The 69,502-nt window shown below is 42.1% G+C and overlaps 6 protein-coding genes across 10 annotated transcripts; 3 read left to right on the top strand and 3 right to left on the bottom strand.

Moving 5' to 3' along the window:
- Positions 1–16,097: 16,097 nt before the first annotated feature.
- Positions 16,098–19,663, top strand: cckb (cholecystokinin b). The gene is made up of 4 exons (XM_026349094.1): positions 16,098–16,142; positions 16,762–16,882; positions 16,986–17,141; positions 19,233–19,663. The coding sequence occupies exons 2-4, from the start codon at positions 16,762–16,764 to the stop codon at positions 19,370–19,372; spliced, it is 417 nt and encodes a 138-aa protein (XP_026204879.1). The 5' UTR covers positions 16,098–16,142; the 3' UTR covers positions 19,373–19,663.
- A 4,664-nt stretch (positions 19,664–24,327) lies between these two features.
- On the bottom strand, positions 24,328–35,685 carry LOC113155077 (trafficking kinesin-binding protein 1-like). Of its 2 annotated transcripts, none has more exons than XM_026349585.1 (18): positions 35,524–35,685; positions 34,853–35,047; positions 32,454–32,530; positions 32,030–32,146; positions 31,713–31,813; positions 31,495–31,600; positions 31,321–31,399; positions 31,023–31,153; positions 30,862–30,936; positions 30,592–30,729; positions 30,421–30,497; positions 29,996–30,244; positions 29,515–29,795; positions 27,924–28,042; positions 27,606–27,813; positions 27,395–27,500; positions 26,757–26,882; positions 24,328–26,529 (listed from the first exon to the last, which is right to left on the bottom strand). In XM_026349585.1, exons 3-18 carry the CDS (start codon positions 32,502–32,504, stop codon positions 25,935–25,937), a joined length of 2,559 nt encoding a protein of 852 aa, XP_026205370.1. In that variant the 5' UTR covers positions 32,505–32,530; positions 34,853–35,047; positions 35,524–35,685; the 3' UTR covers positions 24,328–25,934. The 2 variants fall into 2 exon arrangements, with proteins under 2 accessions (XP_026205370.1, XP_026205372.1); XM_026349587.1 differs by having other exon boundaries at positions 29,515–29,792.
- A 4,002-nt stretch (positions 35,686–39,687) lies between these two features.
- si:dkey-166k12.1 (solute carrier family 22 member 6-B) lies at positions 39,688–43,711 on the top strand. The gene is made up of 10 exons (XM_026348107.1): positions 39,688–40,026; positions 40,497–40,600; positions 41,119–41,273; positions 41,474–41,642; positions 41,824–41,938; positions 42,426–42,532; positions 42,645–42,856; positions 42,962–43,070; positions 43,154–43,366; positions 43,615–43,711. The coding sequence occupies exons 1-10, from the start codon at positions 39,688–39,690 to the stop codon at positions 43,709–43,711; spliced, it is 1,620 nt and encodes a 539-aa protein (XP_026203892.1).
- Positions 43,712–44,493: 782 nt separating this feature from the next.
- On the bottom strand, positions 44,494–50,645 carry zgc:110239 (C1 family peptidase). 3 transcript variants are annotated; one of them, XM_026349090.1, is made up of 11 exons: positions 50,480–50,645; positions 49,697–49,756; positions 49,502–49,594; positions 48,671–48,843; positions 48,223–48,484; positions 47,943–48,138; positions 47,625–47,818; positions 47,452–47,543; positions 45,655–45,816; positions 45,125–45,314; positions 44,494–45,043 (listed from the first exon to the last, which is right to left on the bottom strand). In XM_026349090.1, exons 1-11 carry the CDS (start codon positions 50,523–50,525, stop codon positions 44,856–44,858), a joined length of 1,656 nt encoding a protein of 551 aa, XP_026204875.1. In that variant the 5' UTR covers positions 50,526–50,645; the 3' UTR covers positions 44,494–44,855. The 3 variants fall into 3 exon arrangements, with proteins under 3 accessions (XP_026204875.1, XP_026204877.1, XP_026204876.1); XM_026349092.1 differs by having other exon boundaries at positions 44,856–45,043; positions 49,697–49,750; XM_026349091.1 differs by lacking the exon at positions 50,480–50,645 and adding an exon at positions 49,874–50,417 and having other exon boundaries at positions 44,856–45,043; positions 49,697–49,798.
- Positions 50,646–52,479: 1,834 nt separating this feature from the next.
- On the bottom strand, positions 52,480–61,843 carry sh3bp5a (SH3-domain binding protein 5a (BTK-associated)). Its single transcript, XM_026349630.1, has 9 exons — positions 61,482–61,843; positions 61,044–61,106; positions 59,152–59,280; positions 55,853–56,017; positions 55,592–55,722; positions 55,277–55,319; positions 54,793–55,009; positions 54,259–54,639; positions 52,480–53,685 (listed from the first exon to the last, which is right to left on the bottom strand). Exons 1-9 carry the CDS (start codon positions 61,563–61,565, stop codon positions 53,519–53,521), a joined length of 1,380 nt encoding a protein of 459 aa, XP_026205415.1. The 5' UTR covers positions 61,566–61,843; the 3' UTR covers positions 52,480–53,518.
- Positions 61,844–63,332: 1,489 nt separating this feature from the next.
- mturn (maturin, neural progenitor differentiation regulator homolog (Xenopus)) lies at positions 63,333–68,910 on the top strand. Of its 2 annotated transcripts, XM_026346653.2 has the most exons (4): positions 63,336–63,422; positions 63,545–63,778; positions 66,723–66,845; positions 67,424–68,910. In XM_026346653.2, exons 2-4 carry the CDS (start codon positions 63,620–63,622, stop codon positions 67,529–67,531), a joined length of 390 nt encoding a protein of 129 aa, XP_026202438.1. In that variant the 5' UTR covers positions 63,336–63,422; positions 63,545–63,619; the 3' UTR covers positions 67,532–68,910. The 2 variants fall into 2 exon arrangements, with proteins under 2 accessions (XP_026202437.1, XP_026202438.1); XM_026346652.2 differs by having other exon boundaries at positions 63,333–63,778.
- The last annotated feature ends 592 nt before the right edge of the window (positions 68,911–69,502 follow it).

The following is a 69,502-nucleotide window of genomic DNA, read 5'->3' as shown; positions in this document are numbered from 1 at the left end:
AGTCGATTAATTTGATCTGTTTAACTGGATAAAACTGAATGAAAATCAGTTCAATTTAATTCAAGATCAATGTCAGGAAAAATGAACAAATGAAGTAGACATTTAAAGCTCACCTGGAACACTTTCACTAATCAAATGGCAGGGTTGCATCACATCCTCTATGTCCTCACCTGGGTTGAAAGTCGGGGCAGAACAATGAGAAACAGAGAACGTACTCAACATAAATAAAGAAATAAATAAATAAAGCCTGATTTATCGCTTTCTTTTTAAAGTTCTCTCGACCCTCTCACCTCTCCTCCTGCATAAGAACAAACATCAGCGTGTCACACTAAGCGCACGGGCACTTTTCTAAAATTGAGACATAAACTTTCAAAGCTCCGAGATTTTCCCCAGACTTGTGAAGCCGGCATCTGTCAGCTGACACCACACAATATCTGTGAAGCCTCTCGGCCCATAAAATATTGAAGCGTTGTGCATTAAATATGCACAAGGTTAACAAAATTGTGTTGTTTCTCTGATCCTTCCCCTACTGATCATCTTTAAAGGACGCAGACAACAACATCCAAATTGTTCCAGTTGCATGCAACAGTATTGGTTTGGCACATTTCTGCCTCATGTGTTTGAAACTTGAACCCTCTACATCTTTAAAACAGCTGACACTGGGATCATTTCTCTGTGATTATCAGTTTGAACTACAGCTGTAATTACACCCCACTGCTTTTATGCATCGCTTCATCACATGTGCCCATAAGCTCCCGTGTTTAAATGTGCAGTTTAGTGCAGTCAGTCAGTTCTACTTTTCCACTCACACGGTGTGAGACAGTCGAGGAAGGCGACAGTTCTGCAGTTGAAGGGCACGTCTACTCTAATTTCTCTCTCATCTCCACCATCGTCCCACCTCTGTTTGTCCTCTCCTGAGTCAATTTCTTTTTCCCTTAGTCCCTTTTCTCTTTCTCTCTGCGTCTGTAACAAAAGTTGGGAATAAAAACTCTAATGAAGACCAGAGAGACTTCTTAAACGCATGTCAACATTATGATCTGCAGGCAGACATGACTGAAGACAGAGTGACAGGGCCTCTCAGCTAAAAATAAACGTCATTATCATCATCACTATTTGACTGAAGAAACATTTTTGTCAGACCTGGAGATACTTTAAATGTAACGAGCCACATTTCAGTATTTAAGTAGCCACATTTCTGCAGCAATATCCCACAATGCAACTGTAGCATGAGTGATAACCTTCTCATAAGTGTGGACCCCTCTGTCACGTTGTTCGCCCTGCAGCGTCACTGGATGCTGTTCTACCATATGCTGCTGTGATTTGTCTCAGGGCTGCTGTATTTTGACGTGTGGCGATGGTGCATGCATCCATCACACTGAAGAGCACAGAGATCAAGAGATTAGAAGTTTTTCAGCCGTCCTTGCTGTCAGCGATGACGACAAGTGATGTGACGCTGCCGGGGGGGGGGAACTTTAGTACATTTTTAAAGATCCTGTTAAGGATGGATGTGTGTTATTTACATACATACACAAGCACACTTTGGCAGTAAAAACACTAATGATGGGTGACACTACACTACAGCATCATGAGTATGCAAATGCTCTAGGGTAACAGTTAAATATTTAAAATGTTGACACTCAAGTTATTCTTAATAGGAAGCAAAGATTTGGCTTGTGCTGAAAGTTAAAGCATCTGTTTGTTACCTAATTGATGTGTCTCTGACTCATGCTGGAGTTGTGAAAGGACTACACCAACTTTTTGGGAGTTTTGCCTTCTGTAGCTGAGAGTTTGTGACCTCTTATACTTTCATATCAGAGGTTGATAAATGGTCTATCAGCAAAGTTTATAGTGGCATGCTCAGTAAGTGAGTCAAAAGAGAAGAAGTGTACAGTTGAACACATGACAGAAGTTATTTACACAAAAAAAGTTGATTAATGCAACTTTAATGCATCACAGACACATTGAATGCGGGTCTTTGCAGCACTGCTACCTTTTTACGGGTACATTGCTGCCACCAACTGTGTAAACGGCAGATGTGTCTTACGGCTTAATTCTACATGAGCGTTGGAGGAACACGAGGTATAGTCAAAAACTCCATCAGCACATGTAGTGTGTGTTGTACAGTGGCAGATTCCTCTGACAAACAGTAAAAGCTAGGAACAAAAGAGCTAAACAGCAGGGTGGGCTGGAGGGACGGACCCCGTGCCAGACAGAGAGATGTTATCATCCCCTCTTTCTAATTACCAGCCTCGAAAGGCAGAGAGTGGTTCAGATTGAGTTTGGTCTTGAGTGTTCCTCTGTCAATTCCCACCACCTTGTCTACACGGACTGATAACGAGCATTGTTGAACGAGGCGTCCACTCAAATCTGCCTGACAAGTAATCTGTCTAGAGTGGCATCTTTAGACCGAAATTACCCAAAGTAACACACGAGGCGTTTTCTGATTATTAAAGATGTTTTTCGAAAGGTGCTGCAAAGGGCTTTCACTGCCCACTTGGTTACATAAGTGATCAGACACACAATTGCTTTCATGCTCAAACAAAGGACGACTTGACTGTGAATTTCTGGCATTTACAGGACGTCCTCTATTAACTTGACAACTTAATATGGAGCTGTGCTCAATATTGATACATTAATTTAATATAAGACTGCAACAATATAGTTTCCTTTTGGTGTGCTTTTAAATCCACCAGCTTGAACTAGGCTATCTATTCCTAAACCACGACAGGACATAAAAAAAAAAAATCTATTTTTCTATTTTCTCCAGAGGAATGGATGATCCCATTTAGGCTGAAATAACTTTGATCACTGAATCATCTTGTCATTCACTGAATCCCTCAGTAATTGTACAAAATTAACTTAATAAATTATGGATGGCAAACTTCTATCTAATAAGTTGACAGTGGGATACAACTCAGAGTTTCTGCAACTCATTGCCTCTAACCTCTTTCTGGTCTGTTAGTGTGATATCACTTGCGTCAAGTGAACAGGTCATGTAGAGAGTAGAGGTTAAGTCGAGATCATGCTGCCAAAACTCTAGTTCCTGACCTGATACAACATAACTGGTTGTTATAACATAAGTGGTATGGCTAGAAAAGAGTTCAGTGCCACTATCAAGTTGAATTTCTTTCCAAAAATCTTCCAACAATTAATATGATAACATTAAAATGTCATTTTAATAAGCCATAAGTGGTACTTTGTCTAATATTAGCAAGCTGTTATCCTAAACCGGTACGATGGTAGAAAGAAATTAACAGAAAATAGAGAAAACAGGCCAATTACAAATTGCCAGAGATTTGTAACCAGCCAAAGATGACCTTCTCAAGCTGTTCGTCCAAACTGTTGAAAACACGTTACAAATGCAAAAAAAAAAAAAAGATACAATTCACAAAACTGAGCAAAGTCATACGATGATAAAAATGATCAGTCAATAAAAAGTGAATGACATAAAAAAGGGAGCCTGAAGACAACAATAAAACACCAGGAAGAGTGAGTCAGTGAGTCATCAGATGACTGGAATCAAACTATGCTGCATTACGCCTTTCCACAGACCAAAACATTAGCACTTTGCTTTTCTTGCAGCAACAGAAGCTTCATTAGCTCTTTTTGAAAGATTTTTTTTTTTTTTTTTTTTTAAGCGTCCACCGCCTAACTGCTTGTAGATGGAGCCATCTGGGAGATGGGCGTCTTGGCTCCTCTGAGATCGTCTGTCAGGCTTTAACACTGCCTCTCGCATTTGGCTTCATCTCTGTCGGATTCTCTGTGGACTCAGGTTGCTTTCTCTTTTTCTTCTTCTAATTCATTTATTTATTTATTTATTTTGGTTGGCATCCTGTGGACCGCACGGCTGACTAATGCGCTGTCTGTGGAATGGATAGTGGTGACTCTGCACAAGAATATAACTCCATTAACAACCGCCGTGTGTCCACAGTACATGAAAACACAAAAGGGGGATTTCCATTGACACTCTCACTTCTGACCTTTAACTATTTGGTTAAAGGTTAAAAGATACATTTTAAATGAAGCTTTCGCTTTACATTGTACAATACTTATTGTCTAGGGGAAGCTAAAGTTTAAGTAAGCATGGGTTTTTCCCATGGTAATAAAAAAAAAGGTTCTTGTCAGCTTTGTTTTCCAGCCAGAATAATACAACATATCCTGAGGTGAATAACAGCCCTGTCCACACAGCCTAATCACCTTATTTTTCTAATGCTTTGTCACTTTTTTGTAAATCATCCAACCAATATGCTCCAGCATTTCAGAACACAAACAATTTAGTTGTTACAAGTGGGAAAAAGTAATTTGTTGCTGGCAGGAAGTATTAATAATGGCCTGCACTGTTGTTTGCTACACGAAATGTTACACATCCCATTATTTAACCAATCATAAACAAAATATGTTTGAAATCGGGACGCAACTGAGCAGCTGATCTCATGCTGTCAAACCGCACTAATCAGACTTTTCCAGGAAAGTGAGTGCATATCGTGGCTTAGACAGAGAGAGAGAGAGAGAGAGAGAGAGAGAAATAAATAAACAAAGAGAGAGCAATAGAGAGACTTAAAATGTAGAAAAGTGAGCGAGGCACTAGACATTCTTTAATGCTAATATGTAAACAGGATCCAGGTGCACTGGAGACAGGCAGAAGAGGTACCATCTGTTTATCCAGACAAGGCATGCCAAATATGAAATATTCATTATGATTCATAGAAGCACACAGACATACCATGCATACTGTATTTCAGTAGGGCCCGAGGCTTTATGCATCCATATGCAATAAGCTGGAAGCTGGATACACCTGTCAGGATGTGTGTGTGAGACAGAGAGAGTGTGAGGTAGCGCATGTGCCCACATAAATGACTGTATGGATTTCAGTGTGGCTGCGGTCATGGCTCTGTGACTAATTCCTTCATATCAGCTCCAATTGTGATCATTTAGTGTCTCACATCCAGACTGTGCTGATACCGAGAAGGAGCAATGCCATAACCGAAAAAGTGGTTGATTGACTATTTATAACCAATCAAAAGCTGGAACTTTACATATCTGTAAAGATTCATTTCCAAAAAATTTGATTTACAATAGTAATGACATATTTTCTTAGTGTACTTGGGGAAATTTCAAGTAATTGCTAGAGAGGATTAAATCCAGTGCATAGCAGGTCAACTAAAAGAGAACGAAACAATTTCACAATTCAACAAGTATGGAAAGTCAAGTTTCCAATGCTAAATTCATATTACACAAATACTCAGTTGAGATAAAAAAAAAAGCAGTTCTTTCAAGGACACCCCACACTCTTTCTTGACTCATCATTAACTTCCTTCACTAAATCCTATGTGAAAACTGTTTTCTTATAGTCAGTTAGTAGTTAATATTATTATTAGACAGATCTTTCAGTGATAGAAGATTAACAGTATTTTATTAAATAAAAATATAATAAAATACTAGAGGAAGAAAATTATCCTTTCGAGTGTGAATTCTATTCTATTGTGTTCTCTAGGTGGTTTTATTATCATTTTTATGGATAAAAACTAAATGTGATGAAGTGGAATGTATCCAAATTAGTGAATTAAATATAAATTATCTCTTAATAAAAAAATAATGACAGATTGAGAAAAAATAACCTGTGTAGAATGATGAGGGAAGTGTAACTGCAGTAAGTAGGGATGCTGGGGGTGTTCTAGTCCCTGCACCGAAAAGCCATAAGACAATAAGTTTAAATTAAACATTTCTTAGAAAATCAAGTTAAGCTCTCTGAAGGGATTTTCAGAGACATGTGTTATGTCCGCCGTACTCACATATGTTATTGATCTGCGACTGGGGTTGCGACTTGCAGCCAAATCTGAAAATGGGCATAAATAAATTCAGTATTTCTTCACTTGTGTAGTTTAAGTGTGTTTATGTGTGGATGTTTGGGCGTTTGACAGATGCTACTGATTGCATTATGGGAACTGTAGGATCCTGTGATGTTTCTGTGTTCAGGTCAGATTATTTTGATTATTCTTTATGAAAAAGTAGCACAGTGCATCACATCACATGATCCTTCCAGCAAGTCCTGCTGAGGTATCTCTGAGCAACAGGACTGAATATCGACTTATCTTTATGTGTCATGCTGTGAAACTGGCCCTCAGGCAAAAAGAGTCTTTCCCCAAAGGCAGTCAAGAAGTGACATTATAACACTCTTTGTTTCCAGGATGACATCACACATGAGCCCTGAATGTCATCTGGGTTTAAAAAGTGTTTGATCTCACTACCACCCACTAAATTTTCAGACTTTAAGCTAAATCCATGCTGCCTATTCACTCTATTGGATGATGGACACAAACCAAAGCTCTCTCTGTCCCCCTCTTTCTCTTCTCTTCTCCGTGGACACTGCACGTCTTCCCGGCGAGTCAGATTGGACATGGTTCTTCTGGCGACTGCCAAATTTGTGTCACGTTACAGCTCTGAACTCACCACTCCGAACCAAAGGCTGCCAAACTCCACTGACGCCTAATGAATTATACATCCTGTGGGAGGGAAAGAAAGAGGCAGAGAGAGAGAGAGAGAGAGAGAGAGAGAGAGAGAGAGAGAGAGAGTCGAAAATCGTTAAATCCACTGAGGTATTCAACATGCTACAAGTGTTTAGAAATGAATGACAACCTAAAAGATCAATATACAGGGAGAGGAGAGAGAAAAGTGTGAAATAGTGTATGAGCAGCAAAGAAGGAAAAAAGAAGGAGGGGGGGGACACATAATGGTGACGTAGTAAACTTCAGAGTTTCAAAAATGAATCTAAAAACACATGGTGGGAACATAGTGCGTCTCTTCCTCAGATGTAACATTCACAACTGTCGTGCACAATCCTGCAAAGGAACACATCACGTCACAGAGGCAACAAATTCAATCATTTCTCCCCAAGGTGCTGGATATTTGGTGACTTTGTTAAGATTGTGTTTGATATTTACAACTTCAGAGATCAATAGTGGCAGTTTTACATCTCCGCACTGGCTTCCCCCTGATGACAGATAATGGTTGTTGTTTATCTCCTTTTATTGGCCAATTGCTTCCTGTATCCCAGAAACACTCCTACAGAACGTGAAGGTCTTACGTGCAGCTCAAATACACAAATACTACAGTACGTGTTCATCAATTTGGAGTTTGGTTTGTGTTAAATATTTAATGGTTTGTTTTGTCTAATGGATTTGAGTTTTACTGCCGTGACGTCACTTACAGAGCAGTTTCAACACGCTAATCTCTTCTCTGAGAACGTCCCGAGGTGGAAAAAACATCACAACGAAGTGCATATGAAAAATAGGATGACATAAGTACGACTCCAAACATTAGTGTAGAGTGTAGACATGCTTAGAGGAGAATGAGGTACGTCGATGGGATGTTTGCTGCTATTAAAATCGTTCAAGAAAAGACAGATGAGCCCTTCAACAGTAGGCCAATTGTGCCATTTGAAATGAATGGAAACAGTGCTTATCTGTCTTCTTCTGGATATGGATAACTTATTGTAATTAAACAAACTGTTGGATAAAGTCCTAGCTTTTAACCCTCTTCAATCAAAGTTTCATAAAAGAATACTGGAAACCAAGAGTCAGTCAAGAAGTTGGCTGCTACTGAACAGTGAATCCTTTGTGAATTCATTGCAATATCTTTTTAGTTTTTGTCAGCAACAAGAACTTCTTCTTCGTCTCAAATGTGTTTGTCATCTTTGATCACAATGGTTTATCCAGTTTTGACTAGAGGACGCCCACTTGCATTGCTGTCGTTGCCCCTTTTTACGATCACCACGTCAAATGGTTACACCTTTTGACACACAACAGCTATGTTTCGTTTCTACACTTCATGCCTCTAAAGCCTGTGGTCATTTTCCACTTTTCATGTGGTAACTGTGATCTGACTGCAGCCATGCGCAGTTCGTGGCTAATGAAAACTGTCAGATTGTTTAATTTATGTCTTTGTTGGATAAAAATAGAGATGCTGTTACGCAGCTGTTGCAATGTACAGTAGCTGATGAAGTAAAAGTGAGGCAATAGAATCATCACAGTTATCTTCTCCCTGTGTGATGAGCGTGAATGCTCGGTGGGAGCAATAAATCCACTCTCCTCTGTCAGCGGTGACACTCCACGGGGCCATTTATAATTCAGTGCAAGTAGAGCCAGACGAGGCACATGGAGGAGCAACAATTACCAGCCTCTCATGCCTCGCTCCATTCATGTATGCCTTTGCATGGACATGCAGGCACACATACAGGTGAGGATCCCTGTAAGTGAGTCGAGAGGGGTGGGAGGGTTAACAACATCAAAATCAAAATCAAAAATCAATCAAAAAACCCTCCTGAATGATTAACTGCAGTCTTCTTTTTATTTTTTCTTCAAGAAAAGCGTGTCTCTTCTTTGTGCCTCACAGTAACTCTTCATCAAAAGCTTTTAAATTGCTCCAAGTTTCCAAATGTGCTACGGTTTAATGAACGCTCACCAACTTCATTAGAAGTAAAAATGAAGGCTGCACATTTACGCACAGATAAACACACAGAAGCATCCAGTACTGTGTGGAGTGCTAGGCAAACACTGCATACTTCCACACTGAATCAGGCTTCAACAGGGAAGCTAAGAATATTATTTTCACAGGGGACACTGGTCACTGTGGATGTGCAGCCCCTTTCCCTGACTTCATATTGTGTGTTCAAAACAGCAGCCATAACTTCAGCTCTCACTGGATCGTTAACATCTTTTCTTTTCTTTTCTTTTCTTTTCAGCCTGCCAAAGAAGTATTGATCAGTTAGCTTTACTTTGTTATTCATGATCTAAAATGGCAATAGAAGAAGAAAGTACACTTGATATTGATGAGTTACAGGCCAAAAGGTCTACAATAACAACTAATTTAGCAGCAGAGGGCAAAAACCTCACAACTGGAAACATACAATTTGTGTTATTGCACCTCAATTCTCTTCTGCACAAATTAATACTGTTGGAATCTAAAAGACTAAGATTTATTTCCAATGGTCAGACTGGTTCTAAATACTGTATCTATCTCTAGTTTATGGTCAAAGTCTGTTCTCTCACACTTTACTATGTTTCTTCACCTAGTAGTATTAACATAAGCATCCATATGTGTGTAAGAATATGAGCACGACCAACATTAGCAGTAACTTTTTCGTAGCTATACAAACACATATATGCATAAATCATATCACTTAAAAAGGGGATAAAGTCAAAAATCAGTTTTTTGTAATTTCAAGTAACCCTATTTATAGCATGCAACACGATCTAGCATGATATAACCTATTTTGCATGTGATTGATGCTAATTGATGTTCAAAAGCTGCCGAAGGCTGTAATTTTCATCATTTTCCCAGAATCTTTTTTCCCGTTTTCTCACCACAGTCCTCTGACAACACCGACTGACCCTGCTGACGATCTGAGCTAACAGGTTACAGGATCAAGTGCTAGATTCAGCTGAAATGTTTTGACGTGCAGGTAGGCGACAAATAAAAAGATTTTAAAAAATCAATAAAAGCCAAAAATGAGACGCTGCCATATGCTGTACAGTAAGTGTACAGAGCATTACCTGTTCACCTTTTTTGTCAACATGGTTAGAGGGTACATGACTTGGATACTTGGGTAGATGGTAAGAGCTTCAGTCAGTAACTGTTCAGCTGACTTGTATCAATTTGCAATTTGCAATTTCAGAAAGAACATACACTTTATTCAGTGTAACTATCTGGGTACTTGTAATGTAGCTGCTCAAAGGGAAGTGCTAGATTCAGGCAAATGCAAGGTGAATACATTTGAAGCATTTAAAAATAGGGAGAGCGCGCACACTTTTTGCCAATCCTTCCTCATAAACATTCAGTGTTTTACACACACAAAAAAGATTTTAGTAAAGACTAAAATGTCTACTTACTTATCTATAAATTTATTCAAGTCATTTGTAATATTATGGATGGGGCTACATATTTGTGAACAACTTAAATTACTCACAAATCTTTGAATTGTCACCAGTATTGACACTATTTTCTCTCCGTGGGAAACTAGGCGAACAGCGAAATTAGGGAAATAAAATGGATTTCTAAATCTGACATCTGATAATGGGCAAATCTGCATGGAAGATCCCTTTTCTGATGGCTGCGCTTGAATAATTAGTCACAATACATAACTGGAAAAATGTATTCAAAAAATGGACCTCAGGGACTAGTGTCAGATAGAATCTACAACAGCAGGTGAGACAATGTGTTCATTAACACTAATCAATAGTATTGATCATCCTGAGATGCTTTGTATCTAAGTTTCTGGCCTGCTGTTAATAACAAAGTGATTACAAACACCAAGGTCACCCCCTTATTTCACCTCCAATCTGTCCTATTTGTGCCATCCTTCATTCCCTCTTTCTCTCTCTGATTAACATCGCTCCAGTTTTCCCCATTTATCTCTAAATTGCACCAAGGGGTGATGGGAATCAAATATAAATGAAAGAGCTCTTCTATGACAGTATTTATGACTTTGACTTTGCGCATTTGTATGTCTGTCACAAAAGATGGTCGGAGTAACAGGGCGAAAACCTTGAGAACAAGAAGATTTGAGCAATTTGCACATGATAATACGTGTGACCGTCTCCATCGTAATGGGTCTGTTGCTGCAGCGAAGCGGGTTCGGTCTCATCAGCCCGTGTGCCAAAACAATTTATGGGAAGCACAAAGTGTTATAGGTCTTCCCGTCCTGTCCATACTGGTGCTTGATCTCCTGGGAGATTGATTCACACGACACAGAAGAGTCGCTTGGAGCCCGGCAAAGAGAATGGAAAAGCTTCATGTGTGCAAATGAATCCTACATATCCAACAGAGAGTAGAATAAAATCTCTAAAGGTGGAATGACTTCTCCTCGTTCAATCAAAGTTTTGGACAAAATGAAATAGATTTTAATATGTGGGATTGAAAATCTCACTTGTTTACATGCATTGTAATCTAAAAATGAGAGGACTGATGAGATTAGATGCAACTCTGAATAAAGACAGTGTATAAGTAGTAGTTATTATTCTTTGGAACAGATACATGGGCAGCTATTTCTTGACCTATTGTTTCCTTTCAGGCGTGCGCTTGTGTGTGTGTTTGTGTGTGTGTATTTAAAGGGATATCTGTGGCTCCATCCTCCTCTAAATGCAGCCTCCAGAGTGTCCAGGTGTCTTTTTCACGACACCCTTGTAACTGAATACATCGAGACTCAAGAGCTCCTGTATCCACACACCAGCAACGTCCACACGCTTGTGTTCTTCAATAATCAGAGTGTGTACGTGTGCGCTTGAACTGTGAAGGAGCAAACCGACTCGCGCAAATATGAGGGTGTGTGACTGCAGCAGCTCTGTAACAGCCTAAGGGTCCAATCAAACAATGTTTTTTTAGCAGCCTGGAGAGGGTTTTGTGATTATTTTCAATGAGATTTAAGATCTTTTCCTGCTGCTTTTGCGCTGCTGAGCGCCTCCCCTTGTTTTTTTTTTTTTTTTGCCTTATCACCATGAAACACCAATTAAAAAAATCTGAGTGGGGAAATGCCTCACAACATTTATGGGTTTTTTTTTTTACATTGTTCAGTCAGATGAATTGAGAGTCCCCCAGCACTGACACCAGATTGTCAAACCGTTTTAATGTTTTGGATGAACAGTGAGCGCAGGGCTGCAATGCCAAGTCTCATTTTCAATGAATAGAAGCTGCTGCTGGAGCGGCTCCTGGAATGTGTGTGTGTGTGTGTGTGTGTGTGTGTGTGTGTGTGTGTGTGTGTGTGTGTGTGTGTGTGTGTGTGTGTGTGTGTGTGTGAAAAATATATGCAAGTTAGTTGTTCAGGACATGAGAAATGAACACTGCATGTATGCAAGACGTAATCCTACCAACAACATCTAGCGGTGCAGTATCTAAACGCAATCAAAGTCAGCAAGAGCTTTGAATCACCACAGCAAGAGCTGCTAGTGCTGGAAACAAATATTGAGCTTTTCCACATCTACCCACTTATGTTGTGGCTGCCATCTTCTCTGCCGTGATCTCAACATTGATCTGTGATCTATGTCCACATGGCTCCTGCTGTGGAAAAGCACAGGTCGAGAATGAATTTCCTTTTTCTATTGGAGGCTCTAATTTGCCTCCTCACTGCTAAACTTTTAGGTAAACTTTTGATAGGCTTCTGTACAGAGAACCATGGTTCACAGTAACAGGTCGTCATGAAGTGAGATCTTAACTTATGTATAAGTATATATGAGCATATTAGCAAATATGAGCAGCTCCAAAGCCTACCTTCTAGTAAAAACAGTGCTATCAGCATTGTTGTCCTCAGTGAATATTTGAATGTGTGTGTGTGTGTGTGTGAGAGAGACAGTGCCACCAAGGATGGTGCATTAATAGATCTATGCATTATTTAGTGTGTTGACTGACTGTATACCAAAGCTGTAGCAAATGCCCTGGGCAAGAGGAAGTACAGATGTGAGTGTGTTTCTTTTACTAAAACCTAGTGTCCCTGTTACAAATGCAATGCTTAAACAAGCATTTACAGTAAACTCAAACTGTGGGTCCAGATGTGTGTTGGATACATTCAGTTAGACACCTAGCTCACAGGGGAGGTGAATATTTGCTCGCCTACACTAGGAAGCGAGAGAATAATCATGTTCAACAGGTTGCCTCCAGGCTGCACACACACACACACACACACTTGGAAGAAATAACCACAAGTATATATGTAATGTAGAAACTCAGGCAAAAAACTAACACACATTTCACACACACACACGCGCACGCCTCCCACACCACTTGGTTAATTAATTCTAATTTGAACGGCCGTGGCCTCACCTCCTACACTCATGCCTTCTCATGGTGCCTGGAGAAAACGTTACAGCATCCACAGCGAGCGAGGAAGACGGGCAGACTGAAGCGAAACCATGAATGTGGAAAAAGTCAGTGTAGAGACTGGGTGACTGAGAGAGACTCATCATTTCTGAGTGACACCTGGGAGTTGTGGCCCAAAGTTTAGCGGGCAGACTTGGAACTGGCAGCCAGAGGTAGTATCAGGAAATCCTGCAACATGATGCCAGTAAACAGGGTTGTTTAGACACACACACGCACTGGGGCTAGGCCATGCTATCTTGTATCACTACAGAAATGAGCCAATGCTTCCAACAGGTCGACCATGGCACCAAAGACGAACCTCAAATATACCTCAGAGTGGCGTCTGGGCAACAAGTTGTCTATCAAGATTCCTACATCCAATTTAGTTTTTAAGTTATTTAAAGTTTTGAATCTGGCGCCTGGAGACATGTGAGGATAAGCCCGACACTGCAGCACAGCCTCCAGCTACATTTGACTTTACTGTTCAGAAAGTTACACAGAACCCTACGAGCACTGAAGTCTTGTTTGTCCAGCAGCAACTCCTTGTCTATGAGAAAAATGCTTCTTAGGCCAGAGTGCATCACTGTGCAAAGTGCAGCAGCATTGTTAAACCACTGAGCCAAAATTGCTTTGCTGCAGTAAAGGTGCACAATAGAAAATGATGCATTATTCATTAGCCTGTGTTCCCATTGGCTGGGGGGTGTACTATTATGTATCATTATTTATAACTCGTGAATAATGCTAATTTTATGTTAATAACCTCTGAAAGAGAGTTTACTGTCTTTAGAGAAATCTAAACAACTTACAGTAAGGCAAATAAAATGTCACAGAGATGTTTAAAACAGTTGTAATAAAGTTGAAATAAATCCAGGAGAACTGGATACTCTATTACGATTATGCCCAATTTATCTTTATGTAAGTTGTTTAAAGGCACATGGTATAAAACAATAATTCCAAATTCTGGACATACAAAAGTATTTTCAGGTTAAATTCTGTGTGAGTTTGTTCCTCAGTAACAAGTGATCTTCATTTATTTGCACAGAACAGTGATGGAACATCTCTACATACCTGCTGGTTGTAATGTGGTGATACACTGAGGTCAGTCTTTGTCTACATGTCAGAGCACACAGTGCATTGCTCTGCTGTGTAGTCGTGGACTGGTTGGAGCACACTGACTGGGGGAATGAACATTAACACCACCAGGTGGTCATAGGGGCCGGTGGCAGCCTAAAGAAGTACAAATCTACTGGAAACCCACTCACACTGACCAGTACCAGCTGTATGACTCAACTGCAACACACATAGGAGTCGTCAGAAGTGTACTCCATGGGGTAGAACACCTTCCCACGTCCATGGAAGAAGAAGAAAGACAGGCATCTGAGGACAGGCAGGATGTCCTGAGTGGGCCTTCAACAAGACGGTATCCAGTGCCCGCAGACGACAGAAATACCTCGTCATTCCTTACAGGCCTGGTGTGTCAGAGAGGCTTAGAAGGATCTTTGGGAAACACCACACACCTGTTCACTTCAAACCCACCAACATACTAAGACTAAGACCTGTCCACCCAAAAGACCAGTCACCACATTATGCACCACAGAAGTGTACCTCCATCGGAAGGACAGAAGACACTAGTTTATGTCAGATAAGCCAAGTGACTCAAGAATAACAGTATGTGTTTGAGTGAAAACCCACAGGAAGTGGGTTGTAGGAGTTGTGACCGTTACATCCATCTACTCACACCCTCTGTATTGTCCACTTAGCGAGCCAAGCGAGGGGCAACCACACTAAGAAACTAAGAAACATGCTAAGAAACTCTCCTTAGACTGAAAACACCCTGTGGTGTTTATGTAAAATCGGGATTTACATACATTTTCATCCTTTTTTTTTTCTTTTATACAAATATTTCTTTTCTTTGTGGCCTTCTATTGGCTGCTGTGTTAACATATCTGTCATTTCACTTGTGAAGCAGTTGAAATGTGAGTGTGAAATGTGCTTTCATGGGGAACCCTTAAATGAATTACATATGGATTATGGATTGCCCTCTTCAAACTGGTCATTCATCTGCACTGTGAGCAATTTAAGAAAACTGACAGGGAGAAGTTACAGGATCATGCATCGGTGATTATTTCTTATTTAGCTGCCTGCAAATCAGCTCCTGACCCTGGAGTCAATGTATGCCAGCACACAGGAGAGCTACCTTTGTCACGCTCTTGTGTTTGTGTGCGTATGAAGAACAGCTTCACACTCTCCTTAACTGACCTGTCACTCATTCATCTCTCCTAATTAGACGACAGCTATAAAGGGATGCCTGTATTGCCCCTCTGTGATTCCCCAGCGGATGTTAATCTTGGTTAACAGTCTCAGCGATGCCACATCTACTTGTCCACATTATCTCAGCAGGTACAGACCGCTCCGGTGCCATCCTAATCCTGTCATGCCTCAGCACACTGCCGGCCTCATTAATAAAAACATTAACTCACATCGCCTGATCGATAGCTGTTGACTCAAGCAGGCTGATGTTACACCTGTGTGATCGATGAGCCGAGTTAATCCTACGTGATTACAGAGAGGTGGGGGGGGAGAGAGAGAGGGTGAGAGACAGCACAACGATGGTGGACATGTCTCAGTTTGAGCTCAGTCACCCGTTAAATGAACAAAATTGAAAAAGATTCTCATTTCTGCTTCTGCTCACTTTTTAAGAGTGATCATCCACTGACATCTAATGTATGTGTGGGTGTGTACAAATACACACACCAACGCATGCCTGTTCATAGAACCCACCCCCCCCAATCACCCACCCACACATACACATGTACATCCTCCTAACAAGGACTAAATGTGGATTATATTACAAGTATCGTCATACAAATAGACATATTTGAAAAAATAAGGAACTTTTTAATATTTTAACAGTTATTTGAATCTATAACTTATATCTGCCTTTCACCTAAACACACACACACACATACCTAACTCAGCCATGATGCACATCAAAAAGGCAGCTCCCGATGTTTAATTTTATGATGAGCAAACAGACAATAAAAGTGTAGCACACTGTTGTATTGTGGAGGTTGTCGCTAATACACTCAAGCCAGGCTCCACAGAGACACAGAGGAATACACAGGATGTACTGGAGCAACACACACACACACAGGCACACGCACACACACACACACAAACACACAGGCAGAGGGTGCTGAGCAGGGAGTATAAAAGGGGCATCCTTGCAACTCAACAGAGAAGTGCTCTCCTCACTCTCACACACTCCTCTAACACGCCGAACCTCTTTCCTCAAGGTAAGGGAACCACATTTTCTTCTTTGGTATTTGACAGACGGCAGGTTTGAACACTTTGACGTGATATAATTTTTATGTCGAGGACGGATTTTTTTTCCTACTTCACAATTAGACTGAAACTAAAAACAACCTTCATAAAAACCCACTGATGCGAGTGAACGGCAGCAAAATTCATACATTGTGTTTCTGACATTTACAGCAGTTTAAATGTGCAAATGTTACATTTCTTGTGTTTATTTCTGAAATACTGGATCACTTATAAGTTGGAGATTGAAAAGGGTTTACTTGGCTTGCATCCAAAATGTATTTCCAGAGACGTGTGTGAGTGAAACTGCACTCAGCATATCAAGATCCAGCGCTCAACACTGGCCAATACTGTTGTGTTGCGTTCTGTGCCCCTGGATGACCGTGTGAATATGCTGCTCTGATTCACGCCTTAGCTCGGTGTCGACACGGTGATCATTAGCTGCGAAAAAGCAGTTGTCTGGCAGATGGTCTCAGTTGTAGATTCTCAGTGTGAGAGATGACTGGTGAGTCACAGACTGGACTGCAACTCTGATCCAATCCTTATTAAACTTTCTCTGTGTGCTTTTCTCTCTCTTCTCCTTCTGTGCTCCAGATGACTGCAGGGCTGTGTGTGTGTGTCGTGCTGGTAGTCCTGTGCACGAGCTGTTTGGGGCTCCCCTTCTCCTCTCAGCATCTACACGAGGGCCAGCGCTCCCTCTCCGCTCCCTCTGAAGGTACGCCTTAAGTCACTTCAGCAGGCACTTTCATTAATATTGCAGTGAGTTTTGGTGTCTGACATCTGCCTCGATTGTGTCTTGTCTTGTCACTGCCGAGTAGCTCTCCTTGAGACTGACATCCACAGCTTGGGAGAACCCCACCTCCGACAGAGCCGCTCTGCCTCTCAGCTGAAAGCTCTTCCAGTGGCTGATGAGGATCCAGACTCCCGGGCTAACCTCAGTGAGCTGCTGGCGAGACTCATCTCCTCTAGGAAAGGTGTGTGAAGTTGGGAGGGAGGGAACTGTTGTTGTGTTAGTGAGTTTGCATGTTTTGGAAGTCATCACTGCTCCACCTGCAAATTAATGAAGGGTATATGGCATAGATGAGAGTGTGTGTCTGCGTGAGTGCACAAAGAAAACATCTGGCAATTGCAGCAATTCATTTTCAGAGACAAGTGCTTTCCCCTGCCATGTCCCCCCCCCCCCTCCCACCCCTCAGTCTTGCTAATTACTGGAATCAGTACACAGTTAGCTTTGTAAAATGAATTAGTGGCTCTGAAAAGCTTTTGTGGTTTGAAAGAGCGTGTATTAGTGCGTTCAGCCTTCCGGCCACTCTTCTCCTACCATTTCTCTCTTTTTTTTTTCTCCCTGTGTGATTCCCAGTTGATTTTTTTTTTTTTTGATGCCAAGAAAAAACAACAAACCCTCAACCCTGCCATAGTTCCTCATGTTCAGTGCTGTAATCTCCCTGGCAGCGTGACAGGATGGAGGAATATCTGGGCTTTTCACACACTTACACAACGCACACACTTAAACACACTCTGCCAAAGATCTGAATTCTCTGCTTGGCTTCCGCATGCATAATCGTCTCTTTTGCAGAATGACTCCTACAGTGTGAAACCGTGCACACATTTTTCTACAGACAGTCAGCAAATCTTCCAATAAAGGATACAAGACGCAATTACTCAGGAGAAAAAAGGTTTGAGCCTCTTTTAGGCAGTGATTTACAAATCACCGAATCAGAAAATGAGTCATCTTCAAGATTAGTTCAGTGTCACTGCATAGAAGAAATTAGAGATTTTAGTTGGATTACTTGGAAAGGGATTAGTTCCTAATGGTCAGTATTATGATAGACAATAAAACATGATATTTACACATCTATACACAATCTAATATTTTCATACAGTATGTATAAAATGTAAAGTTTATACTTTACTTTGCATAATCTCCAAAACAAGCTGAGCAACAGTCCGCTTAGTCAGTTAAATCTGTGATGCGTCAAAGTGCACAATGAAGTTAATTTCATGTTTGTGTTTAATCGTGTGTGTCTGCTTGTGGGTGTCTGTGCCTGTGTGCTCGCTGTTCACTTGCATGTTTCGGTGTAGGAGGTGTCGTTGTCGAGCCTTCTGCAGCCAGCCTTCTTAGCACACCAGGGAACTGAAACACTGTGTTTATGTGTGTGTGTGTGTGTGTGTGTGTGTGTGTGTATGTTGCGTGGGAGGATGTGGGTGGAGTGAAAACAGCATCTCTGTGAGCTCTCGATTGATTACCAAACGGACAGCAATCCTGTATCACTATACTTGGAATAAAATTTAAAAAAAAAAAAGATGTAATGTGATGTGAAGATTGGAAGTCAGGCTGTGTGTGTGTGTGTGTGTGTGTGTAGGGAGGAATGATCATTTCAAGGGAACAGACACGCATTCAAAAATACTGGAAAGGAAGCGACAGTAATAGTATGTTGTCAGCCTAAAGTCCAGCTGTTCTTGGAACGTCCTTTGCTTTGGTGTGTGTGTGTCTGTGTGTGTGTGTGAGCATGATACGAATGAGAGAAAGCAGATCCACTAGTAGGCAATTAATATCAGCACAGATTCTAATATTGCTACAATGTTTTTGTCTCTGGAAGGCATTAAGCTTTAATTTGGTGATGAACTCAACTAACCTCTGTCATCTTAGGACAAAAACTCTGACCTAAAAAGTTGTAAAAGTGAAGGAAACTGTGATATTAAAAGCACCAATCACTAAAAATACATTTATAATGAAAGAAGGCCGCTCGGTGTAAGTGCATCATTTGTGTCCAGTCTCCCCAAAACGGACACACTTCCCCCGATAAAAGATAGAATGACGTTTGACATGTTTCAGTGCAGCACGTTTTCATCTTGCTTCCAAAATTAGCCCATTTGAAACTAGGTTTCTCCAACTGTCACTAAGCAGAAACTGCCTGAAAGTAGGTCCACAGTCCAGTGAAGTTCTCAGCCGTGCTCTTGCTCTCCTTTCTCTGAAGAATACTAATGTCTCTGCTGCTCTCCTCCACCCACTCATTCTACCACCACCACCACCACTCCACCACCCTCCCCACTTCTGCTCCTAGGTTCTGTGCGCAGAAACTCCACGGCGAACAGCAGCAGAGCCAGCGGACTAAGCGCCAACCACCGGATAGCAGACAGAGATTACTTGGGCTGGATGGACTTCGGCCGCCGCAGCGCTGAGGAGTACGAGTACTCCTCGTAAGGAGGCGGTCATGGCTCCGTATAGGCACAGGAGAAAAAGAGGAAACAAACCCACGCAAGCTGGCTCCTCACTGTCTCACACTAAGAGTCTATTTATGATGTATTTGTTGTACATTTGTTTGTAAAACTGTAATAATGCAATATACATATGCCAAATTTTGCAGAAAAGCTCCTACTGTCCAAGGTTTGTTTGTTCCTGGTTTTCTCTGGTTTCTTTATTATTTTTGGGTGGAGTGGATTGGGATGGATTCAGGGTCTGTGGAGATGAACTGGGCTAAATAAAGATTGAAAATATCACTCTCTGCAAATGGCTTCTTCTAATACAATGCACGCTGCTTAACTTAGGTCTGACACTGATATGGATTAGATGCTTGTTTGGGATTATTTGTCATCTGATTTCTAGTGCAAACACACAGTGAATATCACAATATTATGAAGCTTTATATGTTACAAAACAGCGAGGAGATGACAACACAAACACATCACAGCTGCTTATGAAAGCAAAGCTTCTTAACAAAAGATGTAAAATGATGCATATTTCATTTCTTATATTCTCAGATTAATAGATTTGATTCTAAAATCAATGTGACATGGTCTTCTGTAAAGAAAAAGAAAAAGAAAAAAGCCTTATTTTGTTGTTTCTTTTTAAGCGACAACAATCCACCAACTCAACCATACTGAAACTGATGATAATTACACACAGGGATGAGTAGCAAGTGGACTGTGACCAGGACCAGAGCCTCTACATGTTTTCATCTATGATATCATGAATACATTTTAGAACTGTATGGTCAAGAGAATCTGAGGTTAAACTAAAAAAAAAAAAGATAATTTTTTAGGGGGGTGAGCTTCTATGCTGCAGCTTTCAGCTATGCTCTGAAAGCTGCGGTTGTAAAACTACACCAACACAATACTGCTACTACAAAAAGTGCAAGTAATACATCTGCAACTTTTTTCCTCAAGTGAAAGTACATGGTCTAACAAAATACTGTGTTTGAAACTGTATTAAATTTAATACTGTTGCTGACATAAATGTACTAGTCCAATTTTGCTAGACAAACTCTCAAAGTTAAAAATTATTAGGGCAAAGAAATGTTATAGGAATTAATAGAAAAACGCCAAGGACAAAGATTTAGGGACGGAGCCTTTCGTGTGGAACTAAATTGGCAGCTACAACAGCATAAAGTGACTAAAGCAGTAAAATAAAATATTTTCTCTGAATTGCAGTGAAGTAAAAGTGACATAAAAGGAAATTAATAAAATTAAATTGATTTACTCTGTAACTAAATGTTATGATAAATAATGTTCGGACATTTGGAAGCCAATTTGAGACAATCACTCTCCACATAGTTACTGTACTGTTTGTGCGGTCTACCTTTATTTCAGCTGTAATCCTAAAACTACAGATTATGTATTAAATGCTACATGTAATAGGTTAGATGTATTGAAATCAAACTCACTATCATCTCATTACTATTCCAAGAGAAATGAACAGAGGAATGTTACATGCGGTATATTGCATAATTCAGGCAATTATGCATTTGATGGATGAGAAAAAGCTGCTGGACCACGGTGGACTGTGGGTAATGATGCTTGTTTTAAAGTATGATGAATGTAAAGGAAGGACCTGTGTGATGTTGAGAAAGGGGGTCAGTGTGCAGCTGCATAAAGGAGATGAAAGTCAGTGAATGCATCATTCAGGGACCTGACTGGGGAATGTTTGAGAATATCTTCAAAAGAATGGAAAGATCATTATGAATCTCTGCTAAATATTGAAGTGGTTTGAAGCGTTTGGAGGAACTGATATCGACTCAATTATTAAAGCAGGCTTAAAATACACCCTAATAATTACGTTTGGCTCCACAGCCTTTGGAAAGCCCAATATGTTTTGGTGTTATAGTTTATTAAACGTCTTGGGGCAACGACAGCAGAAGAACATTAACCAGAAGAAGAGCTATGATGATGTGCTATGGACTATTCGAAACCATCTTCAAAACACCAACAGTAACCGAAGCCAGCAGAAATGACAGATTGCAAAGTTCAACCTGTAGAAGGTATTAGTTAAATGGAAAGTCCACTGTGGCGGTGAATCGTGATGAAGCAGCCCATTACGCCTCTTCTGGCCCCAGCGTGTTAAGTGAAAGATGTGTCTGTGTGAGTGAGAGGTGGTGACAGGGATCAATGAACAAATCAGACTCAGTGAATTATTCAGAGAAGGGGTTTTGAGGATGCCTTGAGGGGGAAACAGGGGGAGTTGCTGTGCGTTTGTGTGTGTGTGTGCGTGTGTGTGCTAGTGTGTTCTGGGCATTGAAGCCACTGGCTTGGTCTGAGGTCACACTTCAATCAGAAATTTACAGAGACTCGAGAATCTGAGGGTGCCATGGGAGTTGAATCCAACTTTCTGTTTAAAGCACCAAAGTCATAAGAATTCAGAGTTTAAGGCTTTGCAAAGGTTTAAAGGCTTCACTGGGACCACCAGTAAATGTCCCCTGTGAGTGTGTGTGTGTACTAGCAGAAGTGTATGTAGCAATTGTACATGCAGGCTGCACCATTACGGGGTGATTTGAGCACTCATTGCGTTCTGGTTTCGTGTAGCCACAGCCACACAGTCATGAAAGGAAGTTAAGCGTCAGGAGTGTGGCTATAATGAAGACCCAGCAACGGTGATGAGCAGATGGTCTGAGCTCTTCTTGAAATGCACCGAACATACGGTCTTTCATTCTCTGTGCTGTCTGCCTCCAAATGTTTCTTTCTTTACCTGCAGAACAGCTTTAAAGAGTTGAAAGGCATTTTACTGGCATTGGAAACAGTACAGAACAGTATGGTGAAAGCAAAGAAGGACTCAGGACTGTACTCCAAAACCCTGCAAGTCCAACACCACGTAATACGGCACATGTTCCAAAAAAACAGCCGTGCACGGTGACGACACACACATCTAGTTATCCTGCATGGCTGTTTTTGTAGCTGGTTGGCATTTCAGAAGTAGGAGAGTGGAAAAATACACATAGAACAAAAAGTTGATGACTTTAAGAGCAAAAAACAGACATATAGCCTAAAAACTTACAAATCCACTGTCACAATGTCTTGTTGAAACAAAAAAAGGACTATTTCCACTTTTATGTAATATATTTATGTAATACTTTAAAATATCAAATTAAATATCAACTTACACAAACACATTGGAGATATTAGGAGCAGTGTTGATGACATTCAGACAAAAAAGTTTCGGGAACCAGTGTCACTCTGTATGTTCAGCCTGTTATTTTGGCTCACAGCGGGTTTGATCTGATCTTGTGATAAATAAGATTAGTAAAATATTATTCTAAGGACAAACACCCAACATGAAAGACGTCAGTGACATTCCGAGATTTCATTTCTTCTAATTAGCTGTCAGAGTGGCATTTTTTGATTATTGTTCACCTCTCACTCCCCCCGTGGCTAATAGAGGTTTAATAAGCACGCCCCCCATCGCATCCCTCATAGCACAGACATACAGATGGTGAATGGGTAATGGATTTATGATTGCACCGGTGTGGACAAACACATAAACGTCATGTACTGAACGCATCATGAGTTATTCGTGAGCGCCATCTGCTGGAGGAGGGCAAATAATGATTTCAAGTATTGGCACCCAGTTTTGAATGATTCACAAAAAACTGAAATGATCAGAATCATAAAATAATTTATGTTTGAAGACGTTTTATTTGGTAAAAACCCACTGATTACGTGCTCACCCTAACGCTTGCCGTGATGTGCGGTTCTTGGTTTGTTTACTGAAGTTTCAGTGTGAATGAACAGTAATATTCGGTGTGTGTGACAGCATATTTTTGTATGAATACCAGGATAAGATTTTGAAGTAGACGTAAAACACAAGTGCAACAATGGCTGAGACAATTACTTCACACTCTTAATCCAACACACCAACTACATAAATCATAATAAACAGTTTGTCGAGGCACTATATTGCTTCATTTAAAGAAAAATCTGAGAGCTTGAGACCACCACAGCTGATTAGCCCCAATCAGTTGCTTTATTCCTTTCTCTCTCCTCTTCAGTGTATTGATCCATGCAGTTCAGTAGAAGCACCATCAACAACCCTGTCTAATGGCCAATTAGGAAACTAAACGGAAAGTATCTTCAATACTGACATAAAATCTATTCAATGATTTGTTGGAATCGACTTGTCAGACTTGCCCCTAATAAATTCCAGAGGGATTTAGACAGGGGGAACAGTGAAGAGAGAGGGAGCACCTATGACATGTTTTCACATATTTGGTGCAAATCATTTTAAATGTGCATCTCAGTTCAGTAATACTGAAGAAAAGCATGGTTTAGTGCTACAGCGACTACAGTTAGCCAACTAGTGCGATGGCAGATTTAACAGTGCACCTGTGCATGTCTGGATGTGTGTGGGATTCTGTGGATGTGTTTCAGAAAAGGCAAGAGTGGGAGTACTACATCTAGCCAGCAGAGTCAGTCTCCAAAGCAGTGGAAGATATTTGCAGCTCTGACTGCATAGTTTTGGATTTTTACCAGACAGATATATCAATAGCTCTCTTTTTATGGCTCAATTCACCCACTTATATAATATTAAATTACATAAAACTACTTTTATGTGCCCTCATTTTAACATATCTGTTTCACTGCCTCATCCCTTTTACACAAATATAAAAAGGGACTGGATTTATATTTGTGTTTTTCTTAAGACTAGAATGGTTTGATGTTTCCGAAAAGAATCTTCTTTTCTTTCTAGCTATCGTGGGTCTCTCCAAAGTTAAAAAAATCTACCAGCACATCTTCAGCTCACTCACATGTTGTATTTACCAGTGGCTAGAATTTCATGGTTTTCTGCATTAATTTGTTATAAAATGTGATCTGATCTTCATCTAAGTCAAGAGTATTAACAAGTATAATGTGCCTAAAATAATAACACAAAAACATTCTGATCTTTGTCTGTCTTTATTGAGAACAACCATAAATACCTTATAGTACTAGTGGAAAAAGTATGTGAACCCTTGGAATAATGACCTCATAAAAGCTAACTGGCTTCCAGGCATTAGTATACCTGGAAGAAAATTATTTTGAGGGTCTGAACTAGAGCTACTTTGACTGACAAAAGAGAGTTTGCCCTGCATAAGAAGAAGGTGCTTGTGTGAGCCATGCCTCTGGAAAGGGTTACAAAGTGATGTCAAAGACTTTATAAATTCACCAGTCTACAGTTAGACAAACAATCTACAAATGGAGACACTGTAAGATTGTGGCTACTCTAGCAAGAAGTGGGCGACTAGTCAAAATGACCCCAAGAGCACAACGAACACTCTTTAATGAAGTAAAGAAGCAACCCTGAGTGACAGCCAAAGATATACACAGCAGTATTGGCAAAATGTTTTGTGGACTGATGAAAATAAGATTGGACTATTTGGAAAGAACACACAAAACTACATGTGGCATAAAAAAGGGAACAGCATATCATAGAAACCTCACATCAATCGTAAAGTATGGTGGAGGAAGCATCATGATTTGGGTCTGCTTTGCTGCATCAGGGCCTGGACAGCTTGCAGTGATTGAGGGAAAGAAGAATTCCCAACTGTATAAAAAAATTCGTCAGCATAATGTGAGAATGTCTGTACGTCAAATTAAACTACAAGATGGGCTACAGTGGAGTGGTGAAGTCAGAGCCCAGACCTCAACCCAATAGAGATGCTATGGAAGAACTTGAAAAGAGCAACACACATAAGATATCCAAAGAATATGACTAGAACTAAGGCAGTTCCGCAGGAAGTATGGACTAAAATTCCTCCTGAACAATGTGCCGGTCTGATCCACAGCTACAGAAAGCACCTAGTTGAGGTTATTGCTGCCAAGGGGTAGGTCAACCAGTAATTAATTCCAAGGGTTCACATACTTTTTCCACACATTATATGTGTTCATACTCCTGACTCAGATGAAGATCAGATCACATATTATGACAAATTAATGCCGAAAACCACCACCAAGGTTCGCTTACTTTTTCTTGCCATTGTATATCTGTTATATATAATGTGCATAATCCATAAACAAATACAATTGTACAGTGAGAACGATATTATACGTTTGTGGTTTCAAAGGGGAGTTGAGAAAAGAACTGTGGATAAAGCCAAGCTAGCAGTTTCCTTCTGTTTCAAGTCTTTATGCTAAACTAACTTTCTGTTCCCATTTTCATGCTTAATGCACAAGCATTAAGGTGATATAGTTCTTATCTGATTATATGAGTGTGCTTTTGTTTCAACTGGATTATTATTTCCTAATGAGAACTTCATAGTTCATAGTTTATGGATTATTCACAGGGACATTTATTAGAAAGCCAGGTTTTTAAAAGAGTTACTATGTGTTGGGCAACAAACAGAAAATATGGTTTATGTATTTTGGGTGAACCAACGCTTTAAGAAAAGCACTATAAAGATCAGTGTCAGTGTGGAACCACAGTAGTGATTAGAAACAGTAGTGTGAGTCTGTGTTTGGGCTCCTGGTGACTGCTCAGCAGCCAGTCCTCGGGCTACCCTGATGGCCAGCACTAGTCCATACTACTCCTGGGGCCCTGGGGCTTTCATGGCCATGCTGGCTCCGACCATGGCTGGATAACTCCGGTTTCTTCTGAGTCCATCAGGCCCAAATGGGGAGCCAGATCGGCGCAGCCCACCCAGAGGACCCAGCATGGGCCCAGGACTCATTGCTCTGGCCCCTGGGGCTCCAGCCACACCCAGTCGCTTTACCTTATCCAGCAGGTTGAGGTTGTGGACCGTCACGCTTACATCTGTTTGGCTTTCACAGTCTCTCCCTCTCTGCCTGCCCCTCATCCCCCTGGTCACCTCCTTCAAAATAGAACGGGCTGGTTTGGAGGCAAGGAAGTTGTCATAGGAAGGGCTCTTAAAGTCGAAGCCCGCAGAGGTTGGCACAGCTGACGCTCCCTGTCCTGTTGGGGAGTTGGGAGGGGTAGAGGGGCGCAAAGGGTCTGGGTTGGGCGCTTGGTTAGGGGTGATGGAGGTGCTCAATAAGACTCCCCCATTGCCATGACTCTGATCAAGACCCTGGCTCTGGTGATACATTGCTGCTGAGATCCCTCTCTCCTGGAGAAGGCGCACTAAACCAAGCGAGGTACTGGTGGTGCGTGTCGCATCTCTGCAGGCACATGAGAGAAACAACAGTCAACATCACATGGATTCTGCCAATTAGAACTAATGTGTCAACCTGCTGATGCGTGTCATGCAATCAACATTATTTATAAACTGCTTTAGGAAAAATGAGACATTAACAGGGCAAAAACCAGCTTTTTCCTACAATAATGAGAAGAAAATATATTTCAGGATAATGAATTCAATAGTTTAGTGGTATAAGTGAAGCCGTGCCTAAGGTTGGTAGAGGATTCAGAGGGCCTGAGACTGAGCCTGCGGGGTGTGCAGGGAGTAGCAGCAGGAGTACCCAACAGAGTGCTGGTCATCACACAGGAGGATGATCCTGGGACTGGGTTTAGACTGGGAGACAACAAAAAAAATTAAAAAGAGAATTGCAAACTTTAAAATGTGAAAAACATTATTACTGTTTTTAACAGCTTAAATTGCACCATCATGATATTTCACCATTTTAAAAGCTAAACCTCATTATCACCTTAACCTCACATGTTTAAATTGCATGTTCATATGTTACTTTTGAGTATTACTACAATACTTAAAACATTTAAAAGAGAGGAAAACTGCTTCACGTTTGTAATAAGACCCGTTTCAATATTACTGCCTTAAGCTTAAAAGCATGCTACTGTAGAAGAAGAACAGAAGAGGCTGCTTGGATGAGAGGTGAAACTGGTGCCAGTGAACAAGAACCTTTGGCATAACCGTAACCTGGATCTCCACACAGACGAACCACTGTAGAAGTTGTCTGTGAATGAATTCGGGCAGATCAAAGAGAAATTTTAAGAAACCCAAGAGGAAAGGGGCCAGAAAAAGTTCCCATTGTTCATAAACTTTACCAGAGGCAGTGTGTTGATTACCTTGGAGTGACCCTTGTCTGCTCATCAGTGGGGTGGAGGATCCGACAGGTGGTGAAGGTGTATGTAGAGCTGGTGTGGGCCATGCATTTTCCTGGGTAGTATGCAGCTGCAAGTCGCACAAATACAGACGAACATCAGAAAAGTTGAGTACGATACACTTTTGGGGTTTAAAGCGGGTGAATGTTTACATATGTGAAGTATAAATGTTCACCCAGGGCATCAGTGTTGCTGAGGTGTGGTGATGGCGATGGAGAGGGTGGTGAAGGTGGAGCGAGGCTGGGTGTCGGCTGCCCGAGGCTGGTGTCGCCGGCGCTGGAGGTGGATGGAACAGCCGGGGTCGCAGAGGCAGAGGAGGTGGGAAGATTCTGGAAGTACTGCTCGCCTGGTTCCTCCTCCTCGAGACTGCCCCATGGAAACACCTGCACACAGCATGCAACATTATTACAACTCTGTCCAAGTGTGGTTGTCATCAGAAAAAGCAGAAAAGGAAAAATAGCATCTGTTTACTCTGATCCTAACACAGACACACCTGTTCCAGCTCAAGTTCGAGGGGTCTGTAGCCCTTTGGCACGACTCCTGGCCTGGCGTCTAGAATCACACCGAGGTGAGGCTGGGCTAACTGCTGCCAGTGGTGCAGGGTGGCAGAGCCTGGTGGAGACAAATGAATAAATATTCACTGAACACTACACACCGACTACACTGACGGATATCTTCAATCACACACAAACAAGCACTTGGAATGTTTATTCCTTCACGTGTAACTTATATTTTTACTGTCGCCATTTAATGCTCTTGATGTCCAACAGCTGGCGGTGTCACTTTGTCTCAGTCTCAGTGGCTTCACAGTATGTTTATTAGCTGAAAATCATGCTGTTCATCAATAATATAATAAATGAAAAACACTGGTGCGTGGACAGAATGACAGCTGTTGCAACATAGTGGATAGAGCATTTGACACAGCAGTGATAAAAGCAAGACATGCAACTAAATGTATGCAATGAATGTTAATGTTGTCTTAATGTGTTTTTCTAATAAGAATATCCAAGGAAATAGAAAGAGAATTGTTACAGAATATGACTCAGTGATGATAAGAAAACAAAGAAAATAAAAGGCGATGAAGAACAAAGGAATAAGATTAAAAAATGAAGTGAAATGAAAAGTCAGAATGAAATGAACAGTTAGAATGAGTAGTAGTTTTTATTAGTCATCTTATCACAGAGATAGCGAGCAGTGACACAACGAACTATGTGACATCATAAAAAACAGAGGAAGTCAGTCAAATAATAAAGAGTAAATACATATGTAAAGAATAAATAAAAGAAGAAATGAGAAGGTGGAACTACAAAGAATTGTAAACAGAAGATGTTTGATTACCAGTAGACAAACAGTACAAGTTACGACCGGCAGATGGCAGCAGAGGCAACACAAACTTCAATACCTTAGTCAGAGTGATAATATTGAAGAAGACATGTATCACAAGGGGAACAATACTACGCTGCTTTGATTCTCTCTGGGTTCAAACCTTACGGCATGTTACACCTCTGAGATGTTCTCTATTAGCTGTCAAATCAAAACTTACCACCCAGTGCAGATAATTGTGTATTCATGGATAGTTATATGTAGATGATCTGAACCCCCTTCTCTTGCCCCACGGTTGCACAAACTGTAATTCTGCACATATTTTCCTTCCTGTTTGCCGTTCTGTATGGTCTACAGCCACCCCCTCGGCTGTGTGTCTTTGTAATAGCTGTGTGGAGATGCGAAGCTGCCTGACTTGTGATGGTGCATCAGAGACCAGAACGAGTTGAAGACCATGAGTGACAGGGGCCTGTCTTTCATCTCTCCTGTTCCCTTCACCTTCCTGCTCCCAGCTCGGTCTCTGGCCCACCTCCTTCCTCTCTCCCTCTCTATCCTAGCTCCCGTCTTCCTCGCCCACCCCCATCCTCCGCCTCTCTCCCTTTCACCCTCAAGAGAAGGCCCATAACAGCTCTCCCTCCTACTCTCCTTCTCCGTTCCCCAGCCCCACTTGTTCACTTTCTTTGTTCCAACTCCTCTGTGACGTTTACCTTCCCACTTCCTTACCGCCTTGCAGCTCACCCCGTGCTCTTTTTCTCCCTCACCTTCAAGTGGTTTGACAATCTGGAGTTTGTCTGGGAGGTAGGGCCCTCGCGAGGCCCACAGGTTGAGGTTGCCAAGTGACATGATGCTTTCTGAGGGGTTCAACGCGCTCTCCTGGCCGAGCGCTTCCTGCAGTCCACCATGCCCTCCTCGTCTTCGCTCTCTCTCCTCTTCAAAGAAGCGTCTCTCGCTTAGATTGTTCTGTCGGCGCAGAGACAGGCGCCGCAGAGCCAGCCGCAGATCCTCAGCCCCGGTTGCCTTCTTCTCCCTGCTCTCTGTGCTGCTGCCAGAGCAGAATTAAAGAATAAGGACAGATGGTTTTTCAATTAATGAATCTTTTAGTAAATAATGTTACATAGACTTAACTGGAGAAATAAAAAATGTTTTGTTATTATGCTCTGATCCATGCAGCAGTATAAAAACTATCCTCCGCTGTCCACTTCCTCTCTAATTTGTTAATTGCATTAGCCCACAGCTCCTCACCTATCCTGATTGGATGCCGTCTCCAGCAGGATGCTCTGTGTTCGGTTGTCAAGGGCAACACTGTCTCCAGTGATGTCACCTCCGTACACGCTGGAGTGAGGTGTGGAGAGGCCGCTTGACTGGGGCGATGTCCGAGCAGACAGAGACTGGTTGGAGCCTGGGATGTTGGCGCTGGTTGGAGTCAGTGAACGCTGACGCACTGTCTGGTTGACGTTCTTAACTGTCTCAAAAACACGCTTCCGATGGATTCTGGAAACATCAGAAACAAGAATATTACATAGTGTGTACAGTATTTTTTACTGACTATATTACACACATTTAATAAAGATGAAATTGGTAGAGATGAGCAGAACTAAAAAACTCTGTTGTATGTAAACCACACAGTCTGGTATAGTTAGTTCTATAACTCAGTCCTTAGTTCGTACTTCTGCTCCTCGCAGTCTGGATCATCCAGACTCAGCTCCTTCCTCATTGTTCCCTCAATCTCGGCTGCCAGAGAATCCTGCAACACATAAAAAATCATGAAGGAACAGGAGATCGACGTGTTCATGCACCCACAGATCCACAGTACAGTACACACATACGCACACCCCTACCATTGGGTAGAGCCCCAGAGGGTGGTAGCGTCGGGGGGTTCCTGCAGGGTAGTTTCTGTTCCTAAGGTTCTTCAGTTCCTCCTGAGCTTCATGCAGCATCTCAATGCACTCTAAATACTTCTCCTCCAACTCCTGGAGCTGTTGTACAGCAGATAATAAACTTAAGTAACCAATGACAACACTAAGACATACACAGAACAGAAAAGGATATGAACAGCTTGGCTAAGAGAGAAATGTATGATCATGAAAGCGCAGTGATGTGGACGTTACCTCGGCCGTAAGCTGCCTCTGGGCATCTTTAGCTGCCATCAGGTGTTGAGAGAGCTCCTCATTCTCCACCGCATACTACACAGACACACAGAGTTGTTAATTAGCAAAATGAGAGCATGATGCCAGTCACCTTTGAGTTGTGTCTATACATGTGTACTCACAGATTTGGCTTTCTTTTGCAGGTCTACTATCTGAGACAGGAGGTGTGTGATTTCCTCTTGTTGTCGGGAGGCATCCTCAGTTTTACGGGCCAACTCCTCCGCTATGGCAGAGATCTGGAGACTGGACAACCCTGACAGCATGGAAAAAAAAAAAGTTTAGTTCAGAGTGAGAGAAGGAAAAACAGCAACATCCGTCAAAAGCATTGGGTAAAAGGAGACCGAAAGTCTAGATGTTCACAGAAACACAGTAAGATAAGGTTCAGACTGAGATAGAAATGAATAAAAAGGAAGGACGTACTGAGTTCCTTCACACAGTCGTTGACAAGCTGCTGCTCCTTCTCTTCATATGTTTCAGTCTCTGACTTTAGATGGTTAGCCTGCACGTAGACGTCCACAATTAAACGAAATATGCCCAGTAATTTCATTTTCTTACATCATGTGTGTATATTGCTGTTGCTGTGTGTGGAGCTACCTCTGAGCGGAGAGAGAGGTTCTCCTCTTCCAGCTCTTTGAGTTTCCTCTGGAGTGTGTTGCTCACAAAGCCTCCTGAAGCTGTTTCCACTTTACTTTTCTTACCCCTTTGAATAGACAAGAGTAACCATGACAATATATATATATATATATATATATATATGTGTGTGTGTATGTATATGAATATGAGGCACTGCTTAGTAAAGAGAGGATGCTAACGTTGGGGAGCTGCTGGACTCATCCTCGCTCTCCTCAGCCGCATTGGTGTAAAACTGCAGCAGCTCATCCTTCAGGTTCAGCTCGTGGTGCAGCTGAGCCACCTGGAAGACATCAGATCCTGGTCAGGGTTTGTGTCTCTATTTGGATTTGTGTATGACAAGAAGGGATCTCTTCAAAACATACACAAGTGTATTCAATCCTGACCTTGGACATAACAGACAAAATGACACCAACTCAGCAGCTGCTTATTCCGCTTTCAACTGCATCACATCGTCGGTGTCTGATTATGTTATGTGTATGTTTGTGTGCGCACAAACCTCCTCCGTGATCTGTCCCACTTGCATCTCCAGGTAATCATTCTGTTCAGTCAGAGTGCGGTTCTTCTTAAGAAGCGACTGGCCGATCCGCGCAGCCAACTCCAAATCTCTCTCTTTCTATTTGATGGAAGACAAACGACAGTGATGACATTTATTGCTGGAAAAAGTACATTTCTTATTTTGTGAGTACATTGGTGACTGAACCATTACAGTCACCACTGTTTGTATTTTTCTGTTTATTGAGTCGTTTCCTAAAGGAACTTTCCACTCCCTCCCCAGCATATTCTAATTAATAGATACACTTAATCTCAGGTGAAGCATCCCCTCTGTTGCAGCCCCGACATTGTGATTTAGCCTGATTAAAATCTGTCCTTGTGCAGCTTTGAATTACACTGATAGACCAGACAAAAATAGAGCACCTCACCTCCTCCAACAGACGTGTGACAGCATCGATGTCATTGTAGGTCTTCGTCATCTGGCCCACTCTGTCTGCACATAGCACTGTGGAAATATAAAACACACCAACGGAATGAAAAGACTGCACTGCAAATAAGCCGTCTCCTCAACACTTCTGGTGTGATGCGTGAGCATGTACTATGGTGTGCACCCACGGTCTCATTATATAACACGGGAAGTTTAGAAAGTGGTCCTCTGAGAGGTGGCCGATGGGTCATGTTTAGGATGTAACACATTTCGTCACCACTGACATAATGTTAGCGTATGAACGAGCAGGGCAGAGTGCAAGGAGAAAAGGTTGTTTTCCATGGCGCACTACAGTTGGCTGTGCTGCCCCAGGGTAGCAGCTCTTATTGATTCTACTGTAATCAATGCCTTGCTGCACAAAGTTATTCAATACATATACATGGTAGACCTCTGTAATCCTGCAAGTATTCTAACTAACAAGAAACTATTGCTACAATTAACTTTAAAATAAATGTAGGCAACTGTGTTCAAACTGTGATCCAGTCTGTTTCTCACAGGCACAACTATACAATTTGTTTGCGTGCGTTTGTTTGTGTGTGTATGTGTAAGAGCTTAATGACAACGGAGCAAATTTAAAGTCAGCAATCTCCACGCAATTCCTGTTAATCTCCACTGCAAACCCTTTAAATTCACCTTTATATGTTGCAGAGATTCTGTAGTAGTAGGATTTCAAGCTATGTACCCTAGCTTGCACTTGTCTAGGTCCACTAAAACACATATCAAAGTTCTGGAAAGAAATTAATGCTACAATCAAACTGATTACATATCACTTTACCTTTCTTGTCCTCTTTACAGTACCACTCATCCAGCTCAAATTCATCCCCTGCTGATCCCTCCACCCTGCTCTTGCTGTCCATCTCCTCCCTGGGCTTCACGATCACTGACAAGCAGAAATGATCCAAACACTGATCCATTCACTTTCTATCACTCGCTCACTCCTACCGCTCAGCTGCTGTACAGTGAAACAGGCCTGGAGCCTAAATTACCCTCCGCCCACATGAACACCCCTGTGACTGAGTGCGAGGGAGGCGGAGAGATGACAGAAACTGCACATCCGTTTTGGGAAGAGCTGCACAGCTGCTGCTGTGATACAGCAATTTGTGATTGGACACTAGAGGGTGAAAGATGGATGACAGAGCTAATCAGAGAACGCAGGCTGCAGTTTTGGCCTCTTATTCCAGTTTACAAGTGTGGACAGAACTCTCACGTCTCTCATTTTCACCTTTCTTTCATTCTTTCACACTCATCTGTCTTCTGCTCTGCGCAAGGCTGCTCAACATCTATCTGCCTCTAGCTGCTGTTACCAGGGCAACCCTCAGCCACAAACAAACCCCCTGCACATACGCATTTTCTTTCTAGCACACTGATCATGCTGCACCTTGCACCTTACCATGACATCACCATCAGTGCCTAAACCCCTAACCCTAACTTTAGCCTTAGCCTTAAAACTAAGTCTTAAGTTGCAAGGAGCAGCCAAAATGTTATCGTGATAATGTGTCCACACAATCATAGGAAGACATGGACGTCCACACATACAGACAGGTTTTAAATGTAGTTTGTGTTAGTCTCAGGAACAATGCACAATACCTTGCTATGTGCAAACTGATTTGTCCCGTCACTTGCTGATCATTTAAATGTAAGTATAAATGTTTAAAATTACATTTAAATGACTTTAAAGTAAATTATAATATAAAAAAGTATTAACATCTTTTTTCATGTTTTATAACTACACCATAGACAATAGCATCTACTCATGAGAAACATGTGGCTGGGCTCCACCTTGTGGAGGGAGGCTACAGTCTCAGTTAGAGTAGAAAATGGACCCACTGGTGCTTTGAAAATCTGTGCCAGGAAAGACTTACCTGTATCACACAGACATCAGATGGTTTTGAAAGCAGATTAAAACAACCCTTATGTTTATAAGTTAATGGATTTAATGTTTTCATCAAAGCCTTCCAAGCACTACCTAGTAAACCAACGGGAAATGAATATGAATTGCAGCCATTTCAAATTGTTTATGTGAAAAAGCCTCTGCAGACGAGGCTGTTGTTGCTCCCCAAACCTCTTTGTCTCTGTCTATTAAGAGATGCTCTGAGACAATGTATTATGCAGAGTGGTGATATGGTTCATTTATGGACAAAGTATTGATTTTAATATTGATTGTTCTGAGTCAACCAATGGGAGAACTATGGCATGTTTTTTCTTGCGTTTCAAATGAAATATTCCACAAGGCAACTGTTCAGTACAGCCCACGTGGGGGCTTTAAATACAAATCCAGGGCCAATCAGAGATACAATGAATGGATCGCTTTAATTTGAACTGTGCGTTAGCCAGACTCACAGAAGTATTTGAGTGTCTCTTCTATCTGCTCGTAGGTCAAGTCGAGCCTGGCGTCCGGTGCGACGAGGGGAGTGTGCAGCCAGTCATCGTGGTCGTAGCCGTAGACGGTGTCAGCCCGCAAACGGTACACCGGTAACTGCTCCTCCAGAAGACTGATGATCTCAAACTCTGGCAGGTCAGTGCTGTTGCACACATCTGAATAGGACAGGAGCCAAAGAGGACATAGAAGCAGAAGGAAGAGCATGTGTGTGAAATCAGCTCATGTTATGAAGTGTACTTCAGTAATGTTCACCGCTAATGTAAATCTAAATAATTCGAAGACATGCAGGTTAACTCAGAATATGTCTCTATATGTCAGCCCTGAGATAGACTTGCTACCTGTCCAGGGTGTACCCCACCAGTCGCCCAACGAGAATTGGTTTACACATCTGTTAGTACTGACACCAATACGCACATTTACGTTTTATATATATGTATTTTTTTTTGTTGCTCATACTGGTGTACCCAACCTGAATGCAGTACTTTTACTTGCAACAAATTATTAAACTACATCTGCCTTCTCTGGATGCTTGTTTACATTAACCTGGTGGTCTTGTTAAATCAAAAACTAAAATCAAATCAGTTTTCTTACAGTAATTCCCTAAAGTTCACCCATATGCACACTCACGTACCTGTGATGGTCTCGGCGTCCCTGCATTCGGGCGGCGCAGGGTGTGTGTCAAGCTGGCTGGACTCGCCCTCGCTCACATACTGCTCTTCGTTTGTGCGCCGCCGCTGGTCGGGCTCGGGGTCTGGGTCCGGGTCCGGGTCTGGGGCCGGGGAGGCCAGCTTGACTCACCTCTCACTGATGGAGAGAAACAGGGGCCATGGGCCTCTGGAGCTGGAGCTCCACTTGGTCAGCACGTCCGCCTGACAGAGGACAGCAGACACACAACCTGGAGAGGAGAGAAGAGAGCTAAGGGACCTTTCCACAGACGTGCGTTCATACTTGTGTTGCCCTAACTCAAAGTCCACACTGATCAATGTGTCTCCCTCTTTCCCTACAGAGTCTTTAACTTAAAGTGCTCCTGCTGACTGTGCAGTGAGCTGCCTGCCAGCAAGTTGCATAAATCACAGGCGCTCATCTGCAGACACTACTTTTCATCTGCCAGGAAATGAATAAAAGGGTAGACGAGGGTTAAGAGCAACTCTTGATAATAGCATGATATAGTGAGACGTGTAAGTTAATGGATCCAGGTACGGGAAATCATTTTTCTGGTTCTCCCTATCATGGGAGATCAGTAAAACTACTGAACAGAAGAGATGTGTCTGAGAGGGCTGTTTAGGGTGTCTGCCAACATGGTAGCTGAAATCCAAAAGACAAACTTTTTAACCAACAGCCAACTCTGCAATCCACGTCACCTCATCTCCCAGTCACCCAAGTAGCCCTTCTTCATAACTACAAGTTAATGGAGGGGCACAGTAAGACTGAAGTTTGATTCTAGGCTGCCTGTGTAGAGTATGTTACTGTACTCAAGCAAAGTGACCTTGCAGCGTAGCTAGAATCAGTGTTACACTGCAGATACACGGCAGGCTGGAGTCAGCAAACGCACCACAGGTCTGCTTCACAAAATACACTTGTGTGTCAGATCAAACAGCTAGTGATGCTGCTGCTGGTGGTGGAACAGAATATAAATAGAGGCAGAAAGAAAAGTGTGCGTGCATATGCATGAGCGACGTTTGTCTTTTGAAGCCAGGTGCATGCACAGTCAGAGCTGTCGATGAATATGTTTGACCGAGATTTCTTTTTTGTTTCTATAAATAAAAAGCATGACCACACCAGTCGAGAAAGGTGAATCGTTCTGCACATGCTTGGGTCCCCGGATAGCAGCAACCACAACCTTGGGACGTCTTTCCCATTGCGGCAGTTTAAAGGAGAGTTAGCAGGAAAATGCATTTGGCCCTAAAACACCTTTTCATTAGTCATTTCCAGAATTACACCACAGATGTATGACAGATGATTTCACATTGAGACTAGCAGCATGCACATGCATGGGATTATAATGCATCCTCCCAAAACAACAGAAACCAGCTGACCCTGTGGACTAAAAGACTAAAGCATAAGCAGTCATAATAACATTGAATGTCTTAGAAGAAATGTTGGAGATAAGTCACAAAATATTACTAGTGTCGTGCAGTGAATGAGGCTGATGGCAGAGTCCCCCAGTAAATAGGCCAGGGTTCAGTCATGCATGTGGCATAAACAATGTTATTTGAATCTAGTCTGAGGGTGTGGCTTCGTCTACATCAGCTGATCGCGTCACGGATGCGGATCAGGGTGTTCATAAATGGTGCCCTTACAGTAACACAATAAATACCAAAACATCTGACACCTGACCTTATGGCGCAAGGCATCGCCCTTAAACAGTGGATTTGTGAAAAGCAGCGCAAAAGAAAGCCCCGGTACAGAGCTGTACTTACACACATAAACACACACACGGGCACACACACACACACTGGTGCTAGTGACTGATCCAGATGATGTGCTCTCTGTCAGAGATCCAAAAAAAAAAATAAAAAAAAAACGCGATAGGGAATCTGGTGCGGTTCAGTAATCCTGCACAGGGGCGATTGTCAGATTTTGCGGGTTGTCTCTCTCAGATGGAGCCGGTAGAAGGGGTCTCTGTCTCACAGTACGCAGGCCGGGCGGAGCGAGCGCACATCTCTACGATCCGGACTCAGTCTCGACGATCAAGGTCACTTTAGGTTGGTTTTCAAAGTAGATCCTGGCTCGGTCCTCTCTCCTCTTTCCCTACAGCCATCTCCCTCTGTCTCTCACTCTCCTTTGGAGCCTCCCTCGCCGCTGTCAGGACAGACAGGAACAGGGGCACAGGACCAGCGGCTGCCGCCTTCAAAATAAAATCCTCATTTACCAGAAGTTCATCTTGAAACCAAACAACCAGCGTGAGAATCTGGCTTAGAGGATCTGTACCTAATAATTAAAATGTAACATGTTTTTGAAAGCGTGTAGTCATAAAAAAGATACAGAGCAAGATATTGACCACAGTGCTAATTCCCATTAAGAATACCAAATGTATAACAATATTTATTAATAAATAATCAGTGTTTTGACTGTAACATGTAGCCTGGGTTTATTTGGACCGTCATTTGCTCATAAACTGTTTTTAATTATGAGGTGATGCTAATTTTTATCTACTTCTTTACTAACTGTCTCCCCCTTGACAGTGACATCAGGAGCACCCACATCAGGAACGGGCCACGTCCCAAGTTCCTCCTGATTTACATATCCCTTTATTACATATAGAAAGGAAGTTGCTCCTAAGTTGACCTAGAAATTTCATTTCATTAGGACAGAATTTGATTGTTTGAAAAAAGGATTAAAATTTCTTGTGGGTACAAACTTTCTTTGCTTTTCCACCCACCTTAAAACACTTTACGTAAATGTCACATAGACGATATATGGATCGTCTATAAAGAAGGAGGCCTATTTGTTTGTTATTACATATGACCTAACATATTCTACAGCAACTTAACTGTTGTGTTTTATTATGCATACACGTCTATCAGCATCTTTACATTGTAAATGTGTTTCCTCTAGTTAAACATTAAGACTAGAGATCTGCTGGGATTCCCTCCCACTTGACAAGCTGGGCTGAAGAAAGAGGATCTATTGTTTTCCAGAGATTAACTGAACATGACTCAGTCCAAATAGGCATTCCTCACCCCCTCCACTCTGGACCTGGAAGGGTTTTCATCTTCCATGCCTGTAGCTGGACAAATTCATTTGAAGGTACTGATCTGAGGACAAAATGTTAACACTAACCGAGAGGTCAGGGAGGGAACCTGGGCCAAAACGTCTACAAACAACCCGAAACAGAGCGAAAGTGAGCAAAGGGAGACCGACAGCAAGCACAAAAACCAAAGAGTTAAACAAAAGCAGACACCAAGCAAACTAAAGAGACACAAAATAAACAAAGAACAAGGACAACATGGGTTACATGACCTTATAACAAGCACATCCAGCCTGCAATGTTGGAGACAGAGGCAGCAGGCAGACTGTTTTTAGAGGTGAACCCCTGGACACCTCACTGTAAATGACTCTTCCAGCAGCAGATGGCAGCACAGGGCCTCTCTGGATACTGGCACATGGTGTTTTTTTCCCTCTCTCTCTCAAATCTATGCTGTAGGTGTTTGTGTTGTGGAGACTGTAGGGCAGCATGTGCAACTGATGTATGCATCCAGTCTCCTTTAGGTTCACAGCGCGTCAGTGGGGGTGGTGTGACGCTTGCTTGGAGTCTATTGCGGTGTTTTATTATGATGCTATTATTCCTGTAGATATGAAGGACAGTCTTCACTACACCGTGCACACTCCCAAGTGTCTATAGAGCGTGTGGGTTTCTCCAGATTTTGCGCCGTGTGGAAACAGAAGCGCATCACAGCATCACTGATACAGCCTAATTGGATTTTTCACTTTTTTTTTTTTTTTACAGCCAATTTTGCACAATGGATTTAACGAGGACAGTTTTGTATCTTGTTTTTAACTCATCAAACTGATCCAGCTTGTTTTTTTTTTAATGAACCCCTGAACCTCCGTTTTGGAGCGTATTCGTGCAGCTGCAGGGTGAGAAGTGCAAGAAGATATTCATGTTTTCTTCAGGTCGTTTTAGGATTAATGTGGCTGCACACGAGAATTGATTGAACTTGGTTTACCTCGAGAACAATACCAACTCCCCGCCGCCCCTCTTATTTATTGTCTACTGTGTATTTACACCCAGCCTCCCGCGCCTCATCCACCTGGAATCTCCACATTGGCCCATATACTGCATTTTCCAAACATGAATTTCGACCAGATCCTCGCTGCCATCGGTGGCTTCGGCAAGTATCAGAAAATCCTGTACACATGGATTTGTTTACCCCAGATCCTGCTCGCTTTTCACATGATGGTGAGCATCTTCACGGGAGCCACGCCGCCACATCGCTGCCGAGACAGCTCGAGTTCAGCGGACGGGAATCAGTCCTTCATCCCCGGTACTCTCAGTGTGAACTCCAGCCTCTCGGATGCCTCTTGCTTCTCTTCCGATGTCCTGCTGCAAAACAACTGGACCCAGCGCGTCCCGTGTGGCCATGGATGGGTGTACAGCAAGGAAACGTTTCAGAGCACCACAGTCACAGAGGTACAGTTTGATATCACTGTGGATATATCCACAGATACCCTTTAGATCTGGGGTTAAATAGTTGTTAGGTAATCCAAAAGTGATCCAAACTAGAAATATTACTTTAAATATTATGACAACATAAACTTTATTTTAACACAAATTATAACCATATATATGTTTAATATCTTGTGTATGCATGTCCCCAGTACACACTGAGATGATGAGCACTGACCTCTGGTTGCATTTCTTATGATGATCCAAAAGTGCACAAGTACATAAAGAAATGTAACAGCAGCAAAATATCACAAAGTATTAGTATTATGGCTTTAATACTGAGCATCATTATGCACAGGCACATTATTACAACTTTACAGTGTTATTATAACGTTCTCTAAACCAAGGATTGATCTTTTCAGCAAAGTTTTAAGGTCTGTGAATAAACAGTTTACATTAATACTCCACTAACAACCCCTGCACTACTTTTTTAGTGGGACCTAGTGTGCGACAAAGCTGGACTGAATAGTCTTGGTTCGTCTATCTACATGCTTGGCCTGTTGGTGGGATCAGTGATTTTTGGAGCCATGGCTGACAGGTAGGCTGTGCTGCTCTCTCTCTCTCTCTCTCTCTCTCTCTCTCTCTCTGGAGCCACATCACCACTCATTTCACACAGTCACAACACACTGTCAGATCTACAGCATCAAAGCATTGCTGCAGGGAGCAGGCACAACTGGAGTCCTTGGTGTATGGCAGTCTCGTCTAAGTAGGACAGTGGACACATTATGCTGAGTTGAAGCGCTTAAGCGAGATTGTTTCTTTTTTTACACAAATATAGGTGATATATGTGTCTTAAAAACATGAAAAAGTGAATAACTGTACATCATAAAGGTCTACTAAGTATGTGAAGCATCATTAAATGTTCATGTGACACTAAACTCTAGTATACTACTGAAATTCCTGAAGGTGCCTCAGCAGGAAGTGGCAGGTTTTTCACACTAACACTTCATACATGCCTGTATGCACCGGTCTCGCCCTTTCACAGTCACAGTGGTTCACTTATTCATGTGCTTAGAGGACACAGTCATGTCCAGTTCTTCTCTCTCTTTACGTAAGGTACGGCCGACGATTGGTCCTGCTGCTGTGCATCGCTCTTCAGACTGTGTTTGGAGTCGCCGTGGCCTTTGCGCCCAACTTCCTTGTCTATGTGATTCTTCGCTTTATAGTTGGTGCCACGATATCTGGAGTCATAATAAATGCCTTTGTACTAGGTATTAACAAAATCACAGCACATTCTGTTGAGAAGTGTTAGACTAAAATGGAAGGGAGACGACTATTCAGTTTATTAGTAGAAGCAAAAACTGGATTAAATGTATTAATGCATTAAAGGAGCTGGATAACTAACAGATTCATTAGCAGCAGTCATCTCAATTATGTCTCGTGTTTTGTGCGACCTGTATTTTCTCCGTAGGCACTGAGTGGACATGCACCAAGAGACGCATGCTAGCCGGTATCCTAACCGACTACGCCTTTGGCCTGGGCTACATGCTGCTGGCAGGTATAGCGTATCTGATCAGAGACTGGAGAAAGTTGCAACTGGCTATATCAGCACCAGGCTTCCTGCTCATCTTTTATATATGGTAGGACATTCAACTGACATCTGAACATCAGCTCCACTCGTACATTTCTTGCACATGAAGACATGAATAGCCTGTTTGTGTTTCTCATTTCCTCCCCTGCCCTTCTTTCTGGCATCCACTCTTGCCTCCCCCCCCCCCCCCCCCCCTCTGTCTGTGGTATGCTTTCTCTGTCTCCTGTCAGGGTGCTCCCTCAGTCTGCCAGATGGTTATTGACCAAGGACAGAAAAGAGGAAGCCATTGCACTCCTCCGCAAGGCTGCACTAGTTAATGGCCGGGTCTTACCTCACGCTGTACAGGTGTCTGCAGTATAATTAATTTTAATGTGAAACCAGTATTATTGTAGAGTCACGAGAAGAATTGTGTTTTTCATTTATATACTCTTTTTAATGTTGTCGACAAACCCTATGAGAGTACCAAAACCAACAACGTATTTGTCCATCTCTTAATACTTCACAACTTTGTGAAGTAAACCACAGTGCAGAACTATCAAGTTGTGTTGGTGGGCAGGATTTTATTATAGAGCATGACGAGCTGTTCTCTCCTGTCCATTATCACTTTAAACATTGGTAAAATGACTAAAGCCCACAGATGACAGGTGAGTAACACCATTACTCACAGCCACATAACAGAAAGACTTTGTTGGAGACTGTTCTTAGCTGTGGATGGTTACACATTTGGTGTACTCACCATTGTTGGTTTGGGTTTTTTCATTGGGTTTTGTGGTGATGAAAACAGTATCGCCAGACTTATTTTGGTATATGTGCGTGTTTTTGTGCACATCAGGTTGAGAAGTGTGACATTTTAGGTGGAGGTAAAGGAAGCCATTCAGCGCTGGACCTCGTACGAACGCCACAGATGAGGAAGAGGGCCATCATCTTGTTTTACCTCTGGTAGATCTTGTATATGTACATATATACTTGTACATATTCTTGTTGGTGTTTTATTTATTTACCAGAAATAATTTTACACTGTATCTATATATCGCTTCTTCTTTTCCACCAGGTTTGTGAATGTGCTGGTGTATTACGGCCTCTCGCTGGGTGTGTCCAGGTTGGGGACAAACCTCTACTTGAGCCAGTTTGTGTTCGGTGTGGTTGAGATCCCGGCTCGTTCTCTGGTGCTGCTCGTCCTACCCTGCAGTCGCAGACTCTCCCAGAGTGGATTTCTTGTGGTTGGAGGCCTCGCATGTCTCCTCATGCTTGCTGTCCCCGCAGGTAGGATGGGCACAGTGTATTTGTATTCATATTACGTGACAGTTTTATCAGTGGCACAGCTTCTCTCCTTGTGTTTCCTGTTATCCTCACTTTGTTTGTGTGCAGATCATCCTAATGTCCTGACCGGCCTTGCAATGCTAGGGAAGTTTGGTATAACTGCGTCCTTTGCTGTGATTTATGTGTACACTGCTGAGATATTCCCCACCGTGCTGCGGTGAGACACCTTTGTCTCATAATGAGTTTTATTTTCATCTCTAAGGGTAATTACAATGAAATCTTTCCCATGTGTTCCTGCAGGCAAACAGGAATAGGTATGTCCAGTATGTTTGCGAGGATGGGTGGTGTGTTAGCACCCATTATTAACATGCTTCATAACCACAGCCCTGCTACACCTCTGATCATCTTTGGTACCTCCCCTCTGCTGGGTGCTGTCCTTGCCCTAGCACTGCCTGAAACGGCAGATAGACCTCTACCTGACACAGTGGAAGACGCAGAGAACTGGGACACGAGGTACCATAGTGTGCTCTCTACTTTAACTGGCATGCAACTGTCTTTTTCCTTCAGAGTAGTGAAAAAAGCACGGTGTGTGATGGATTTAATCATTGGTTTTCTTCTTGCACATAATGAGTCACCTTGAGACCTTTGTTCAGAACACCCTTAGTCTGCCCCATGTTTTGTTCCTTGTTTGTTTCCGTGTGAAAACCCAACCTCTGTGTACAGCTCACGGTGTACAGTACTGTATGTTTTGTCTCCTGCAGCAACAACAAGAAGTGCACTGACATGTGTGAGGATATTATCCAACCAGCCAAAAGCGCAGAGGAGCAGGAGCTACGACATCCAGTGAGCCAAACATAGCTGGATTTACCAGGATGCACAGATATAGCTGTTACACAGCACAACACAAACACTATTCCATCTACCTGTAAAATGCAGGTGCATGCATGTACAACTTGTGTACCTCTTTGTGCTATTCTGATAAATTAACTGGAGAAGAAGACTTAAGCAGACTGTGTCTTCGGAATGAAGGATTCATTACATTTTGTGGATTTTATAAAATCTGTTTTATATTTTTGTGAAGTTTTCAAACCTTTTATGGAATAGCTTTGTCGAATCTTAATGCTGTGTTAAACAAGCAACTGCCTCATTTTCTATTTCATGTTAAAACAAAATAAAACTAGTGAGACTAGTATTGCATGCACTTAATATTTTGCATATTATATTTTGTTATACTTGTCAATGAGTAGTTTTGTTTGGAAAATGTGGAATGTCATTATCAGTATGTTAAGGTAAAGGGTTATTTAATAACTGAACTGTTTGTGGTTTGTTTTCTATTATAGTGAAGTATAATCAGATGTAAAATGACTTGCAATGATTACTTGAATCACTGAAATATGTATTACATTTACATTTAAGGGCTGTTAACCTGTTTACATGTATTAATGATATGTTTACTTGCATGTACCCTAAGCACAGATCATGTAATATGCAATATGATTCAGTTAAATACATTCTGAGCCATTATGATTGCATAGCATTTGTCTGTATGAAGGGGATAACCTGTTATTCCACTGCATGAACTGATTGTATGCATGTATGGTTGAATCAGATTAAACACAGAAGTCATTGAAACCATCAAATGGAAACTTTAGATTTTTATTGCATTGATTCCTGACCAGTGCATTTGAACAAATCAATTTTAAAGAACAGCAAAAAAAAACAAAACAAATCAAAACAACTTTTTACTTTTACAATTAAAATGAAGGCATTGTGCATTTGTGCCACCTTGTGAAAATTTAAACATTTTCAGATTTTGTGTTTAAGTTGTGCAGCATTTCCCCATTCACTCAGACACAATTCAAAAATAAATCTAAAATAAAAACACATAATTATCAAAATGCTCTGCTTGATGTGATAACTGATCGTTAACCCAGCCAACATTAAGTGTCATTGACAGTGGTATTAGCAGGGACCAGCTTTAAATAGTCACAAACACTACAATCTATGCTAGTGTGACGTATGTAGCATCAGTAGTGACACCACAGTTGTTATTTTCCATTGACATGAGGATGTAGCCATCATTGCCCCAGTAGGTGGACCATGAATTCTTTACCAACCAGTATGGCTTGTTGTTCATGGTACCATAACCTACTGCAAGCACAGCATGGTCCAGATCATCGGTGGTATTACCTGAAAAACACCAGACGCAAGTTTCAGTGGAAGACAGTGATTGCTGTAAAAATGTACGTGCACTTGTGCATGTAAACTCACCACAGGCAGGTTCATAGTAGACACCATGGCTGTAGAAAACAAATGACTTGTGTGAAGCATCAATACTGACAGCCACAGGCCCATTTTTATAGAGAGCCAGCTTAAGGGCCTCTGCATCTCCTGATGTCACATTGGTGTAGCTCTTGATATGTGCAGTAAGCTGGGATGAATTCACATGGCAAAATCCATTCTGCTCAGAGATGGAAACAAAAACATTTAGGGCGCACAGGGTATATTGTTCACACTCTTATCATGTAACACATTAAACAAATATCACACCACCAAAACAAAACTTGTTTTAAGTTGTTAAGACTTGTTAGGCTGGCTGAACCTACAGATCTAATCAAATACTGGAGGGAAAATGTATTAAGGTGACTTAATCTTCTTCATAGAGAGAATGACAGTAAGTGCAGACAGCTGGAATCATATTATACAGTAACTTGTAATTGTAGCAGTCTGTTTAACAAAGTCCAGCTGAGCTTTGCCGCCTCAGATAAAATGTAGAGGCATCATTTTTAACATCAGCTCACCATTCCCATATAGGCTCCGTAAGTTTCTGTTGTGGCGATGCCTCCATGTTTCATGATCCACTCGTACGCTCTCCACTCCTCTCCTCCATCGCAGCCGTTATTGCCGAAACCCCAGGAACAGTCCACCAGCATCTGCTGAGACAAAACCTGCAGGGAGCCAGTCTGAAACACAAGAGCAAATGCAGGATCAACAAACTGATCAACATGTCCTGCTCTGCATGAGTCAAAGTCAAAATTCAACACAGTTTCCAAAGCTTTGACATCTTACAGCACTACAAGAACTTTGTGACAAACTGAACTAAGAACTTGACTGAACATAAAATGACATATGCAGAACATTTGAGACGGGAATAAATTAAAACACTTTTTGCACCAGCTGTTATCCAGAGGTTGCTAGGCAGAAACTGTGAGATCCCAAAGAGACACTTTGAAAATTCCCCCCTGGGGAGTGGCTCTGTTTATGAACCTGTCTGTAGGGAAAGGGATCAGGTCACTTCCTGCTGCTGCGCTGCATGCTGCCAGAGGAACAAAGTGCTGGGGCCCCACAGCAGGACCTTCCTGGCCAAATCGAACTGGACTTGCAACAATTAGTCAAATACTTACCCACTGAAAAGATCACAAATTCACCTTTACCGCTGTGGGCTCATTAGTTTGACAAATCACTTTAACGTTCTGTGCTAAATATTTTATAATATTTTTCTACATCAAGCAGCTGATGCTCTTCCTGGTCTCCCTCATTAACATGCTTTAACCACATGCCTACTTGTTTTTCCTGAGATACTTTAAATGTTTTGACCTTTTATAGGCTGAAATATAGTTAAAAACTTAACAGGTTAATTAAAGGGGTTTATTATGATATTACAGAGAAGGTTGCTTAATAAACTTTATTTTATCTAATAACTGTACTTTTATTAAAGTGTACTGCTTCCTCTCCTCTCTAAGGAGTGTGTGTGTGTGTGTGTGTGTGTGTGTGTGTGTGTGTGTGTGTGTGTGTGTGTGTGAGAGAGAGTCAAAGAATTTGGTCACTTCAATGGGGGGGCTGTTAAACCCATAATAAAGAGGTCCAATGTTTGGGGTGAGGTGGTTGGTAACACAGGAGAAGGAATGTCTTTGAGCTTTACTGTCTGTGGGATGGAAGCAAGCCAAAGCTGACATTCACTCAGTTTTATTTATTCACACACACAGTCAAGGCTGTCACGTGAAATTGTGAATCAACTTGTGGATTTGCCCCAAGGCTGAAGGGGAGGACTTGTTGTTGGCCACAAAGACACTTTTCTTAGCCTAAATGGAGGCAAACTACAACTACACCTTCATTGAAAAGCGTCAAACATGCATTTCTGTAAAAATACACTGGCAGAGTTTAACATTTTAGACCGATATGATTCAATAATGTGACCTGCCAACTTTCATAAATATTCTTAGGAAGAGGTCTCAAATAAACTTGTTTCATACTGGCCATTTTCTTTCATATTGAAATCTAATTTAACCTCACACGCTTGACATTCATACATTTATTAGAAAGACTTTGTGAATTACATTTTTGATCCATTTGATTCGTCATATTATTCTGCCTACATGACTCACTTCCCTTCAGAGATCAGAAAAAGTTTAAACGTATATTAAAAAAGTAATGAACAGATAAACACCAAACATAAGTGCAAAGCAAAACAAGCAAATATGAATATGCGCCATGCTGAACATCTGTGGCTTCAAAGAGCATGAGAAAGAGACTCCAGCAGTTCAAAACATTTGAGTGGGGCCAGTGGCTCTAGTGAATGCTGTCTTTAATCCACTCACCTTTAGGAAGAGAGCGCCCTCTACTGCTCCAGTTGTGGCAAAGCTCCAGCAGGAGCCACAGATGGCCTGGTCCTTCACTGGGGTCACAGCGCCTGAAAGAGCAGAACTGAGGTAAAAACTGGGCATTCTGCCAGAGATACATCATCATTACATATTTATGTGTGTATATGTACCATAAAGCCTCCAGTCAATTGAATCAGGCACTTTCACTCCTCTGTACAGCATTGAGGGGAAGGGAAGCCCTTTGTTTGGGGTCTTTCCTCGTTTCCTTCCTCTCATAGTGGCCAGCTCTGACATGGTGCGATCTGATAGAGTGTTCAGAGCCAGAGAGAAGGACAGTCTATCTCTATTCTTAGAGTGGACGTACCTAAAGTAATAAGAAAACAGACCGCAGGTCACTGGAAATCCTCCGTCCGTGCTGGACTGCTATGAATCAAGGCTATTTTAATGCTGCAGAAACATAGCTATACAATATCAAACATTCATCTCACCTGAGATTATGAACAAAGACGTGCTCCCTCTCCTCATGTTCTCTTTCACTGCTGTACTGACGTTGGAACTTCTCCTTGAAGTGATTGAACATGCGCTGCGTGTGACCTGAAGCTGAGGTGTGGATGAGCTCTTTCATTGGATTGGCCAACATGTGGTGCTCCACTCCAGGACCAGGAAATCCCCCACAAGTAATCCCTATTGGAAAAAGAAAAAAAAAAAGTTTCTCATTGTCGAATCACCTAAAACCTATCAATATATTAACTTCAGCAGGGCACAAACCTTCAGGCAGTGAGAAGACCTTGGGGTCCACATGTGTGCTGAACTCCTTGTACTCCACCAAGTATTTGTCATAATGTGAGCCCAGCAATGTGTTGTATCCCATCATCTCATAATGAAGGGGTGTGGGAGGACCTTCAGTGCCATCTGTGCCTTTCTGTGAGTGGGTCACCCACAGTGTGTATGTGTTTTTCTTGTTACCCACAGTGGTGATGTTCTGCCAAACTTCACACAGAGAACCTGCGTAGTACTCCATCCTTAGGAACTAAGGGGGAAATGAAAACATAACTAAAATAAGTGTCAAGCCATGATAAAACTGTCTTTAGTGCTTGGTGGACATGACTGTTAGCAGCAGCAGCAGCAGCAGCAACAACAACAGGTGGTTTTCAGCATACGTCAACATCTAATGACAATGATATCTTTTGAGGTTTAAACATGCATGCATACACACCTGGAAGCCCTGCACATCTGGCAGGGCTGGCTGTGGTGTGACTGTCTCGTTCTTTGTTCCATTGACCTGGAAGCACTTCATCACATTCAGCTCCACCTCTGTAGTCTCAGGAGTTATTTTGTAGGAAACACCCCACTGCTGTTCTGCCCCCAACTGGTACGTCGACACCTGGCCTGTTTGTGATCAAATTGGTAGATAATACATTTGTTTCATTCTGGGCTCCTCTAAGTCAGGAGTTGAAAATATACCAGGCACATTTTCTCTGGGACCTACAGTAGAGTGATGTAATTTATCAAAAAAGCTAGAAAGAAGAGAAAGAATATTCTCCAAAGCAGGTGATGTTTTACATTTGCTCAAGTCCCAAAACATTTTTTAAAAGAAAAATTCCTAACACTCTTTACCTTATCTATATCCCTAGTCACACAAGCACTCCTCATTCCAGAGTGTAGGCCTGCTTTATAGTTTTAGTTTTTTATTTAAGCTACATTGGATGACTTGTAGCTCAGTGGGTAAAGTAGGTGCCAATAAACCCCAGGATCAGTGGTTTGACTCCTTGAAATTGGCAGAGCAAGTCTATGTTGCTGCATCTATCTATCAGTCATTGTCAAAGTCACATGAGTATGTAAGATGAGTCAACAGAAATTCACCGAAAGTACTTATTCTTTCTTTTTCACTTCTTTGTTTATGCTCTTCATGATTATGTTCCGCTCTGGACAATTTGGTCTGACACAACAGGATCTCAGTTTCAAATCACTAAATCAACCGCACAGAAAAAAAGAAGTACAGAGTCTGGTTTAAAAGAAAACATCCAGCGGTCAAGAGGCTTCTTACCATGGTAGTAGTCTATTCGGCTGGACTTTGCCGCTAGGTCTATCCAGGCTTCAAATGGCTCCTGAATCTCAGCATAAGGCAGAGAGATCACTCCTGCAAAGGAAATGCAAAACATGTAATCATCATTTAACGACTCTCAATGCTGGTGAAAAAAAGAGGAAGTCCAAAAACATAAGGTGATGTCACACTGCATACCCTTGACATGATAGCTTTTCCCAAAATTTGGAAGATTATGGACTGCTTTTCCATCTGTAGCTGGAAGAAGAAGAAAATAAACAACAGGAAGTGTTGAAAGGTGCAGGCTAAATGTAATCCAATACATGGAGTGCTAGTAATTTGAAGGCTTAACATTTGCTGCACTATATCCTCATCACATACAAAGGGATGGAATCAAATCAACTGTGCTAGTTTAGCCTATGCTGCGTTGTTGCTTTCATACGTCTGGAAGTGAAGACATTTAGCAATACATTTCTATTAGAAATTGATTAAAAGATGAATCGGCAAGTTAACCAACGACGACAAACGGGTCTTTCGAGTCTCGCCATGCTCCAACTAACACTTAGCTACTGTTTGGAATAAGTTAGCAGTAAGTTTTAGTCAGTAATGTAGCGCATGGTGTATTTTATGTTTGCCGATCTGAAAGTTAAGTGCCTAGTTTGGTCCGTCCATATTTGAGGTTGCATGTAATTTTCCGGAATAAGTTAATTAAATCTAAATTGACAGTTTTTGGCTTGAGATTCATGGAACTTGCATCTGTTAGCACGTACCAGAGGCACAAAACCAACACAATTTCCGCCATTGCGAGATTTATCACAAATAATTATTCAGCAGCTTCAGCGACAGGTTAAAATAAAATATTTATTATAACGACTGACGTCGTGTAACAGGACAGAGTTGAGAGCTAGCTTTAGCTGCTTTCCTAGCTGTTAGTTAAGTTAGCTGGAAACCTGATGAGGCTAATTGAATGTTTACTCTCACCGGCGGCAGCCCACAACAGAACAGCTGCGACGCACCAACACCGCATTATTTCTCAGGTGAGCTCAGAAACACGGGAAAGAAAAGCAGTGCAAACTACACCGAAATAACACAAATGCACATCACGCCACAGCTTCTGGTCAACGCTAGTCCAAAAAAAAAAAAACACCTATTATATCATATCCAGCAAATACAGAGTTAAAAAAAAAATCACGTCTCGACCAATCACATCGCTGCGTTAAATGTGTCCTCCAATGAGATTCGAGAGGAGGGTTTTACTGGCAGAGATGTCATGTGATTTGTGTCATGTGATTTACCTGATCAGCTGCTATAGACAGCAGGTAATGTGCAGGTACTTGAAAAGGTCAAGTCTGCATATAATGCATTGAAATTTACAGTTTTATTTATTAAAAAATCAAGAAGTGTCTCTTTTGTTCCTGTTTTCCAGTAAAGGCAGATGTATATTAATGAGCTCACAGATTGAGTTCAGTATATCCACACATGTCCAGTAATCAGTAATATTTTCAATGTACATACAGTAACTTGTGTGTATGTGTGAATACTGCTTTAACACTGTGTTGAAAAATGTGTGTTGTGCAAGTATAAGCGGTGATTTTGCAAGAAATGCTAAGATGTAAGTGTAAATGTTCATCTTTGTCCGTGCTGGCAGTGAAGAAACCCCTGCCCAACACAATTTCAGGACAAGCACCACTCTGCACTCTCTTTATGAGCAGCGATGTTCAGTCAGAGTTTAGATGACATTGATAATGTACAGACCTGTCCAGTGTACCGTGCCTGCGGCACTCCCGCAACCATGAAGAGCAAAAGGGGTTAGGATGAATGAATGAATAATTATGTACAAGGCTCTAAAACTGTGACAAGTCAAATCAACATTCCAAATCTTTGACTTTTCAGTGCAAATTTACTGTATGTGCTCAAAGTACAAGTACAAGACTTTAAAAATGAAATTATCTTTTTCCAGTGCAACAATTACACAGTAATTGCACCATTTTGTTTGTTTGTGGAGCAGCGAAACCAAAACCTGTCACTAGATGTCAGTATCTGAACAAATGTTCTCAGTGTAAGACCTGAGTCAGGAGCCATTCTGGCACAAATTCAAATGACACTTTCAGTCATACTGAAAGGCAGCATGCTTTTAGAAACATGTTCAGACAAGCAGAAGAATAATGTGACTGGCGGTAAAATAAACTCTCCTTCACTGAACCCTGTCAGGTTCGAATGTCAGGGCCCTTAACTGAAGTCATGAGATAACACTGCAACACTTGAGCGGCCAGCAGGACATGCAGTGAAAAGGCAGTGTGTTTGTTCAGTGTAGTGAAGAGGGAAAGACATTTACTCAGCAGTTAAAGACGGTTTCTGAGGTCACTCAGTTTTCAAGAACTCCCTGTTAATGCACAAATTCAACAGCACAGAGGCCAAATGGAAAAGACAACTTATGAAGGAATAGATTGTCACCACCGTGGCCTTTTTAAATCCCGTTTAGATATCGAACGCTTTGTTGCCAATGAGTTATGCTATTCCCATTTGAAAAAAAGTAAATAACACACCACTGATTGTCAGGTGCAAAAAAGAAATAACTAGAAAGTGGTTTCTGAAGAGACAGTGAGTGCTGGGACTGATTGTTCCTATTTTGTAGGCAAGTCCTTGCACTTTGACTTGAGTAATGGTTTGTGTACTTCAGCCATACCTGATGCTTACCATGTTACCAAGTAAATCTGAGGCAAAATGTACAGTATCAGCAGAACTACTAACTAATGATGATGAAGTTAAGGAATCATTAAGTCATCCTGGAACACTGACACCTTTATAAAAAACAAACGTCATGATGGTAGAGGATCACCAAAGTTAACATGATTCATCCTCTTGGGCCTCATTCTCCTGCTTAAAAGGACAAATCTATTGATTTAAGAACAGGTTTCTGTGACAAGCACTTAGAGCAGTAAACTCAGTAAACAGCTAACAGACGATGTGAGTCACAGATATGTGATACATGAGGCAAAGGTTTATTGCTTATTTTGTGTTAAATAATTACAACAACACACACAAAACATTGTTCATATACAAGAAAACAGGAGTATAAATATAGAGTATCTGTACTACAGGGTAGTATTTCAACATTTATGAAAAACACAGACTCAACAGACACACATTCAAAAAAATCATTCACTCAGCCACACATACAATTTACATTTTGCACTCAATAATACATTCACTCACTCATTCAGATATCAGAGGAAGACCATTTGTGTCTCAAAGGGTGCAGTCCCATCTTAAGTCTCTTAGGTTTAGTGCTCAGAGTACGTCTTGCTCCAGCTTCTTCTTTGTTTCTGCCAAAACAGTCTTCTGGTTTTACATGTAAAACTAACACGCGGAACAATTAACTCCTGAAACGAGAGGTGGAACAAGACACAAGTCGATATCAGGCACCCTCTCTGATCCCATTTTGACCCTCGTGGATATTCAGAGCCAGAAAAGAGGCCCAACGTTCACATTAATTCAAAATGCCTCGTAGTGGTGCAAAGTGTAGCATTTCAACATCAATAAAACTTAACCACATTCATTTTCACATATCACTATAAAGCTGTAGACAAGCTACACTGTTTCAGTGAGGACTGAGCAGAAAGCTTCCAATACTGTTGTACATCACAAGAAGAAATTTCTTTATGGCACAAAAAAGAAGGTGTTCTCTTTTAGAAAAAAACTGATCTAATGAAATAGGATTTGCAACATAAATTGAGGAGGTTTATGGGAAATGTAGCACTGGCACTAGCATTGATAATACCACAGATGTAGAATGGGGAACCCTGGTGGAGCATCAACATGGTTTCACAATTTATTTGACAAAGATATAGTGATGGTCAAATATGCTACATATAGCACCTTTAATATGACACCATTTGACAAGTATTGTGACATAATGTCAGGTTCTCTCATAGCGCACAGTGGGCGATTCATTTCTGCCCACCTGTGTCTTCTGCCAGGTTAGTTCGGAGGCCTGAATTGGGGAAAAGTGAGAGTTCTTTAGACACTGTTTACGAGCAGAATGGTAGTGGATGAGCTGGGAGAGGACACTTCAGGGTTAGTGTAATGGGGATCCTGTTTGTCCCCTTCTTGTTCTTGCGCAACAGTTAAGGTTAGCTTCTTCAGGCCGGCTTCGAGTGTGGCTTCAGCTCCCTCTGCCCTGTCACCTGGAGAGCAAACAGACAGAATGAGAAGGCATGCATTGGTTAATAAATGTGCAAGGTAAATTGAAGAAAGTGTTTACAGTACACAGTGGTGGAATGTAACTGCTGGGAATTATAATTTATTTAAGTCACCAGAGTGCCACATTAATATCTGTCTCAAGTTTTTGAAGTTAAGAGAGCTAAGCAGAACTGACGCAGTTAGGACTAGGTTACTAGACTAGGTTGCAGTAGAAGATAGGTACTGTAATTATTTCTTGGTGAACAATAACCTGGCACAGTGATTTCCTGGACTCTTGTCATCATAATGAGCTGAGCACTGTGCTCACTGACTGGATTCAGTCCAGGTTACGGTGACAGATTCTGCACTAAAGTCCTGTTATCTGCCAACACATAGTTACTGCCTGTAACTCATTCTAAGATAGTTTATAGATTCCTGTTTATGCTACATCAATAATACATTTTTTCTATTTTATATATATATATATACTGTATATATATGTGTGTGTGTGTATTTCCAACATATAGGATGAAAAATCACATGACAAGTCAACCTATGTTAATGTGATGGACACACACCTCTCTCTCGGTCACAGTCTGGAGATGAAGCTCCACTACATTGGCTGCGAGGACCCAGGAGAGGTGAGGCATGCCCAGAGCCGCACACTGAGTCTGGGTCATGAGAGCTACAGGGGCTCGCTAAATCCAAGCCACCGGGACATGAGGAGGAGAGGACTGGTGATGAGAGAGAGGAGCGGAGGTAGGAGTGGGGGGTGAAGAGTGATGAGGAGGAGTAGGAGCAGGGCATGTCGAGGGGGGTGGACGCAGAGGTGGAAGGATGTGAAGAAGTGCAGGAAGGTGAGGAGGGCATTGCTTGGGTTGAGGTTGTGGAGTGTGTTTCGGTCTCCTCCTCTGAGCTGCTACCGTGACCGCCCTCATCGTCGATTGATACTGACACCACTGAAACACACATACGCACACAGAGATGTGTTTCAAACATGCAGACACACACAGATGCTCCAACTAAAAACAAACAAACGAACAACAACAACAAAAAAACTCAGACTGTGGATAGATGACCCTGGTGACTCCTCATCACAGAGCTTCACTCACTTGAAATGCCGTCTGACTCCATCTTAAAATTGGTGATGTCATCGTTGCTGCCATCTCCCTCCGCACCTACACCCTGCTCCCTGGTTCCCATGGCGAGGGAACGTCGCTGGGCATGAATTTCCTCAGAGATGCTTTCAAGGTTGCGTAGTGCTGCTCGGTACTCAGCTTTGGCGATCACTAGTTTGGCCTGACGTTCGTCCACATGACGCTTCAGTTGCTAGGAAACAAAACTCTCTCTTAGTATGTATTTTATATTGTGCATATGTGAGCATGGCATAGACACAGGGTATGCTAACAAGACGAAAGACATCTGTATTTAATTATAGTTCATTTTTTATAAAAATTAGAGGGAGAAATAACTCACATCAACAAAAGTCTCACATCAGCATGTCTCAAAATATTTTTTACATATCCAAGTGGCATCTGTATCAGTTGTGCAACTATGAATGAACTAGAATGGTTAAAAGTCTGCTAATACACATACCTCAAGTTGTAGGTAATACTTGGCTTTCAGTTCAAAATATGGCCTGCAGGCAGAGGAAAAGAATAAAAATTGAGAGAGAGGGAGGTGAAACATTGGGAAACTGCTAGAAGAATAACAGTCCTCTGTGGGCAGCTGCATTCCTTGGCTCTTACATGAACAGTGCACAGCCAACACACGAAACATCTGGACTTCATCACACAACTTAAATGGGGCCTCTCTTTCTCACACACAAACACAGTGACACAAGGAGACGCCCAAGCAGGGAGTGCGTAAGCTCATTTCGAGTCCATCACAAAACAAGGCATAAGTGCAGACCTGGATTTGTTGATGGAGCGTTTGAGTTTCTTCTCTAACTGCTTCATGTGGTTGATGCAGGAGTTGTAGTTGGCTGCCGTTTTCTTGTGTTCGGCTTCGCTGCATGTTCGCGCCTGCTCTGCCTCCATCACCTGGAACAATTCAGAAAGAAATTCATTTTATAAATCGAGCAGCAATTTCAGTAGAATTCATTCATTCATCTGCAGAAGTCTCAAGCTTGAGCAAAAATGACTTAGAAAGGATAGGATTGCATGTTGATACCCTCTGTGTGGCATGGTTGAGCATTTCCTGCCAGGCGGAATCAAACTGACGACTGTCCTCCTCCAGCAGCCTCTCCTCAGCCAGAGCGATGGTCTCCTTGGCTGCTCGCAGGATCTCCACTGCCCGCTGGAACTCCTGAGTGGCCTTTTGTGCTTCAATCTGGGCCTTGAATTCAAAGACAGCTGCAGTTATAATCATATCTAATGTGTAAATGCAACATTTCAGCTTTTAGGCTGGAGATTGAATACTTAAATCATTTGAAGTGGCAGGTGTAAAAACGTTACCAGGAAGCTTACAACAGAGCATCGTGACAGCTTCCAGCCTGTTAAAATGCCATATTTATCATCACTTCTGGTCCAAAATTTGATCTCATATCGTATGAGTGCAGCAGTGGTCATGTCCCATTTCCACTGTGTGTGTGTGCCTGGTTAATTTATGACCTAGATTTCCTCTGAAGGAACCGTGGCTGATTCCTTACGACAGCCATAGAGGAACAAAGAAATTCTGCATCGCACACACATATACACGCGCACGCACAGAAAGACAACCGAGCCTTGATCCAATGGACAAACAGAAGCTTTGTCAATAAGAAAATCTGACACATTGTCAAATGTGCAGGGGCTTTTATTTTGCCCACAGCCACAGTCAATAGAAGGATTATTCCCATCATACTGGACATATTTGGACCCACTCTCTCCAGTGTGACAGGCGTGACCTAAAGGTCATTTTACTGGAGGACCTCCAAAGTTAAGCAGTTATAGTAACTCATTCACATAACATCATATACTATGAACAAATCAGATTTGCAAACCAGCTGACTACATAAATTAAATTAAATATCTTTATTAGACATTCACACTGGAAACTTTAAATACATATAAAATAACACAAAATGTAAAAAGCTTCAGCTTGACTAACTCTCCTTTTACGCATCTTACAGTTTTCCTTTTGGTGATTTTAAATGTCTTATGGGTGTGAACAACTCTGCTCCAAGATATCTAGTACATAATCTAACTTGCATCAGAGGCATCCAGTTTTGTGCAACTCCAGGCCTTCCCACTGAATTTTTTCTGCCCTTTCAATTTAAGAGAGAGTTGGAGTAGTTCAGTTTGACGTCTTTCTCACTCACCACAGTGTTACTCTTCTAGTTTGCAGCGACAATGTGTGTATTTTAGTGCTGCAACAGATCAAATGTAAAGAGTTGTGAAAATGAACAGAGAGAAAGACGCAGCAGAAAAACCAAACCTACACTATGCACTTAAACATGCTGATACTGTAAACTTGAGTTGAGGGGAACTGCAGAGTTGTCTGCAAACTGTGTTTGGCACTCCATGCAACACCTCTTGCATTAAGCAGCATTAAAATGACTCAGCTGTTACACATCTTTCTCACTTTCATCCCTGGCTTTCTGTGACATAGTCCTCTGCTACTTGAGCATGTTTTATGATAAGTACTTCAACGGTGACGTGAGCATCCTGCGTCGTTTCATGCTAAATGCAGCAAATCTTAAAGAACTGGCACATATTGTGTCGATGTTGCTGGAATATCTGATAGAAGATAATGGTTTGCATGTAATCTGTCAGCTTGACAAATCCCTCCTCTTTGTCCCTCGTCATGACCCATTTCCCATGCTCCGCGTAGTGAGGGGGTGCAGGCAAAACAGAAGGAGAATGATGGATATTTGATGAGGAGAAACCAGAGAAGGAACTGAGGCTTTAGCAGCATATCCATCAATGTGTTTTTTTTTTTTGTCCAAGTTGTAGACTGAAGGTCACACAAAAATGCCTGTCCTTCACAGAACTTCCTGGACAGAGTAACAGCACACTTCCTTTCCACGCTGAGTAACACACCTCACAAAGCATGGAGACACAATTCGCTGTTATGTGCACAAAACAAAAGTGTGCTGCTGCGCACGAGACAGCATGAATGACAAGCACTGTTATCAGTTAATTAACTTCAGCGTCACGGCTCCCACAGTGTCACACGACCGTGGTTTTATTCATAAATCCCAGTGAACTCACAAATGCATCACCACTGTTCACAGGCGTAAAGGGCGCTTTAAACATGTATGTGCGGGCTCATTTTTAATTCATGTGTCAGACGCTGTCACCCCGTCTGACATCCACCGTCTCTAGAAAGTCATCCTGTTTACCCCAGTTTCAGGAGGTGGAGGGTGGAGAGGCAGAGAGAGAGGTGACACAGGGGCTACGGGAGACAGACAGCCAGCCAGATAGGCAATGGAGCAGAAGAGGATGCAGGGAAAAACTGACAAAAGATTGGACAGTGCAGGGCAAATTCCTACACACCACCATCCTAATCTGTTGGAATGTATGGGAGAAAGCATGTGTAGGGGGGTTTGGGGGATGAGACAGGCTTATGGGTGGGGGTAGGTGCAGTCATGTCAATGTGTGCTTGTGTGTTGTGGCAGGGTCAGCGAGGGTAAGCATTCGGATCTCTTCAAAATAGGTCATGTGAATATTAAATATTCCCCTATAAAACACGACCAGACAATATGACAGTTTACCTCAAGGCCTTCGCTGGCTCTGCTCTGTTTAAACACACCCTCTGAATTAGATGCACACACACACACACAAAGCGAAGGGGGCTTTTTGATCCTTTCATATGAACCCAGGTCCCGTCAAAATCCCGAACCTCCTAGTAATCCCTGACACTCACATTGCAAGATAGAGAAGCAAGGACCCACACAAACACAAATGCACAATCTATTTCAGTTTGACAGCTCAGCTCTGACACACAAATGCTAGCCTTCTGATAAATGACTCATGAAGTCCTTCCTGGTTGGCTTGCACGGGAAGGGTGTGTGTGTGTGTTTGTGTGTGTGTGTTTGTGTGTGTGTGAAGGACTCAAAGTTTCTGGTTCTGCCCAATCAGATCACAGCCTCACAGGTTTGTGTGCTAAGCCTCGACTTAATCGCCCCCACTGTGTTTGTATCTGCACCACTGCAGCGAGCGCAGAACCACAAAGAACCTCTAAGGGAAGGAAGTCAAATAATGAAAGATATGGCAAGATTTCAGGACAACAATACCTCGTCTCCACACTGAGCTAGTGTGTGTGTGTGTGTGAGAGAGAGACACTAGCTTTGAATACAGAGGTGTGACTGAGTTTAAAAATAGACTTCACGTGACTGAGCTCGCTTTAAGAAGAGCTAAGCTGAGCTCCTTTAACTTGTCATAGCTGATCCTCAGTAAGCCTGCCCTCACACTCTCTGTCTGCCGACCTCAGACTCACGCCAACTCTCTCCTGTCAAAGTGTGTTTGTGTGTGTGTGTGTCTGAGTACCTGTCTTGCTACTTTGCGGGCTTCCCAGTACGGTTTGGAATCATCCACGGCCCGTCCGATCCTCTTCACCTGCTCGTCCAGCTTCACTGTTGCTTCAACCAGAACTGCTCTAAACCGCTGACGACAGTCCTGCACGCACAGACACACAAAGATATGAGTTTATAGACCCATCCACCCATCCACAGTCAAAATGAACTGCAGTGTTACCATCAATCCCTTGGTAATACACTGTAGGATATTTGGTGATGCCTTAAATTCTCATCATCATCAATTTTTTTGTGTTTATGGTTTAAAGCACCATGGCTCTGCATGCTGTGTGGCCTGTGTGCTGTTCTGGTTGGCCTAGTGCCCCCGAAGCTGCTCTTCTAATTCATCACAGTCGTCACCAAACCATAACCCGAATACAAGCGCCCACAGTAATACACACTGCTGTATGTCTCTTTTGCTTTCTCTACTTCAGCACCAGCTGTTTCTGTCTTGCTCTCAGCATTGTTGAGCACATCTTATATTGATTATTTGGTTGTTCATGTGCAATTATACAGCATGTGTGTGCACATTTTGGCATAAAGCTGATGCAGCAAGTTTCTTCTTCTGTGTTATTCATAAATAAGGACTGTCCTTTTGCACTGTTATCAAGGTAGACCGCATTTTACGTGTACGTATATGTGTATGCTGGGGTCTCTGTATAGCGTGACCACGTAGACAGCAGCACCTGGTTCCTGTTCATTAAAGTGACTGAGCAGATTAAAAGAGAGGTTAAAGAGGGGAAAAGGGAAAGGGCGCAACAGGAAACCAATTTCCTGTGACATCATTACGTTTCCTGACTTCCTGTTCCCGTGATGCTGTCGTGACACAGCATGCAGTTACTGGGTATATATTGTTGGCAGTTGGTGAAGGAAAACGCACTTGGGCTTGCTGTCCTGACCTCTCTGCTCGTCTACCCCGCGCAATCGCACTGCATATCTCTGCCAGGCCACATATGAAGTTAAGCATTATGTTGGCAGCGTAAAGAACCTCATATCTGAGCAGGGATTTAAACTCAGCCTCTCCCGAATCCTCTAAATCTAACTGTGCATTGTCCTTAATCAACTCCAGACTCTTTCACTCTGCCCCACGATACACGGCCTTCTCTCTTTTCACTGTGTGTGTGTTCATATATATGTCTATCAATACCTGTGTTAACATTAACTGCTTCTTTAAAACAACGACAAAGCAGTGGTCATGTGGATACTAATCCGATCCTCTCTCTCTCTGTCTGTTGTTATATTTATTCCAGTTCCAGCTCGTAGGACGTGACTGAAAGTTTAATGAGAAACAGAAGAGGCCTACTTCGAGGAGAAGAAAAACAGTGGCCTGCCTCTGGAATGTTTTTACATTTGCTGAACAGTAAACCTTATAGCAGTGGTGAAATACCTATACATCGAACCATCTTTCTAATTTCAGCGTTTTTTTTTCCTTTTTCAAAAGTATTTGGTTTGTTAAAGGCACCAAATGTGCTTTTCAAACATTATATTTAACATTCAGAGCACATTAATGCTTCTTGTAGCACGGAGAGTTGACACAGTGCAGTGTTGTTTAGTGGGAGTGAGAGCTGCAGCTTCACTTTTTCCACATTTCCAACCAGAAGCCGCAATCAGGAAATTTCTATGGTTTGCAAGATATTGTGTGTGAATGCTTTTAAAGTGGCGATCCCCCTGCCAGGAAAACATGCACCAAACTGTACTGGAAATAACCGATGTTTATGCCCTTTTGTTTAGAGTCAAACAGGGGATTTTAAGTCTGAGAGCCAGACTTAAGGGCTTCTTAAGGTTTTTTTTCAGTGCAGCTCAGCCATGGCTGGAAGTGTTTACCATAGCGGGGAGAGACAATACCTGGTTGGTGTTTCCACTCACCTCCAGCTCACTCTCCCACCGGTTAATGTCATCTGTGGACTGGTTCAACTTCTCCAGTTCCCCCTTTTTTTTTTCCAGAGGACATGGAACACAAGGAAAAGCACAGAGAAAGAAAGAGAGAGAGAGAGAGAGAGGGAGGGGTTAGTGTGATGTGTGAAACTGATCTGAAAGCTAATGTGTTTACCAAATCACTGAGCATGCAGCCCTCAGTGTGTGTGTGTGTGTGTGTGTGTGTGTTTGGCATTATACTAAATTATAAGAAAGCACACCTTCAGTCAACACTTCATTCTTTGAAATGACTGTAATAGGACTGTATGATAATAAATAAAAACTTTATTCCAAACACTGAACCACACTAGTCATTCCATCAGGCTACACGTTTCCTTTCAATGTCACTTTCAGCAGTGGTCACATCTGGAACCATGTCAGATCCCCTACCTGTATTCTTGGATCCACTTCTTCCTCCTCCTCAGCACACCCAGAGTCTTTCTCACATTTATTCCCATTTGGTAAAGAATCCATTTTCTTGGTTTCCAGAGTGTTTTTCTTTTGTTTAGTTTTTTTTTTTATTTATTTTTTGGTAAAATAAAAATGATGGTCTTCACTTCAAACAACGCGCGACCCCGAGGTGCTGGACAGCGGTGGAGTCCAGCAGTGATCCGCTCTCTCTCTATAACCTTTAATCGCAGCACATTTCCTAAAGGTTCCAGCAGAGGAGTCCTCTGTCTGTCTGCAGAGAAGCGCGTCTGACCGCACGGAGGTCCAGCACCCACTGTGGAAGATCACAAGCTCTGGGATCGACGGCAGAACCAACTGTGGATAGAGAAAGTACCAAACAGACTGTGTTGATCAAGAAGACTTCTTCTGGTCGGGACTTTCAGAATAAAAGCCGCGCATATTACACCATGGGTTTCTGTATCTGCATTATGGGCTATGGTTTTCCACCTTTTCTGGCATTCTATACACTGAGCAAATAATTGTGTTGATAACAATGCAATCATTAAAATTCTGTAAACAGAAATAGAGCAAACCCAGGTCCTTAGGGTTTTTACGCACTTTGACCAGTTGCTCATCCAGCATGTGATGCAGCCCTGACATCCTCCAGAGATTTATAGTTAAACAGACTGGTTTGCTTTCATAATCGTGAAGATTAAGATTTTCCTAACCAGTACATCAAACAGCAGGTTAATTTCTGTATGTTCTGTCTCGATCGATAATTAAGATCCTGTCATTTATTTGACCATTCAAAATGACAGATTTGGTCGTGTATTGTAATTTGAATTTATAAATGAAAATGCATTTTATGTTACCCACATAATTGAACATATACATCTGATTTACTGTTATCTACAAACATGCACTAAAACACCAGTTAATCAATTGATTCCAGTCCTTTCCATTTTTATCCACGTTTCCGCTCACTAAGCTTTTATTTCGAAGAGACACTCGCCCGTGTGTTCCGGTTTATAGTACTACTCATTTCCAGCTTGACGCAGCTGCAGGCGGTGAGACACAGTTGGTTTCCAATCGCCCTCTGGTGGTGAGGACTCCAGGGAGCAGGGAGGGTCAGTCTGTTGACATGGTGTGTTTATGTAGAGGTTCCCAATATGGCAACAACTACATGTCATTACAGTGTTTTTTTTTTTAAACCCAGGGTTCCCAGGGAACAAAAAGTAAACTCTAGTTTTTCCGTCTCTGTGTTTGGTGATGAATCACATCCGTTTGAACCTGTCATCAGGGGAATTTACTCACCATTAAATATAAAGCTCATTACAATAATTACAGTCACACTGGTGATAAAACATTAGACAATAATATAATAATAATATGTTGGGAATTAATGTTAGACTTAGAATATGTGGGAGACACATGTAATGGAGTGTATATATAAAATCCCATAATAAACCTTTAAGGTTCAATAACTTAAAGTTAATCCTTATATCAAATATTTGAATTGAAAAGTGTATTAGTGACTTAAAACAGCTATTGTAATACTTGTTTGTGATGTTTGGGTGACTTTTCTTTTAATGACCTCTAGAAAAATGCGTAAACGCGGCACAGTCAGGGCTCATTTATAGGTTTGTGGCCACCTTACTGGCTGTATATTATATTCCAGTGACTCTGTCTAATGTCATGATCCCCCACCACCACCACCACCACAAGAGCAGGTTCAAATGTTAGTCATTTAGTCTGGAGTGAGAAGTTGGGTGGAGGCCGACACCGCGCCTCACATATGGACCGCTGCCCAGCTTCACTGTTCGTCATCGCGTTTTTTCCAGCGTCCTCCTGCGTATGCATGTATGCAGCCGACGGGCTGATTTCATAACGTGGGGAGGAAGAGAGGAATGGGGCTTTGAGGACGGATGAGCACCAGACCCGGTAAGCTCTATGCACCAACAGTGTTATCTCCGTTGCCGGGCCATGCAGACGGCGCACTAGATGAGATGCGGTAGTGGAGGCTGCTGATGCTGCTGTCTATCAGATGTTATTTGTGTCTTGAGCATCATCGCCGTGACGGACAGAGAGATCGAGATCAAGCTACGGAGCCAGGGACACCGCAGACCGGATAACAGAGGATGGAGTTCAAGCATCTGGTGGAGGCGGCGGAGAAGTGGTGCTCCGGTAACCCGTTCGACCTCATCTTTGCCGAGGAGGACGACGAGCGGCGGCTGGACTTTTACGCAGAGCCCGGCGTCTCCTTCTACGTGCTGTGTCCCGGCGGCACCGACAGTTTCGTAAGTGAGCTTTTCTGCAGGGCCTCTGGAGCTGCGTGCGTGTATGTGTGTGTGTGTGTGTGTGTGTGTTCTTGTAGGTGTGCCGATGGTGGGTTGGAGGTGGGGTTGTCCCGGTTGGTCCCGGTTTTCCAGCTGACGGACTTGGGAGGGGAGGAGGATGGGGGGGGGGGGGGGTGCTTTAGGGCGAAGAGCGGGGGAGATGATGTCATTTCGGTGTGGGTTGCACACCCCCCTTCTCCCTGTCGATGGTGTTTTTCTCCTCCATCATATTCAACTGCAATAACCCTCTGAACCACAACACCGTCACACCAGGCTGATTAAAAAACACGAGGCCCGAAACCTTCAAAATAAAAGTCTTCCAGTTTATTCACATTTGCAACACAAAATACCGCATCAGAGTAAAACATTAGTATTTGCGTAGAACTAAATAGAAAATTATTTATTTCTAGTAATATTTCAACCCATTTACTTACATTATTCAAGAGGCTGACGTTTTGGTGGATCTTTGGTTTGGTAACAGTGACACATTTTCATACCTTTATGTCAAAGGATTCATTGCAAGTGATCTAATCCAAATGAATCTCAGTCTGCACAGTTGAATTATATGTTTAGTTAATTTTATCTCCCTACATGGTAGTCTAATCAGCAGGCCACAGTTTTTCAGGCAGTAATATACTGTATATGTATATGTAATATGTACATTTTCTGTATTTGCTGAACATCCTTTGGTTGTTAAAACCCTTTAAACCCTTAGAAACAACACTGATGTAAGCTCAGTATCTTTAGTGGTAGCAACAGCCCTGCACCAATAGACACCTTTGATCTAGCTCACAAGCTAAATGCTCCACCAGTGTGGTGCAGTGGTGTTATGAGTCCCGAGCTGAGCGCCGGAGGCCAAACCCACTCTGCTCCCACCTCCTGCTCAGCGACAGAGGCTAACAGGGCAGGGAGCAGATGGAGATGACCCATGAGCCAGAGCGTCTGTTCAGTCGATAACACATTATGTCACCCCGACCGTGCCTGTGTAATGTTTGCCAACGTCTGCAAACATGTGATGAAAACAGGACCGTCCCACGGACAGCGGATCAGAGCAGCTGCTTAAGCAGGGGCTTTTCATGACTGCTGGCTAAGAACAACAACAAAAACAACAAAAAAAACACAAAATCCAGCCTCTCCATGATGGAATAATCTTATCCAAAATATCATTATAGAGAGAAAAATAGCAGAGAGCTTGACAGCACAGTCATCCACATACGGTGCAGGTGCATAGATACCTATGTGGTTGTCACCAATTTTTTTCTGTCTCTTTCTTCATCTTCAACTCATGCTTTTTACCCTTCCTTTGGATCAAATAGCGTATCTGTCAACTGCTGCAGCTCTAACACTTGAGCACAGGCGCACACGCACACACACACACACACACACACACACATGCGCGTGTGGGCATACAGAGTTCTCTGTGTGCTATGCACTCTCAAATCAGCTAGAATAACTCTCTGCCTCTCTGCAGGACTCTTGAGATCTAGTTACTCTTGCTCGATCAATACTCCTATCAGCAGGGTGTCTCACATGACTCTCTGTGTGTCCTTTACACACACACACACACACACACACACACACACACACACACACACACACACACACACACACACACACGCAAATCTAGTCAGTTTATCATGTTTTTGTCAAAACTGTAGACATCTAGGGCATGAGCCTGTCATTTCGCTAGAGGGTGCTGTAGGATCAGCCATCCCAGAGTGACAGTACAGCTGCACATCACTGTTTTCAGCTGTGTAATTTCCATGATTTGTGCTAGTAGTTTAGAATAATCCAGATTATGTCATACAGTAGTTAGGAACTAAACAACAGTTGGGCGTGTGTGTGCACGTGGCCTTGAAGATGCTTCATTGCTGGGGTCAGCGAATACACGCGTTCATGGGAGAAAGTGGTTTATTGTTTGGAATATCTGCAAATTTTAAGTCGATATAAATAAAATTAAAATTGACAAAACATCCTAAATACCTTAATTTAATTACAACCAATTAATTTATGAAATATATTTTCCCATATGAAAGTTTAATCTTAATTAACAACTAAATTATTGTGAGGGATCATTTATAGAAGTTAGTGGAGGTGGGACCCTGTGAATCACACATGTAATCAATATACCTTAATGTATATCAATTCATTAGTATATCAATTCATTTCACCACATTTGGCATTAGACTCTAAATTTGCAACTGAATGTAAGGATTAAGGTTCTTTTGATGTACAAATAAAGGGAAATTAAGTCCTGCACACTTCTGCTACACTGCCAGAGTAGCTGCACAAACTTACCCAGTGCAGCAACATAGCGGCCTTTAGACTCTATTTAAACACCACTAAAAGAGAATGAAGTTAAATTGGTCCAATGGCCCATCCCAAGCATGATGTTTATCTAAAAATTCCTGTAAGAGCTTTGAAGTAGCTGACACCCTGTACAGAGGAGGAAGTTACTTTTAATTTGACTAGGAGTCTTGCATCTGATTTCAGTGATTTACAACTTACGATCATTGCTTTATTGGTCGTAGGCGCTGTCAGGTAATGTCATGTAATTCACGAGACTGGTCGAGTTGAAGCCCGGGTTTTGACACACGTCTGGTAAAAAAGGTGTATCCTGGCTAGTAGCAGAGTAAAGTCACTGTGTGCTGCAATAGCACGGATGTTCATGCTCAGTGGTTTATCTGCTGTGCGTCCTTGAATAATTGTCCTTTCATCTGGTTTAATTGCTTTGTTCTAGTTTCCTGTGTTGCCCAATACAGCTTTACTTATTTGCTTTTTAATAGTGTTAAAACTACATACATGTTTCTTCTGGCTTACTAAAGTTAGTGTAGTACTTCTTTTGTTACTGCGTTATAATAACTCCATAGACGCCTGATGTCTGCTAATGTTTGTCTGTGTGCAGCATGTGTGGAGCGAAAGTGAGGACTGCCTCCCCTTCCTACAGTTGGCCCAGGACTACATCTCCTCCTGTGGGAAGAAGACTCTGCTGGAGGTGCTGGAGAAGGTCTTCACGTCCTTCCGGCCTGTAAGACAAAACAAACAACAACTAGGCAGTTTCCTTTTTTAACACACTGCATCATCAACCTGTGCCAGTAACCTGTGCACATTGTGTTTGGGTCTATTACAGCCCGGTCACATTCTGTTCTCGCTGTTTGTGAGGATATATATCTACACAAACACTGGAAACAGAGGGATTTAGCTAGTCTATCAGTGCAAAGGTCACAAAATCTACTTACCTGCAGCTCACAGATCAATACGTTTGATCACAGACACAGGTACTTGTGGAGTCTCAGCTGTTTGCCTAACAAATGTAGGGTTAAGGCTCAAGAAAACAATTTCACCCAGCCAAGAAATAGTCTGAGCCATTGGTGAACTTTAGAGATGCTTAAAGCTTGCTAAGCTTTTGTTTTTTCAAGGGACTTTTGTTACATAGAGAATATGATGCACAGTACAGGAACTAAATAATTAATCTATACACACTGAAACTGTTTACATGTAAACATGCTATTCTTAAACTAAACTGCCTCCATACAAAAGAGGAAGAAATAGTACTAGATAGTGTTCAACGTCTCTAACACGACATTTTCTATCTCTCTCTGTTAGCTCCTTGGTCTTCCAGACATAGAAGATGACAGTTTTGAGCATTACCACGCTGACATGGAGGGAGAACCGGGGCCGGACCACCAGCAAATGGGGGTCAGCCAGCAGTGATGAGCCCTTATAAGAAGCCCCGCAGGGGCAGAGCTGCTCTGAAGCCCCAGGCCTCAACTCCTCATCCTACACACTTAACAAAACACTTTTAACCAAACACACACACACACACACATACACTAATACATACTTCCAGTCAACTTGCTAAAAATGCACCACCATGTTCTTGAATGTCTCAGTGGCTTTGCTTCCCAAAAAGTGCACACTGTTGCACCTTACTGACCCCCTTAGTAAACACACATGCACACACAAACACACACACACACACTGGGGCTATGTGAGCAGCAGCCATGTACAATGCAAGTATCATAATCATCCACCATCTGGTTAGTTAAAGTTCCACAGCACAGCAATATTACATCTGCCTCAGCCGGCTTTGTTATGCAGAAATACAGTCAGATGTTACTGCAATACACACTTCCCCTGTGGCTTCAGAGATGAACGCGACAGTTAACCTACTTTCTCCACCTGTCTGTTGATAGAGAGGATACACGAGAGCTAGATGAAAGGTGAGCGGGTTGGAAACTGACAGTTTGTGGCTATGCGAGGCAACAGGAGTGACGCACGGAGGTGGGAGCTGAAGCAGCGAAGGGCAGTGTAACTGTCCGCTTCGTGGAGGGAGAGAGGGAGGGAACTGAGGATTGCACTGAGGATGCTTAGCTGTGATGTAGATTCGGCTGGAGAAGCTCTCAAACGGAGCTGTTTCGAACACACGGTTAGTTGTGGAAATCATAGTGTTTTTTCGAGGGGTGTCACAATGTTTCGCAACACAGCACGCCGCAAAGAGTTAAAAGTCATATGTCGAGGAGGTTTTTAATCGATGTTGCTATGGTACAGCTGTTACAACAAAGGCTCGTGTTGCAGCATAAGCCCTTCCCAGTTTGGGTGTCTCAACCTTAGCTATCCGGTAGTCTTCCTGGTTGTTGGTGGTTCACAGTTTGCCCTCCTTTCTCAGCACAATCTGATGATGTACCTTAGCCAAAAGCTCTTCTGTGCGTGTTGTTTTGAATTTGAATTCTGCTTCTCTCAAGGTTTCTATTAACTATAAATTTAACAAGGGCACACCCAGCCCCCTGAGTGATATGACAGGGAAGAGAAAATATTTGTTGTCAGCCACCCTCTGCCCACCCTGTCATGTTTCTGATCTAACAGTGTGTTGTTGTATGTCACATCCAGTGCACTGCGATGCTTTTAACCCCCTCCCCACCATCTTCAACAACTTGATCTACATGCAAGACTGTTTCAGAGGTTTCTTTACTTTCGGCTTATTGTAACTGTTTTGTCTTTTGATTGCCTATTTGAATGTTACTCATGCAGTGTATCTTCTGTTTGTCCTCTGATGTGTGTGAAATTGTTGAATAAACTGTGTGAACAGACTGTTCCACTAGCTGATGTGTTTTCTTAACGGACTGAAGTTAATGCAGCACAAAGCGCCCAATATGGAGGGTTTTTCATATCACACAGTGGACTGGTGACCTGCGGCTGGTGTTACTGGGGTTGACGTCACGCACCACCTGACGCACTCTCTCCTGGGGAGGAGTTACAGACAGGAAAACGTGGCCTTGCCTTCAAAATAAAAGCACAAAACTGGCATTCTAGTTGTAGCTTTTCCTGCACAGATGCTCCTTATGCTGCTGCCAGGGCTGTCCTGTGAGTTTGATTTCACTGGTGGCCTTAACAGCACCTCTCCACAGTGAGATAAGTTGTAGAAAAAAATAAAATAATAATTTTTTTTTTCAGATTCCTCTACAGAGATTACACTTATTATTTGTCATTTTAGCCAACATAATGTTAAAACAAACATGTTTATTCTGATATTTTTGTGTTTTTTATCACTGTGAACATATTTCCTATGTACACTAGCTGTGTTCTAATCAAGTGACTACAATATAAACAAGAAATACAAAGAAAAATGTAATGTAATAAGACTTTTGCACAGTACTATATATATATATATATATATATATATAT

Source organism: Anabas testudineus, chromosome 11 (assembly GCF_900324465.2).
Source record: "Anabas testudineus chromosome 11, fAnaTes1.2, whole genome shotgun sequence".
Classification (NCBI taxonomy): domain Eukaryota; kingdom Metazoa; phylum Chordata; class Actinopteri; order Anabantiformes; family Anabantidae; genus Anabas; species Anabas testudineus.
Note: the sequence above shows the minus strand (reverse complement) of the source record. Positions and strands in the feature narration are given on the sequence as shown.

What these genes read in the sequence shown, in the direction of transcription:
- zgc:110239 (XM_026349090.1), bottom strand. Translation starts at nt 50,525, where the DNA reads ATGCGGTGTTGGTGCGTCGCAGCTGTTCTGTTGTGGGCTGCCGCCG. An exon ending in GAAAAGCTATCATGTCAAGG is followed by an intron (nt 49,595 to 49,696) that starts GTATGCAGTGTG and finishes TTTCCTTTGCAG; the next exon opens with GAGTGATCTCTCTGCCTTAT. An exon ending in GGTCTTCTCACTGCCTGAAG is followed by an intron (nt 48,139 to 48,222) that starts GTTTGTGCCCTG and finishes TTTTTCCAATAG; the next exon opens with GGATTACTTGTGGGGGATTT.
- mturn (XM_026346652.2), top strand. Translation starts at nt 63,620, where the DNA reads ATGGAGTTCAAGCATCTGGTGGAGGCGGCGGAGAAGTGGTGCTCCGGT. An exon ending in CCGGCGGCACCGACAGTTTC is followed by an intron (nt 63,779 to 66,722) that starts GTAAGTGAGCTT and finishes GTCTGTGTGCAG; the next exon opens with CATGTGTGGAGCGAAAGTGA. An exon ending in TCTTCACGTCCTTCCGGCCT is followed by an intron (nt 66,846 to 67,423) that starts GTAAGACAAAAC and finishes TCTCTCTGTTAG; the next exon opens with CTCCTTGGTCTTCCAGACAT.
- sh3bp5a (XM_026349630.1), bottom strand. Translation starts at nt 61,565, where the DNA reads ATGGATTCTTTACCAAATGGGAATAAATGTGAGAAAGACTCTGGGTGT. An exon ending in CCCGCAAAGTAGCAAGACAG is followed by an intron (nt 56,018 to 59,151) that starts GTACTCAGACAC and finishes TTTGAATTCAAG; the next exon opens with GCCCAGATTGAAGCACAAAA. An exon ending in AGTATTACCTACAACTTGAG is followed by an intron (nt 55,010 to 55,276) that starts GTATGTGTATTA and finishes TTTGTTTCCTAG; the next exon opens with CAACTGAAGCGTCATGTGGA.
- LOC113155077 (XM_026349585.1), bottom strand. Translation starts at nt 32,504, where the DNA reads ATGACGAAGACCTACAATGACATCGATGCTGTCACACGTCTGTTGGAG. An exon ending in GAGTCCAGCAGCTCCCCAAC is followed by an intron (nt 31,601 to 31,712) that starts GTTAGCATCCTC and finishes GTCTATTCAAAG; the next exon opens with GGGTAAGAAAAGTAAAGTGG. An exon ending in GAATCCTCTACCAACCTTAG is followed by an intron (nt 26,530 to 26,756) that starts GCACGGCTTCAC and finishes ATGTGCCTGCAG; the next exon opens with AGATGCGACACGCACCACCA.
- si:dkey-166k12.1 (XM_026348107.1), top strand. Translation starts at nt 39,688, where the DNA reads ATGAATTTCGACCAGATCCTCGCTGCCATCGGTGGCTTCGGCAAGTAT. An exon ending in AGAGCACCACAGTCACAGAG is followed by an intron (nt 40,027 to 40,496) that starts GTACAGTTTGAT and finishes CTACTTTTTTAG; the next exon opens with TGGGACCTAGTGTGCGACAA. An exon ending in CTGCTCATCTTTTATATATG is followed by an intron (nt 41,643 to 41,823) that starts GTAGGACATTCA and finishes GTCTCCTGTCAG; the next exon opens with GGTGCTCCCTCAGTCTGCCA.
- cckb (XM_026349094.1), top strand. Translation starts at nt 16,762, where the DNA reads ATGACTGCAGGGCTGTGTGTGTGTGTCGTGCTGGTAGTCCTGTGCACG. An exon ending in CCTCTCCGCTCCCTCTGAAG is followed by an intron (nt 16,883 to 16,985) that starts GTACGCCTTAAG and finishes ACTGCCGAGTAG; the next exon opens with CTCTCCTTGAGACTGACATC. An exon ending in ACTCATCTCCTCTAGGAAAG is followed by an intron (nt 17,142 to 19,232) that starts GTGTGTGAAGTT and finishes TTCTGCTCCTAG; the next exon opens with GTTCTGTGCGCAGAAACTCC.